Genomic DNA, 72,089 nt, shown 5'->3' with positions numbered 1-72,089 from the left:
CTGTTACACAGTGATCAAACCTGCGCTTATGTCCCATGTCCAATTATGAATAATTGCCTAGCTTGCCATTCACGCTCATGCTTTTTTTTTTTTTTTTTTTTTTTTTTTTTTTTAAAGGGTTTAACTTAGATACTGTAGCCTTCTGTCCATCAACCATTCAGCCATTCATTTTCTGAGCCGCTTCTCCTCACTAGGGTCGCGGGTGTGCTGGAGCCTATCACAGCTATCATCGGACAGGAGGCGGGGTACACCCTGAACTGTTTGCCAGCCAGTCGCAGGGCACATACAAACAAACAACCATTCACACTCACAGTCACACCTACGGTCAATTTAGAGTTGTCAATTAACCTACAGTGCATGTTTTTGGGATGTGGGAGGAAACCGGAGTGCCCGGAGAAAACCCACGCAAGCACGGGGAGAACATGCAAACTCCACAGAGGTGGGGCCAGGGATTGAACCCTGGACCTAAGAACTGTGAGGCAGATGCTCTAACCAGTCATCCACTGTGTTGCCCTTCTGTCCATCATTGTAAACAAAAACAAATTATAGTCCTTGCATGTTGAATGAACGAAATGTCTCAAATGCAGCTATGACGGTATTGCTTTCCTTCACTTTCTGCCAAGTTGCAAACTTTTTCAACTGCACTTTCGGATTTGTGGGTGTTATTCCCCTTGAGAAGTATTCCACACATATGCCCCTTGCTTTTTTCTGTGACAGAATATATAATCAAAGAAATTCCTCTACTCCTTTCTCTCACGTCCCCTCAAGTGCTTCCATTTAAAAAACAATTATTATCTGTTTATTTTAGCTGCAACTTACTAAGCCTGGTAGTACAGCACCTATTTCGTTAAGTATAAATAAATACCCCCTCTACCACATCAACAACTTCAACGAGCAATCAAGTATTTGCATCTGATCACAAGCCGACGCTAATCCAACAAAATTTAACGCAGATCTGCTTAGCTTGTGGTTTTGACATTGTACAGTAGCAGTGGCTTTATTTTTGTCGGTATGGGGTGGTTATGTAAATTAGCCGCTGTTTCGTAACAGTGGGGCTAAAGTGCAGAACGGCTTGGTCATAGACACATTGTCAGAAAATGGGTGATAACGCAACATTAATAATATGATTATTGAATTTCATCCGTGGGCTATTTATAAACAAGCCATTAAAAAGTAAAAATTCCAGTGTCTCCTTTGAGCATTCCAGTGCATCTGGTCCTTGAGGCTTTCTCACACACTTATTTTTTTTTAACTCCCTGTTGCCACAGAATTGCTTAGATTTTTTTTTTCCTCATGAAATAAACTTGATATTGCCATGTTGTTGTTTTTGGAGAAATATAAGCATGTTCACAACTTTGATATATAGTTGGTTTCGTGTTGGCAGGAGGAGTTTTGTTTTTGTAACGAAAGAAGGTACCTTCATATTGCAGCTCCGCCAGCATGTCTGAAACTGCACTTCAGCAGAAAATAAGAGCTTTGCTTTAGCCTTAAAGTATTATAACAGTGCACAAGAGGCCAATGGTTATTCACGTTTCATACTGCATGTGATATATATTCCAGTAAACAATCTCGGTTTCCTCCTCACTCCAAACTGACACTTTCCATTAGATGTGTGTGCTGCGAAATGATGACGATGGGGTGTGGGAGGTGGGGGGGGGGGGGGGGGTGAGTATAAGCTCGGTTTTCATATGTTTTCATACTTGCAACACGTCCTCAAGGTTTTGTGGTAAACGCTGTGTTAAACCATCAAATTACTCACATCATCATCTATGTAGTCGCGTTTAGTTGGAAATGAACAAGAACCGAATTGTTACAGTATATTGTGACTGAACTGAACTAGTTGGAAAAAACAACAGCAGCACCACACAAAAAAAATGTCTAGCACCTTTGCCAGATCTTCCACCCTGGCTTGTGCATGCATGCACGCGTGCTGTTGATTGCAGAAATTGCCAAGCACTATAATTTGTGTTAGGCTTGTTTTTTATTTGACACTTATTGTGTTTTAATGACAAAAATCTGATGTTGCACCAGGAGGTAACATTTTCTTTCTATTGCATTTTCATAATAAAGGCTATTCATTGCTAACTATTGCCTCATTCTTGTCAGAGTTCACCCTGCTGATTGCAGAAGCTGCCACAATGTGGTCTATAGACCAAACAAATACAGAGGTCCACAATTTTCTTTTTTGTCAATAGTTCAAACTTGGTGGAGGTCTGCTTTACATTGGGTGCTACTTTCCTCGAGGGTTTAGTTAAAGTATGATCTTAAGCACAGTCAATAAAATACATTTAACGACAGTGATTGTGTCTTTAGTTTTCTTCACATCTTTACATCTAAGTTTTACTTACAGCATGTCTGAGTCATATTGTGTTTATTGCCCTCCTGTGTCATGTGGTTGATTGTCAGTCTACTTGTGAATGTACATTCAGCCCAAACTGAGCATACTGTAAGAGCAGACATGCACAAGACAGCACAGTAAGTTGGACTCTAACTTACTGCATGTTTGGAAGTCTTCTGGGCCTCGTGCCACAGCAAACAGACCTCCTCCTATTGACTTAACCACAAGTTGTGGATTTGTCTCCCGTGCACAAATACACACATTCTGACAGTGGAGCACATCCAAAGACGTCCCAGGGTGACAGGAAATGAGAACTCACAAACCAAAAAAAACCTATTAACTTGGAACCGTTCAAAGCTAATAAACATCTACTAAAATGCTTGGACAAGTCAAGTCAAAATAAACCGGAGTCGGGGAAGCTCCACTTTGAACACTTAAAAACGCTCCATCCTACACAAGAACAAGCTGCATGATTGGCAGTCTGCTTCTGCATTTGAACACACAGATGACTCCCTTGTCACGACGTCTGTGGGAAATGTTGATTTGTCCTTCCTGCTGGCAAATCTTACGTGACTTGAACATTTTTGAGATTTCTGAACCAGCAGATGTTCTTGTATTCCGATATCAGTGTTGGCTGGCCAAGCGGGATTTTTGGCTCTGTTTGAACGAGACACAGTCAAAGCAGCATCACTGTACTGTATGTGTTTATCACTGGGACCACATCAGTCTCCTTAATTAGCCAAGTATGGACGCACTTTATCTCCACAGAACAGACACATAGCTATAAGGGCTATGTGCAAAAAAAAAAAAAAAAAAAATGGATAGTCACCATTCCGATGCAATACAGCAATACCTCAATCACAATCTGTCCCACGATGTTGGTCGTTTGGACAAACAAACATCCACGGACAATTTTGTGTTCACAGAACTTAACATTTTGGAAATGGGAGAGGCAGCCGGAGTGCCCGAAGAAAACCCACATTGGCACGAGGAGAACATCCACACTCCACACAGGAAGGCCAGACCACAGATTCGAACCCCGTACCTTGGAAGAGTGGTAAAAAAAACCAAAAAAAAAACCTGGTAACCACTAGTCCATCGTCTTAATGTAAACATTAAAACAGAAACATGTATACCACTCACTATCATTTGATAAAAAGTGACAAGCATATGACAGGTAAACATTGCTGCATTCTAGATAGCGCTCGCACAAGAAACTAGAGCAGCAGTATCGATCGTTAGTGCTCGTTCTTGTCAAGCATTAAACAAAAGAGAGAAAAAGATGGACTCAGATGCACAACACGAAGTCACAAAAGATCCAAACAAAAGTTCTCAAAGGCAGGTTTGCGAGTCTTCTCAAGATCAGAAACAACCAAAACGAGAAGTTCAAAAAATTCCCACACACACTCCCAAAAAGCTAATATAGCTACAAATATGTGACTAACGTGAAACTTTCTTTCATTCTTAACTCCCTGTAACTGTAATGGCCAGACGACGTCCTGATACTTTTGTGCACATTCGGCAAGTCATTTCCCATGTCCTGCAGGTTGCAAGACATGAAAGCGACCAGGTAAGCTGCAAGAAAGCAACAAACCTATTAAGATGTAAAACATCAACAGTCTCAGTCTCTGCTCTTCATGCATCTTGTTCAGTTTTGTAAAAAGGAGCTAACCACCGTAAACACTTTGATAAGTGACAAAACATATGCTTACATTGGAGTCTTAATGCATTTGTGAATGAATGTGACTTCCTCTTCTTCAAGAAGTGTTGCAAAGAAAATCACGTTAAAAGCCAAATAAAAAGCAAAACACAAGCAAATGGACCTCCCTGCTGAAATCATACGTGACAGTGGTCCAAGGTTTTGTGTGACTTTTTTGGCAGATCTTCCCCCAAAATATTTTGGGGAAAATCCAAATTGTAGGACCTCAGTGCTTCCACTCCATTACTTACCATGAGGAAGGATGACAAAACAAGATGACTGCTGTATGCCATTGTACACAAGCAATTCTGTAAAGAGAGACACATACACATGTGGACATGATCCCCAAACACACACACACAAACAAACCCAGTGAATTATACATTTATCCAGCTAAAACAAAAGCATTCAAGCTAAAAATAGAACAATGCAATTGAATAAGACAGCTGGAGTGACGCTGGAGGCAAAACATATCTTCTTTCAGGACGCAATATTAGCTGGATTTAACGCCAGCTAGGGGTAGAGGAAGAAGAAAATGGGTGAACGGACCGACGTTAAATGTGGGATTTCCCTGCATGTAATCCCGAGTGGCGACAATATTGCTAATTTCATGTCAAGGACGATATGAAACACAACACATGAAATTCCCCAACCAGTTTGTAAACTCCAAGATATGGTGACATTATGCTAATGATGTGGAAATACATTGCAATGGAGTGAAAATGGCATCTCCATTTATTTGTCAAGAAAAGAAAAATGGCCAGCCTTTAATGCATGGCTGCATCACTGCACTGCAGCATCTTTTCTACGCCTGACACTCTCGCAGCAGTAATGACAAATGAGCCACAATATCACGAATGACTCCTGTTAAAATTCAAGTTTGCTTTGTCTTTTTTTTTTTTTTTTTTTGGCTAGCGTGAGAAGCTAGCATCATGGTCGACATCTTCACTCAGCGCTCCGCTCCTTCTTGCCAAACAGCACAAAAAATGCACAACACCAACATAGAATATCAAAATCTAAGTCCTTTGTTAAAAAAAGAAAAAAATAGCTGCTTCACACCATCTTCATTTCTAAGTATTGTCAAGTCAATGGGAATAGGAAACCTACAAAAGTAAAACCAGTAAGGGCGCTAAGCATCAATTAACAGAACCAAGACCTTTGCTCAGTCATCATCAGGGGTCCCCAACCAATGGGCTGTTATCGGGCCGCAGGGCACACCGCCTGAACAAAAAATATTTTATTGATCATCCAAGTCTGAAAGAAGTTCTATTTGGAAAATCCGCTTGTACCTTTGTCTGATGTCGGTGATGTACAGGAAAAATGCCCAAATGCTAGCAAATATTACTAAAAAAGACAAACGACTTTGGAGCTCTTATTACAAAAATTTAAAAAAGACCAAATAATGCAACAGAAGCAACTTGCACAAAAATGAAAGATGTATTCAAGAGACAATATCAACAGTCCTGTATTTTGGCTATTTAGACATCTATAGAGTAACTCTCTAACATGGACTTAATATAAAAGTGTCAATTTCATTTTAAAAAACTCCTTGGTTTTGTCATACGAGTGTCCAGAAAAGGCCCCTCTGACAGGTACTTGTGTTTGACCCAGTTTTGTATCCGCTTTGTTCATATTTGTCTAAGTTCCACCACCTTTCCTCTGCCTCCATGTAGAAGATCCACTTGTGAGAGCACACGCATTTGTTATGTTGACAGCGCTGGCTCGGGAGCTGAAAGGGAAAGCGGAGATCTTCGCTAGTGACGGAGATAAGCTCAAGAAATTTCAGGCCTCTCGGCAGAAAAACTAGCTCCTGTTGTAAAGAAAAAAAAAGTAGGAGGAATCAATAAGTTAACATTCTCTTGCTGTCTATTATTTTTAAACTATATTTTAGTACTGTGAAATTTGAGGGGTCTCTATTTACTGTATGTCCCTACACGAGGACTCCATTTAAAGGAACTACAATTTGGTTGTAAATCATCTTGAAATTTAAGAAAAACATTATGTGATTCCTCCCAAAATGTACTTCACAAAGATGGCAATTGTGTTAAAATTGCCTTAATTTGCCACTGACACACTATCTGTTTATCATCATTTAAAAATGTTTAGGTTTGGGGATCTGAGTTCATTCATTGCTAATTTTGCATTAACAACAATATACCTGTAAAATCCAAACAGGAGGCGGTGACAATGTGCGTATGACATTGAAATAAAGAGATAAGAAATAATAATAATAATAAAAAAAAAAGATCTGAAAATTCATTCAAAACGTATCCATCCATCTAGTCATTGATTTTCATTTCTACCAGTAGGGTCACAGGTGAGCTGGAGCCTATCGTATCTGAATGGGTGAAGAACATGACAATGAAGTATGTATTAGGGCTACATTGAAAAAATAAGTTGAATGTTACAACACTATTTGTTTTCACACACAAAACAAGGGATGACTATGAATACATCTAACTGCCAAAAAGATTTTGACCTACATTGGATTAGTTTTAGAATAAAAGTTTGGACACCCTTTCACCATTTAGTAGTGAAAGTGCACCAGCCGGTACAGTTTGTTTGCTCAGAACTTTTTGTTTGAATGGCCAGATCAACATTGGCATCAACTCAATAATTTAGTTGCTATGTTGTCAACCAGAGCCAGTTAGGTGAAAATGGCCATCGGAGAAAGAGTGGCAACAGTTGCTACTAACAGGGCAACATTAAAGCAGCTTGGAGTCCAGATTTTGGGGTTATTGGAGCTGAACCTTTCCACTGAATCATCCTTGTTCAGTTCAGTCACAATTTGGATTAGCACTTCTGTTTTGTTGTTTCTCCTGCTTTTTTTTTTTTTTTTTAATTCCAAATGGGACAGCAGAAGGGAAACATACAGTTTGAACAAACCAAAATTTTAAAGTTTCTGGGATTAAAAGAAGAAGCCCTAAGTTTAACAATTTTCATGGCTTTCAGTGCACGTTTTATCTTTTTACTCTTGTGTAGCAGTTAACAATCTTAATATAAACATTGCTTCACAGTAAATAAAGGTTTTATGACGCTGACAATTTTATACTGGAAAAGAGTGCTTTGTCGACTTTAGAGCAAATTTAAGATTTAACACCACGCGGGCCTACTTTTCCATTGCACTGAGGGAAGTGACACCACACAATAGGACAGATTCATGTTCATAAAGATGAACATACGTATGAATATCTGGCTCACATACATTTGCACATTCAGCTTCTTTCCCAGTGAAATGGATATGCTAAAAAAGTGAATTGGAGTGATGAGGCTCTTGTGTCCTTTCCATCTTTGCAAACAGGGAGCCATCAGCAGTAAACCATCAGGTTTTTTTTCTTTTTCTGGCTCATAGGCACTTTATGAATTCAGAGACCTGTGTGGCATTCAGTATGAAAAGTTGACTTTTATGCGCTTCATGGATTTTTAGCAGTCCATCTTGACAACATCACAAGCTGCTGGACTGATCCCTATGTGGATATTGGGATACCACCAGCAGTGCTCTCCCACTGGAAAGAGAGGAAAAACGAACCTGTCAAGATTAGAATACACAGTTGAAGAAAATCCCCCCCGTGAATGTTGGAAGTGCATTTTGGCTGTAGACTTTGCATCTTAAAAATGGCCTGGCTCATCATCTCTTCTAGTTCTAGTTCATCCCAAAGGTATTTGATGGGCTTCGTTCACACCGAAACCCATCCAAGCACGAATTAATTGACCTTGCTTTGTGCCCTAGAATAGATGACAGCCATCGCCAAAGGTGGAAGCATATGATTTTCCAAAATGTCTCTGTGAGCTGCAGAATTAAGATTCAGGGGTGAACTCAGGGGTAAAATCTAACCTAAAGTCCATCTAGCCATCCATTTTCCAGACTGCTTATCCTCACTAGGGTCGCGGGCATGCTGGAGCCTATCCCAGCTGACTTTGGGTGAGAGGCAGAGTACACTCTGAGCTGGTCGCCAGCCAATCACAGGGCAGATATAAACAAACAACCATTCACATGTATGGGCAATTTAGAGTCTACAATTAATCTACTTTTTTGGGGATGTGGGAGGAAACTGGAATACCCAGAGAAAACCCACGCAGGCACGAGGAGAACATGCAAACTCACCAGATTTGAACCCCGGTCCTTAGAATTGTAAGGCAGATGTGCTAACCTGTTGGCCATTATACTGCCACCTAAAGTACAAATAATGTCCAAAAACAAATCTTAAAGGTCCCATATTTTTGCTATTTAGACCTGTGCAGAGTGACTCGGTAACGTGGACACAACATGGCTATAGACGTATACAGTATAAACTAGAGAAATTCAAATGACCTGTTTTCAGGGCTCTCGGTAGAAAAACATCTGGAACTCAGGAATGCGTGGACGATTTTATTATATTCTATTTTATTTATTATATAACATATTTCACATGTTTACTGAGGCACCATAGAGACAAATATTACATCCCCAATACTAGAAAAAGTTGGTTATGCAAAATATGTCCCCTTTAAAGACTCATAAATATTTTTTTCAATGAGTCAAAGGTCCATTTATTGAAAATTTCCTTTTCATTTGAAACAACAAAAATACAAACTAGAGTGAAATATAATTTAAATTTTGGCATAAATTAAAAGAAATAGTTGCATAAAACAAAACATGGTTTATTCAGCTAAGCTACGAGAGGGCTAACGAATCTTTGTCCTGCCAACAGAGGAGTAGGAAACAGCTAAAGTAATCCCCCATAGTATATTTGCAGTTCATATCTCAAGAATACAGAGATTACATTTTTTTTTCTTGTGGAAACTAGCCCCACCTATTTGCTGAAAAAAAGCTATTTGCAGTTTTTGTGCTCTTTCTGAATTGTGCCAAAACCCTCTCTCTTTAATACAAAAGGAGGAGCTAAGTTTAGCATGGGTTTTTAGCGGAAGAATTTAAAAGAGAGTCTTCGCTGCATGCACACTTTGGTTGCATTTTTGGGGAAAATCAAATGTTGTGAGATGAGTTTGAAATGGTAATGGAAGTGTTTTGGAATCATAGTTTGTGGTATACTTAAAATGTAAACTTTTAATATTCAGAACATATTTTTTTGGTGGGGGAGGCTATTCGCCCCCACGAATAGAGGTCCAGCAGGTATGCAGTGAATTCTGGGACTTTACGTGTTATCATTGTGTTATGCAAACCGACAAGGTCAAAGATATCCATTTACCACAATTACCAGTGGTATTTCTAGGGGTGGTTGGGGTTACGAACCCCTGCAAAGAGTCTAAATGTGGCCATGGTTAAGAGGCCATATGGAAGTGTATTTCTATCTATGGCAAAAAGAGCAGAACTGGTGGAGCCGACAGAGAAGGTAAGATGAAGCAGGCCAGCTTCCTGCCTTCAGATGGCACAGCAGATGGCGAAGTCCTGTGGGTCCACATTGCAGCATGCTGTAATACAACCCTCTGTGTATACCGCGTTCTTTTCACATCACTTACTGCAAGCACATACAGTACCAGTGATTGGTACATGCTTCTTTCTCAGTGGTATCATTTGAACAGTCATGAGATGATTCAAAGGAAGGTGCTATCAAGGTTAATTTTACAATGGAAGGATGAGCAGAAAAGTACAGATTAACATCCCAAACCCAAACATGTCTACTGTGCTCTAGTGGATTTCTACAAATAGAAGGAATAAGCGGAGAATGCAATTTGACTTTATCTAATCACAGCATTACTAATATTTAGACTTTAGTGTGTTCAGTATTTGCTTTAAATTGTTTTATTTGGAACGAAATCTAATCCCAGGGTTATTATGGGATCTGTAACTATGTTTTTGTGGATCTTGGCAAATGGTAGAAGGAATTTGAGATCTATACTTGGCTTGTTTTGTTTTTGATTACTGAATTACAACCACCTGTTTAAATCACACAAAATATGTTATGCATAACCACAGCATAGATGTTTAACAGTCATAACATGGATATAAGTAAATCAAAGTACTTATGTAGAAGTGTGTGGTTTATCCCATAATGTTTATTAGCAAATCTGGGCCACCTCTTCCTGAGAAGACAAACAGAGGAAGTAAATATGACTCCTAACATAACATATTATGATTATCATGTTTGATGATAAAAACATAATGACCATTTAATTGATGCTATCGCACCCAGAAGGTGAATTTCAGGGCAAATCTCATACAACTGAACATGGAAAAACAACATCTATTGTTGTAACTGCTTGAAAACACACGCAGATGTTTATTTTAATCATGTCATTCAATTATCCATGAAGAGTCACGTGTATGAACTCTTTTACATTAAAATAGAGCTTGAAAATGGTGTTTGTTTGTTTTTTTTGTAGCTAAGACAGCTTTAAAGCTTTTTGCAGTGTCAGTGACAATAGATGCATTCTCCCATGATAAAAAATGGAACATCCCATCATCTTATATCATCCTTCATGTTGTGATTTGTGTTATTTTGTGTTTTAATGACAAGTTGCCCCACGAGTATCCTTGCATTTTTTTAAATTGTCATTTATGGACCTCTACTGCTTTGTTCATGTCAGAGCGTACGTGAGTCCTCTTATCGTTGTAATGGCAGAAATTTGGATATAACGCTTGTATTTCACATGATTGTTCTGGTGTACTCAGTACTGTGTGCATGCTTGCATGAGAACAATGGAGATCTTTTTCTGTGATGGTTCTCTTATTTTGATCCATCCACCTGTCCCGTGCCAGCTCCTGAGTCTGCCCACCGAGCTACGCAATGTGATCGTAGACCAGATCAGAACCGCTTGGTCTGGCTAACCTTCAATCGGCTATTTTCCAAAGTCAGGGAGCAGCTTATTTTTAGGGCCCACCTGGGTCTTGAACTCAGGAAATTGCACCTTCTCCTGTTCTCCGACTCAAAGCAACATGAGCTCTCACCGCCTACCAAATATCCAATCACCTCACCAGCAGTGATGGAGGCAAAGTAGCATCCAGGAGAAGAGACGTGAGACCCACAGCAGGAGCAGGGACAGCTACGAGCATTAATGTGAGAAAAAAAAGCTGCTTTGCATTTGTAAAGAAGTAGGACAATGAGTTGAACATGGGGGCTGGGTCAGCTGATGGATCCAAGAATGAGACCTGATTACCTCTTGGAAGAAGACAGACATTTGAGGGCAGCAGGAAAGGCTTATTGAAAGAGATCCTGCAGCGATGCGCCACAATCTGCCAAGATTCTCTTCACATTACTGAGCTTCTATGGATCCGCTTCCAGAAGAAATTATTCATTTTCATTGATGAAGTGTTCCAGACACTTGTCAAAACCTGAGCATGTGTCAAACACGAACAATGACCCAAATTTCCAGGTGCAGGCTGCACTGGAATCTGTGGATTGGGAAAGTGGTTTCAAACATGCTAAATTTGAAAGACTCCCGAGATCATCTCTGCTCTGTGTTCATAACTACATGTTCGGAACAATCAGTTCTTCCCATTAGTGTGGGATGTCAACAGATGGTACAGGAATGAAGGAATGAGAGAGACATTTTTGGGACAGTTGTAACAGACACCTGGCAAATAGAGTAATGACAGTTGATCTTTAACAGCAGATGACAGACAAAAGATGCGATGGAAAATAAAGACTGATAGAAAATCAGCCAGCACCTACAATTGACTTTTTAATGGAGAGAGGAAGGTGAAAAGATGGATTGTGGAGTCTGATCTTAAACTAAACTGTGTTGCCAAGAAGGATAACTTGTCAAAGAGCAGCACTAATTGAGTAATGATTCATTACATTAATTTACAATGATAAAAATAATAATAATAATAAAATGCATGTCCGCACAGTGGACGACTGGTTAGCACATCTGCCTCACAGTTCTGAGGACCTGGGTTCAAATCCGGCCTCGCCTGTGTGGAGTTTGCATGTTCTCCCCGTGCCTGCGTGGGTTTTCTCCGGGTACTCCGGTTTCCTCCCACATCCCAAAATCATGCATGGTAGGTTAATTGAAGACTCTAATTTTCCCGTCGGTGTGAATGTGAGTGCAAATGGTTGTTTGTTTATATGTGCCCTGCGATTGGCTGGCGACCAGTACTGGGTGTACCCCGCCTCTCACCCGGAAATAGCTGGGATAGGCTCCAGCACACCCGCAAACCCAGTGAGGATAAGCAGTACTGAAAATGGATGGATGGATGGAACATGCAACTCCATCCGACCATAGAGCTCTATTTGTTGGGATGGTTCACAGCCAAGATGAGAATCAGCAATGGCCTTCCTTTGGTGGGGGGGTTCAATTATTCCAGGGTCTTGTCCATTAGTGAAAGAAGGATTGAGTGTTAGATCGACAGACTGATGTGCACAGCGATTGCACCACTGCCGGACTGTATAAAGGTGAAGCTCTCTGGTTTACCAGTCTATCTACAGTCCTGCGCTCACCAGTTCTGGGTAATAATGAAAATAACGAGCTAGTGAATGCAAGCGGAAGAAATTAGTGCGTCTTCCTTACTAATAGGTCAGATATTTGGAAATCACTCAGAGGAGCCAGTGCATGTGGCTCTGCATCTACTGTATCAGGGAAGTCCCCTTGTTACATTCTTGGGGAGCCATGTCCACCCGGGAGGAGGCCTCAGTGCAGACCAAGGACACTGGAGGGACGAAATGTCACAGTTGACCTGAGAATGCCTTGAGGTCCAGAAGCGATGGCTGGAGACAATGAAACCCGGGCCTCCTTCTATTCTACCTCCCCAAGCAACCCAGATGAGCCAAGGGAAAATGGATGGACGGGCCTTTTAGACTATTTGAATGACGGTGTTGGCCCCTGAACAGAGGGGTTTCAGAGACAGGATGTCAGATAGACGTACAAACCAAATCAGAATGAAAGATAAACTACATCATATGGTGGGCCACTGGCCCTTTGGCCTTTTTGTCGTCACCACTATGATATGTATGATGGAACAAAAATCTCCATTCATCAGGGTCACAGGGAGTCAGAGCCTATCCTTGCTGTCTTTTGTTTAAAGGCAGACAGACTACGGGCTGGACCGGTTGCCAATCAATCACAGGGCAGAAACAGAGACAGTCAACCAATCACCCTCTTTCACACGGTCACTGATTTGGAACTGAACCCAGGCTGCTGAACGGAAGTCATGCGAGTGAACCACTATACTGTCAGTGACATGAATTCTGAAACTTTTGTCTGGAAAATGCCAACAATGCAACCTCCATGTCAAAGCAAATACTTGATGGTTTGTTGAACTAGCAAACCTGGACCACACACAGCACAGCAGAATTTGGATGTTTACATCATCCTTCATTCATCCATCTTCCGTTCTGCTTATCCTCACTAGGGTCATGGGCATGCTGCAGCCTATCCCTGCCATCTTCGGGCGAGAGGTGGAGTAAACCCTGAACTGGTCGCCAGCCAATCGCAGGGCACGTATAAACAAACAACCATTCAAACTCACATTCATACCTACGGGCAATTCAGAGTCCTCAATCAACCTACCACGCATGTTTTCGGGATGTGGGAGGAAACCGGAGTACCCGGAGAAAACCCACGCAGGCACATGCTAACTCCACACAGGCGGGGCCGGGATTTGAACCCAGGTCCTCAGAACTGTGAGGCAGACGTGCCAACCAGTTGTCCACCGTGCCGCTATGTTTACATCATCTTACCATTTAATCTATTTTGCCTGTGTTCCAGGCTATATTTACATCATCTTACCATTTAATCTATTTTTCCTGTGTTCCAGGTGAAATTAAGGAACAACAAACGAAAAGGACCAATGGAAGAAATGAGGCGGAAGAATGGCTTTGGATCTATTATTTGTAGACAGCCTAAGGGACTGCTTAAGGGGTCCGCCATGAAACCTCTGCCAGTTAGGGGAGTGAGTGAAACAGGATGCGTAGACGTCTCATCTGTTGAGGACGGTGACAGGAGGCAGAACAGATGGACAGAACCACGTGGAGGTCAACCATGTAGGTGGGACTGCTCGGGAGGTCTACAGAAAGGCTAGAGAGAGTCATAGAACTGTTTTGGAGGTCCGTCAAGAAGCCAGCCAAGGTGCTACTGTGAGTTAAGAGGCCCATTAGAGTAGCACTTCATGATGATAATGTGTAAATTGTTTGGAGGTAAGGCGAGATCAGAAGATTCAGCCAGGTGCAGTCAGACAAGAACAGTGGAGGGGAGGAATGGATGCATGCATGGCTGAATGGAGTCTTTGATGAGGTTTATTATGCATACTCAACATAAAATACCTTTCCACACCCCTAAACCCAACGAAGGATCATCTGAATAACACAATAACGTTTCAGCTTCTGCTTGTCACACGATTTACACCTGTAAGATTGGTCGGGTTGGTGTGGATTACCCTTAAATAGAGGTCCAGAGCCTGCCAAACACATACCTGGCTAATGACTGTGATATGTGAGTGGGAGCGCATACCCTCGGCACACTGCACCTCATTGATGAAGACTGGGAAGATTTTCCTCTGACAAGGCATGCACCAGCCAGGCGGTCTTGCGCTAGACAGTTTTCATCTGTGTGGCAGACATGGAGAAAGTGAGAAGGACGAGAGAATTATTATGCCTCTCTCATTCCCAAGTTGGGGTTGTCCAATAGTAGCAAAGGTGGTCTGGAACACAGCAATGTCGCCGCCAATGTCAGAGTGCTCCAGTTCTTTTGCCAACATTGTACAGTAGCATGCCTGGCCAGTGGAATGGTCAAAAGCACCATTGTACCCAAGCATTGACTTAGTTTTTACTTACTTTATACAGTGGTTTGTTCAGCAGGCAGAACATTTGCAAGAATCGTTTCAGTCATAACAACATTAAACAGAGGATAACATTTGAACTCTATTTAAAAGGCACTCATTGAAATACATGGAACATCATAAATAATACTGCAGTCAGTTTTGATTCTGACCCAAACATCAAGTGGCGGGAAGGCCCTTAGGAATCATCATGCGTATCATTATTCTTGTGATAAATTAATTTAAATTTTTATTTAAAATACTCGGATAAGCGCTAGAAGATGGATGGATGGATGGATTTAAAATACTGTTCTCGTCAGCCCTCTACCTTGTGTTAACCAATCAGCTCCCTCCACCCACTCGTGTCTTGTCCACGTGTGTCTAATTGTCTTGTCAGTTTGCTTGTATTTAGTTCCCTGGTTCTTTCAGTGTTGGTCAGATCATTGTTGCTTAAGTCACGTTTCTCTCGTCATGTTGTGCCTTGGACTTATATGTCTACATACATCCTAGTCAAAGAGCACCTCAAACAAACTCAATTTGAGTCCTGGAAGCATTCATATTCAAACATATTTTTTCCAACTTCATTTAATTGACATCCTGCACGAGAAGCAACAACCCAAGTGCTGTCATAAGCTCCATGGGCCGTCACGATTTTCATTGTAATGACACCCTGAAATGAGCACATTTTCATGCTGTTTTTTTTTAACTTTACCAAAGCAGTTTAAGGACCACACTGAAAAGTTTGTGCTTTTTAGAGAAAATGAAAAAGTTATGTGAATAAAGTTGTAATTCTAAAAAGTAAATGTAAAAATTCCCACTTAAATATAAACCAGCCCAGCATATACTGTCACAGAAAATATTACCACACAAGCTCGGGTCCACATTTAAAGTTTTCAAACTGATGATGGTGTTGATGTGATAAAAAATGTGATAGTTTGTCCAACTTACAATGAAGTTTAACTTCATTGCCACACAGAGTATTCACGCTTGTTATAGTACCACTTTTTTGTTGCAAAATAACAACCTTTACAATTCTTTACAATGCTTTTCCACAACTTTAACTTTCTAAAATCATGACTTTTTCTCATAATATTACGTTTTTCTTAATATATTGCATCTTTATTACAGTTTGTCATTGTATTATTTTTCTGTTCTTTTCAGTGTGTGTCTTAAATAAACCAGACATCCATATTTTTGCAATGTGGGTGGATGCTGGAGTACCTGGAGAAAATCCACGAAAGCACGGGGATAACATGCAAGATCCACACAGAAAGGCGGGACCCTGGATTTGAACTCGCAACCTCAAAACTGTGAGACAGATGTGATAATCACTTGCCATGATGAAACACTAAAGAGTAGTACATTGTCAATATCATCTGAAGTTTCTTTTTATCAACAGATTACATCTACGTGGATTCCATTATCTCAGTCGGCATGCCTTTTTCCATTGTACTGGCTAAACATGTTTCTCTGTAGGTCCTGCCTTCTTGCTCAGTATCTGAACATCTATAAAGTTATTGGCTTGCACCAGCCTCATTGCTTGTGTGTTCATTGGGTGTCTACATGTCAGTCATTACATGAATTAGCAGTGTTCCATTTTTTTTCTTTTCTTTATTTCCCTCTTGGTCAGGGCCAAACACTGAATAAAAAGTAATAGTATATATATAATATATATATATATATATATATATATATATATATATATATATATATATATATATATTATATATATATATATATATATATAATAATAAGGCATTTCCATTCTTGCAAAGCATGGAGAACTGACTTTTTAATGATTTTTAAATCTGTGGCAATTGCAATAAATAGTTATAGTTCGATTTAGTAACAAAGTAGAGATGATTTCGGCTCTATTGTCTTGTCAAAGACACGATGACGCCATACTCCACACAACTATTTACGTCACATATAATAATATTTTTGATTTCAGCTCACTTTGGAAAAACGACTTTCATAAGGGAGATTGGTCTTATCAAGAGTGCTCACGTGATGTTTTTCCACCCTTTCAAGCATTCTTGTACGATAAAAGGTATTCCGATAATCCGCAAATATATTTTTATGACACACAGCTATGTAGAGTTTGGCTCTAGTGGGTCTAAGAATGAGGGAAGCCTCTTAAACGGTTTGAAATAATGACTTGTGAAGACCTAAATGCCAGGACCTTTTTCTCCCATTAGGCAAAAATGTTATCACACAATCTGTCACAGAGATACGGGAAAAACACTCCTCTATCTCTCTTTTTTTTCCTCAATAGAGGTGACTTAACTGATGACCTTGGTCATTATAGAAATGAGCAGTGAGGGCATAAGGGGACACACACACACACACACACACACATACACACAAATACACATGCACACAGGATAAAGATGAAGAGATAGCGTGAAGAGTCACTGAGGGTTCTCACTCTCCTCATTGACATAAATGGGATGATCCATTGAGAGACGATGAGACGTCTTGCTCAATGCGCTCGTCCGTCACGCAGATAAGTTGACTTAACAATGAAGCGTACAGATCATAAATCACAGAAACATCATCCCACGCAACTCACTAACCCATGACCCACTTGGAAGTTCACTGACAGGAAAACATAGTCAACAGAGAAATGGACTTCAATATCTACTTCTCATTTTGTATTACTTTCCACAGATGTGTCTACTCATTTGCAATTGTAAAAAGTGTTTTAAATTGGAAAGAGAGTTTATGCAAACCCTGTATAGTTACTGTAATTATGCGACAATATCTACAAATACCAAATTTGTGCCTTCAAGTGAACCACTCAAGACACCGCTAGTGTTGTGTGCAAGAGCATTAGTAACGCTGCTGCTGTTGTTAGAAGAGCTTGTAAATGTTAAACCTGTTCAGTATTCAACACAAAATCACAAATCTTCGTGTTTGGAGTTGGGCCAAGCCACAGACTCAGTGATTGTGACTTTAAACGGATCGATAGCCAATTAGGTAGAGACTTAAAGATCACGTTGTTGCCCAGCATAAGTTGAGGAGCAACAGGTTGTCATTCAGCACATTAAAAACGACATGAGAAACATTTATAACCACAATGTAATTAGCAGATTTTAGGTTAATTTAGGTTAACTGAAGACGCTAAATTGTCCTTAGTTGTAAATGGTTGTTTGCATATATGTGCTATATGTATGTGTATGTGAAATGTGAATTGATTGGCTCGGGCTCTCGTGAGGATAAGTGGTATGGGAAATGGATGGAGAGCAATCTTCAAGTAGCAAGTCCTTTCACTTAGAGGGAGGGCAGAGGCTATTAGTGGAGGTGCAACAGCTTGAGAAAAAACACATTTCCAAGAAATATGTGAAATGATCTATCTTCCAGAGAACTTGGAGGAAACACATTTTCCTAAAGTGATAGCCAGGTGGATCTTTTTATTTACACACAAGTACCAACTGTGTGAATTCTAGCACAGTGGTAGCATGTTTTAGCCAAAAACACTGATGACAGCCGTCATCTCTGGCACTGTGACCATAACATTCCGTTGAAGGTGTGTTACTGTAGCTTCTGTTTATCAAGTGTGCGTGCCTGTGCGTGTATGTGTGTGTGTGTCTGTATGGATACATCGTGTTTCAGGAAGTCTCCTATTGCTCCCAAGATTTTACTGGAAACCACACAAACACACACACGTGAAAAACTCCTACTCCCAATTTGCTTTCGCCTTTCTCCTCTCTGTCGCTATGCATTAGCTTCCATGACGGTGATACCTTCAAAGAGCCTTTAGAAAGGCCGAGCTGAAGCCATTTGGAAGGCTTGTTGTGATGTGAGCTGTGTGTGTGTGTGTGGCGATGGAGAACAACTATAAACAGCGCGTTGGAATTGTAAATGAGTGTGACCCCTGATGTATGCAAGAGAAAAAGGGCCAAAAGGGTGACAAATCCGCACCGGGTGAAAGCAAACAGTTGTCAGCACATCTCCTCACCGCGCCGCGCTGTGGCACGCATCAATGGCCTCAGCGCTTTCTAACTGTGTGGTGTTAAAGTCCTCCGACATCATTTCAGCGCATTTCAACAAGCACGCGCGTGTGACATTCGTGAAACAAGCCAAGAGTCAAGTCGGATAGTTCCTACTACATGTGGATCTGATTCTGTTTGTGTGTGTGAACAGTGTGAGCAGGATTTAGGATCTCACTGCGGTCATGTGGTGTGAATGAGGGTTTGTTTGTAAACAATGCTGAATGCTAAGCCAATTAGAAAAAACTGCAATAAAAAAGTATGTTGTGCCTATAAAATTCTCAAGTGGAGAATCTTTAAATTGTTCAGGTTGATCTGAAACATATTCTCATTGAAGCGTAGAGGCAGAAAAAGACCGCACATGTTAGCAATTCTGAGAACTGACAACGCAGGGAGAAATTCTACAAAAATATCAATCATTCAGATTTTTTCCCCCCCATCTGAAATAATGCAAAATTATTTAATGTGTTCCTGAGTCAAACTATCACCACTGTAAAACCTTTTTTTTGAAATTATACCAGCATTTATCTGTTATCATTTTAGCTTATATATAACTCTAAAAATAAGTAAACCGTTGTTAGTTGTAAAAACTGCAAGAGGATTTTCCTATTTCTTTCATGATGATGTTGACGATGATTGATGCTGCTGCTGCTACTACTAACTTAGATTTACATACTGAAGCACCTTTCACGGGACCCAAGGTCATTTAATGATGTTAGCCAAAGAACCAGAAATGAAACTTACAGTGACATAGTGTCTGGATGTTCAGTACAGTGTGATCGATACATCCATCCATCCATTTTCTGAGCCGCTTCTCCTCACTAGGGTCGCGGGCGTGCTGGAGCCTATCCCAGCTATCATCGGGCAGGAGGCGGGGTACACCCTGAACTGGTTGCCAGCCAATCGCAGGGCACATACAAACAGACAACCATTCGAACTCAAATGCACACCTACGGGCAATTTAGAGTCTCCAATTTATGCATGTTTTTGGGATGTGGGAGGAAACCGGAGTGCCCGGAGAAAACCCACGCAGGCACGGGGAGAACATGCAAACTCCACACAGTCGGGGCCGGGATTTAAACCCGGGTCCTCAGAACTGTGAGGCTGACGCTCTCACCAGTCGGCCACCCTGCCGCCTGATCGATACAATTAATTGAATATCCATTGCATACACAAAGTAATTTTAGCAATTAGAGGATAACACTAAAAGCATGTAGCTAAAAGCATAAGGGCTAACGAGAAGCATGTAAAGACCAGGGAAACAGATAAATGTCACCAAAGCGACCTCAAAAGGTGAGTAGTTTTACTTCATTTTTGAAATTGTGCTTTATTATACAGTCATAAACTTCACTTCATACTTGTATGACCATTAAAATGTTACCTAAAAACTTGCCTGTGCAGTTAACAAAACATTTTCAGACATGTAAACCAACGGAAAGCTAATCACTAGAAACTAAAGGTGGTTAAAAAAAAAACAAAAAAAAAACTTTTAAATAAAAAGGCATTAATTCCTCCATCTACTTGTGTGGTTCACAGTCATTCTTTGGGAGGGCATAACTGAATGAGACAACACACACACACACAAACAATTGCAGAATCCCTCTTTTGAAAGCATGCGAAACCTTTAGGCTCAACAATGCAGACTGGACCTTATCTTAAAGCCTTCATCCAATCAGAGGGCAGCCAAATAAAGAGTGGAATTGATTGGCCAAGACAGCAATTGTTGATTGATTACCATGAAAGACACTTTTTTTTAGTGCTACACTGTGGCTGTATGAAGAGGAAACCGCTTGAGCAGTCTTAATATAGGTCACCACCCACATCAAAAAAAAAAAAAAAAAAAAAAAAAAAAAAAAAACTTGACTGAGATAGAGAGTCGTGTGACGAGACAATCACACCTCCTCACAGGAGACTAAGGTTCACAGATTATTAGCCGTGAGTAGTATTGATTAGTTGTGGTTCAAAGGTTAACAGAGCAGTCTGAAAACCAACTTGCGGGAACATGAAGATGGAGGCAAAAGGGTGGGTCGGATGGTGCGGGGCTTCATGTGTAATTAGGCTTAACTTATCTAAAGCAAAGAGTGATGCTTTCATTAAGAGTGACAACACGCTCAAGGGTGACTTCACCATATTGTCTTTCCATGACGCATCTCATGAGAAACGGTGTGAGCGAGAGGTCTGATTCCCAACAAGTGGGAAAAATGTGAGCAATAAATCAAGGAAAAAGATCTGACATGGCCAGAATGAGCATGTACAACTCTGCTCTCAAGAAGTAAAATCCTTACATGTTCACTTTGGGAATACTTGTAGTTCTGCAAATAGAGGAGTGGGGTTTGCATACTAAACTGCAGACAGGGAAGGCCTTTACATAACACATGCTCGGAATAATATTAAACAGTGATAACGGTGTATTTCAATTCATGCCAAGTGAAACTGGAGTTTAAAACAAAATAAAAAGAACTGGCAAAATGAGGGAAAATGGATGGAACTTAAACATGGACGCACACAACATAGCACAAGGAGATCTTTAATACTGAGCAAGGACTTGTTTACAATATGTGGTAAGACTCCACATATTAATACATCTGAAATGTGCTTCAGTGGTTTGGTCAACAAAAAGTATTCAAATGTGTTCAGCAGTTAACTCTTTAATGTCCATGTATGAGCAATATCGTCTAGAAACTGTTCTAGTTACAGTGGAACCTCGGGTTACCAACTCAAGTCGTTCTGTGACCCAGTTTGTAACCCGAAACGTTCATAAGCCGAGGTAATGTTTCCCACTGAAATGAATGGAAATGCCATTAATCCGTTGAAGCCTCAAATCTAAGTTATACTTACCTTTTTATGTGGTTAAAAATAAATATGTGCAATATAGAAATAAGTGAAAACACACCATTATAAAGAAAGAAAACACTAAATAAACATGTGAAATGCTTATTGCTCATTAACTTGAAGTAAGTAAGGGGAAAAGGGGAGGAGGCCTACAACTCCTCCATTGAAGAAGAATCTTCTTCCATAACAACACGGGGAAGTTCTGATTTAAGTGATTTTTTTTTCTTTTGTCTGTTTCTATTCTAATTAATTGGTTGATTTTGGCAGAACAAACCGATCCAGGGAAAATTGTCTTTTTCAACTCACCAAAAAAACCCATCAGAAAGTGGATAGTCACATTGTCATTTAAAGGATTAATTGCTCTGCTGGGCAACTTGGACCACATTTGTTTTAATCATTTGGATCATTTTTTGATTGCCTCGCTTACACAATTTTCCTTCTCATAAAGATCATAACAACAACAAAGGTACAGAAGCCTACCTTACTTGCATTGCGTGACACACAGAGTCAATGAAGGTTACACAACAAGAAGAAACACAGCACAGATCTTTCCACTCATCTATGACAAGTGCTTCCTAAAACACTATGTTTAGCAGTTTCTCTTTTCCTAAGAGCGATTCTGACAGTTTAGTCCTTTGTTTATTGTACTTGTTTAGCAAAGGTTCAGTGGGCCGACATCGCACCTACTTCCTTGTTCATAAACAACATGGCTGCAGGTTGTATCTGCGATTGGATGAATGACAACATGCTTGGACAAATATTTTGAGATGATTGCGCCTACATTGGGCAGGACAGTGGTCGACTGGTTAGCACATCTGCCTCACAGTTCTGAGAACCGGGGTTGACTTTTCTCCGGGCACTCCAGTTTCCTCCCACATCCCAAAAACATGCGTGGTAGGTTGATTGAAGAATCTAAATTGCCGTAAGTGCGAATGTGAGTGCAAATGGTTGTTTGTTTGTATGTGCCCTGCGATTGGCTGGCAACCAGTTCAGGGTTTACCCCGCCTCTCGCCCGAAGATAGCTGCAATAGGCTCTAGCCCGCCCACGACCCTTGTGAGGATAAGCGGTACAGAAAATGGATGGATGTGCCTAAATTGACCATTTGTTGTTTTAAGTATAGAGATGTTACAATCCAATAAATAACATACACTGTAGATAGTATTTTTGACAAAAATAACATTATTTTCGGACTTCTTTTACCACGGCAATCAAAAACGGGGCCGCTATTATAGTTGTGATTGGATGATCGAGGATGCAGAGGCAGAATTTCTGCCTGACATGCGCAACAGTTTTCTGCCTTCCTTGGCAGAGCTGACATTTATGGTAGTTTTCAGCTAACAGCAATACATTATGCATGGAGCCAGCAATGGTTATGTAGTGCAAGAAGCAGCAATCTTTCTGTTTGTCGATACTAACTCGTAATTAGTACGTAAGTAGAGGTAATTTTTCTTTAAAGATTTGGGGCGTAACCTGAATTGTTCATAAAACAACTGTAGTATGCAGTTTTTTTTTCTTTTTTTTCTGATGGGAACATAAGGGATGGATAAATGATATAATGACTGAAATGAAGGACTCATATTTTGATGTATTACGTTGTAGTTTACTGAATTAAACTCTACGGACTGCCTGTTTGCCTTTGGAGTCATTTTATCTCCTACATGACAGGCAAAGATCAACATGAACACCCGATCATGTGCTCGCATCAGTTCATCTCATCTAAACTCTGACTGTTAGTGCACACATCCTCCCCTTGGTCTTTTTGTTGATCCTGCCATGTTACACCAGAATCCATCCATCTATCCATCCATTTTCTAAGCCGCTTCTCCTCACTAGGGTCGCGGGCGTGCTGGAGCCTATCCCAGCTATCATCAGGCAGGAGGCGGGGTACACCCTGAACTGGTTGCCAGCCAATCGCAGGGAACATACAAACAAACAACCATTCACACTCAAATTCAGACCTACAGGCAATTTAGAGTTGTCGGTTCACCTACCATGCATGTTTTTGGGATGTGGGAGGAAACTGGAGTGCCTGGAGAAAACCCATGCAGGCACGGGGAGAACATGCAAACTCCACACAGGTGGGGCCGGGGATTGAAACCCGGTCCTCAGAACTGTGAGGCAGACGCAATCCAGAATCATTTAATTGTATTTCGACCAGCAGTATGACCCAGATTGTGAATTCACACCGTTCTTTCTTGGGGAAACAGTTTGGTCATTTACATCATGAAGATGTATTTGCGAGATATTGAAGCTTGCAATTAGAGTGACCATTTCCTTTTATTTGACGGCCGAGTGAACGCCTTTGCTGTCATGAGTGTTGATAACAGAAAGAAGAGCAAGAGAGTGAGAGAGAGGTGGTGGGCCTCTATCTGGTCCATAAACTATCTAATGGTGCAGGTCACCACAAGCACCTGTAGCCACACTCTTAACAAACCCACTCTGAGGCTCCACATGCATTTCCCCTCAGTATTAGTATTTTTCCACACCGATTCTGTCAATGTGAAAAGTATGCACGTGTTGTCAAATGCAAACCCAAGCAACAGGTGGCAATAGAAAAAAATGGAAATATCCAGTCAGACTGCAGAAGAAAGTATATTCCAGACATGACACAATGCCAACGGCACTAATTTATATCCTGTAGAATACTGGTGAAGTAGCAATATTATAAAAAACTAATTTCAAAATAAAAGATACACTTTTTGAGGAAGCTAATGGAACATACAGTGGCATCATACAAAGAAGACAAGCCTAAAACAAATGGCGATTACATTCTGGTAATGCCACTTCAGTCAATCAGAAGCCAGAAGAAAGTCATTTCCTGGAAAAGGCACAAATGACAAGAATATTGTATAATTTAGGAGAAAGGGAATTATACATCTGGACTGATAGTGAAATATTGCTCCTCCTCAATGAATAATAATAATAATTCATTTTATTTATAGGGTCCTTGAGGACACCCAAGGTCACCGTACAAACATAGTTATAAGAGATGAAGCAGAATAATAAAGATAACAGACCATAAAACATCACTTAAAATGGCAAATGATATGGGAAACGTTAAAGTGAATAGGCAGTCGGGAATAGGTGTGTCTTGAGTTTGGATTTGAAGAGGGTTAATGAGTCTGTGTTTCGGAGGTCAGGTGGTAGTTAGCTCCAAAGACGATCGGCAGAGTGGCTGAAGGCTCTGTTGGACAGACAGGCAGACGGGAAAGTGAGGTGGAGGGAGGACGAAGACCTGATAGAGCGAGAGGGTATGGCATTGTGAAGGATGTCCGAAAGATATGAAGGGGTGAGGTTATTGAGGGCCTTGAAGGTGCAGATCAGTATTTTATATTGGATGCAGTATTAGACAGGGAGGCAATGTAATTGTTGTAGGGCTGGATGTGGTGAGTGAATGGGGTCCTTGGGATAATACGGGTGGCAGAGTTCTGGACAAACTTTAGATTTTGCAGTGACTTGTGGTAGCGACCATATAGAAGGTAGGAGCAATAATCTAGGCGGGAGTGACGAGGCTATTAACAAGGACAGGAGCAATGCGGGGGGTGAGGGATGGACAGAGACGATTGATGTTTCATAAGTGAAAGTATGCTGACCGGGTAATGATGTTTATGTGTGCTTGTAAGGAAGGTGTGCTGTTGAGGATGACACCCAGACTCTTAACCTGAGGGGAAGGGGGAAACAAAGGAATTATCAAGTATAATGGAAAACTGTCTATTTTGGCTAGTGTGGATTTGGTACCTATGAGTTGGATTTCAGTTTTGTCCCTGTTGAGTTGTAGAAAGTTGGATGAGAGCTACTGTTTGAGTTTAGAGAAGTCAGTAAGGGAGGAAGGAGGAAGAGTGGCAGTGTGTTTGGTGGAGACGTAAAGCTGGGTGTCATCCGTGTGAAAGTGTAGGTTGAATCTACAGAAAGTATTGCCAAGAGGTAGGATGTATGTGATAAAGATGAGGGGGGCCAAGACTGAGCCCTGGGGCACACCAGAGGAAATGGGGGATTGATGGGATTTGAGTTATTTCATTTGAACAAAGGGAGGGGTGTGTGTGTGTGTAATGCCATTGTGGTCTGGTCTGCTCAGAAGTATGGTGTGGGAAATGGTATCAAAAGTTGCAGTCAGATCAAGGAGAATGAGAATGGTGAGTTGGACAGAGTCAGCTACCAGGAGGAGGTCGTTGTTGCTCTTGATGAGTGCTGTTTCAGTGCTATGGAGGAGGTGCAAACTGGAATCGTTCATAGATAATATTGGAGGTGAGATGGAAGTAGAGCTGGGAAGCGACGGTCTTTTCCATGATTTTTGAAAGGAATGGGAATTTGGAGATGGGACGAAGGTTACTAAAATTATTTTGGTCTGAACTGGCATTTTTCAGTATCGGGCATCATGGCTGCAGTTTTGAATAAATGAAAGCCTGAATCAAACTAAAATTTAAAAATATTACTTAGAAAAGCAAAATTTAAAAAAGGGGGCTGAAGATGGAACACATTGTTACTTTACAGAAAGGAGACAAGCGGAAAACACAAATGCTGATAAGTTCGATCTTATAATGACACTTTAGGCAATCATAAACCTGTTGAAAAACAACAGATGAATTGAGGATAATAATACACAATGAAGTGGAATTCCTCCTGAATGAATAAATAAATGAATACATACATACATCTTCCATTCCACTTATCCTCACTAGGGTCGCGGGCGTGCTGGAGCCTATCCCAGCTATTTTCGGGCGAGAGGTGGGGTACACCCTGAACTGGTCGCCAGCCAATCGCAAGGCACATGTAAACAAACAACCATCCGCACTCCCATTCACACCTACGGGCAATTTAGAGTCTTCAACTAACCTAACCCGCATGTTTTTAGGATGTGGCAGGAAACCGTAGTAACCAGAGAAAACCCACGCAGGCACAAGGAGAACAAGCAAACTCCACACAGGCGGGCCCGGGATTTGAACCCCGGTCCTCAGAACTGTGAGGTGGATGTGCTAAGCCATTAGTCCACCGTGCCACCAATGAATAAATAAAATAAAATAAAACTAAATGACAGAGAAATGAATACAGTGGGAAATTATGCAAAGGTGACAAGCTTTCAACTGAGTTATGGAAAGTCTCGCACTTGACAAAAAAGTTCTGTTTTCATGAACATACAATGCATTTTACTTGTACTGTAAAAGAAATGGCAATATATACTTGCTCGAGCATTCAGCATTTTTTTCATGTGTGTGCATGTGAGAGGCCTTTGTTGTCAGACTCTTTGCACTAATGAAGTGAGCAGATTTGTAATGTGTGCAGCAATGTGTTACATTGCGCAAGCATCTGACAAAGACGTAATAAGTATGACAGCAGGAACAGTGCATATATATGACAGGCCTACTCTGACAAAGAGGGTGAAAGTGTAGTGCCCTTATTGTAGGAATGTGTTTAAAAAAAATTCAACTGGGGCATCTTGTGAAGTGTTTGTTCTCACTCTTGTTACAGAGGAGGGGTTTGCTGGTGGATCAGGGTCAGGAGGGCCGTTCTGAATGCCAGTGGGAACCTCCTCCTGTGCTACGATTGGTTGGGGTAGGTGTGAGTGAGTCCTGGGGAGGCCAGTGAGAAGGTAAGTGGACTGCAAGGCTGTTTGGGGTGGGGGGCAGGCCGCCTGAGGACTTTAAAGCCTTTGGAATCTTCATTAGAGCCACAGAGTGATACAGAGAGAGCAGAGAGCAGGGGAACTTTTCAAGTAAGCAGTGTGTGTTCACCCTTGCTTGTTACCTGAGGCCCTGCATACACATGCACACAAACTCACAGAGAGGTGCATTTGCGTGCTTGTAAGGCTGACTCTCCAGCAGCTGAGAAGGAATTAAAACTTTTTGGATTACAGCGAGTGCTCTTGATTTACTTTTTGGACACCTTGGATCCAATCTTCCTGAGTTGTTGGTCCGAGCTCAGAAAGAAAGGCATGGCACAAGGACAAAAGAGCCCCAGGTGGGCATTAACCCAGCGCCCCTTCCACATGGCAATGTGCCTGTGGCTCCTCTCCCTTCTCCACCTCCTCCTTAGCGTGTCGGCCGCAGACGAGTACGACTACTACAGCTGGCAGTCGGACAACTTCCACAATGGCCGCTTCTACACCAAGCAGCCCCAGTGCGTGGACATACCGGCCGACCTGCGACTGTGCCACAACGTGGGCTACAAGAAGATGAGGCTGCCCAACCTGCTGGATCACGAGACCATGCCCGAGGTGAAGCAGCAGGCCGGGAGCTGGGTGCCTCTCTTGGCCAAGCGGTGCCACGCAGACACCCAGGTCTTCCTGTGCTCGCTGTTCGCTCCCGTGTGCCTGGACCGACCCATCTACCCATGCCGATCGCTGTGCGAGGCCGTGAGGGACAGCTGCGCTCCTGTGATGGAGACCTATGGCTTCCCCTGGCCGGAGATGCTGACGTGCGATAAGTTCCCCATTGACAACGACCTCTGCATCCCCATGCAGTTCACCGGCAACCACGCCACCCAGCCGCCAGGTACGCAAACCTCCGAAGTCCAAACTGATGCTTTTGCTCACAACACAAGCTGAACTTTCTGCACAAATGTGTATCAATTTTCCAATAAAAGTCTGTCTAAAACCTAGAAAACATTATTCTTGTTAAGTCTATAATAGAAACATAAAAATACTATTCAAAATGGGTGGAACAGTGGCCAGTTCTGAGGACCGGGGTTCGAATCCGGCCTCGCCTGTGTGGAGTTTGCATGTTCTCCCCGTGCCTGCATGGGACTTCTCCGGGTACTCCGGTTTCCTCCCACAACCCAAAAACATGCATGGTAGGTTAACTGAAGACTGTTTGTTTACATGTGCCTTCCGATTGGCTGGGGACCGGTTCTGGGTGTACCCCCCCTCTCGCCCGAAAATAGCTGGGATAGGCTCCACCACTAGTGAGGATAAGCAGTACGGAAGATTAATGAATGACTATTCAAAATGCGGACACAGCAAACTGTGAAAATTTCAGTTACTGTCACACCTTCACTTCACTTAATGGTCAATGTGTGACCTGTAAAGAGTTAAGTAAGGTATGTTCCTCCTTTATTACCTTTGCTTAGCAAATGTGGATTGTTCACACAAAAAAAAAATTTTTTTCCCTCAACATTTTCCTTAATCTTTTTTTGATGAATGCATGTATCTTAATGGCAAAATTCATCCACAAATGTACTTTAGTAAATGTTGAATTTCTGCCCTGTAAAGGCTATGTTATGTTCCTTTATTACCTCTGCCAAAGAGACAAAACCACTCAACTGCTTCCCACAAAACTTTGTGGAGGGATGGTACATGGGCTATGGAAGAAAATGTTAGGTTTTGTTGACGATATGGATTATAATTCATAATATAAAACATCAGTCATACAAATGGATGACTGTTATATCATCCTCTTGTTGCTCTCTTTTTAGTCTAGAAGCAAATCAGCCTGCAGTTTCGAAAGCAGAACGTCTGGAAATGCATTGCTTTGAATTCCTGCTCTATGTTGATGACAGATGAAATTTTAAGTGAGAGTCAATCCAGAGGAGGTCAGTGAGGAAGACGGGAGCAGGGAGAGGTTACAAGGACAGCGTTCTTATTTAAAAGTGTTAAATACGGGCACCCCGCCATCGCTACATGCCTCAGGCCAGGACTGACTGAGACGTGGGGCCGGAGACTGTGAGACTCCGGCTGCCAGATTGTTCAGTGAGTTAAGACGAATGGACTGTTGTGTTCAACAGCTTCACTGAAAAGGTGACACAGCTTTATCAGTAGCTGTCCATCAAGAGACAATCCATCAAGCCAACAGGTGAAGGGATGGAGGGAATGTCACATCACTCACAGGATCCCCTGATGTGTCAATCCATAGTAAAAGACACTAAGGATCTCTTCACTCTTGTAATTTGCATTTTCTGGTCTGAATATGTTGAACTTATGAACTAGTGATGAATTTGATTTGGTTTGGTTCTTTTTTTAACACTATAAATTAGAGGACGTTTGTTTAAGGCTTGCTTGAGGTATGTTCACGTACTTTAATACGGTACCGCTCGCAAGCAGGCAACAAAACGTTATGTCGCCTAACAAGCGAGTGCTAGGACTAACGGTAATAAGCGAACATGCCGTCTTTCTGTTGAACCATGCTCTAAGGTTTTGGTGTGTGTGAAGTAATTTAATTAAAAAAGTAATTTAATTACAAAGAAGTAATTCAATTACAGTAAGTTAGCACCCATTATTTCTGTCATGTTCTAATGTTGGTTTGACCTGACTGATTAGAAGACATGATCTGAGTAGAGAAGTGATTTCCAATCTTTATGGAGCCAAGACACATAATTTACATTAGAAAATCTCACGGCACACCCACAAACAAAAATGTCACAAAAAGTGGATACATTAATTACTGTATGTACTTCCTGCCATCTAATAGAAGACCATTCATTTGTTCTGTCTGTCACTATGCCTCACTGGCATTAATAGATGAACAATTATTACAATTATTTCTTGTAAATATATTTTTTTGAGCAATTAAGTACACAAGTACATACAGTAAATGAACAAGTCATTTAAATAGACACATTGCTCCATCTTGTGATCGGATGAGTAATCGGTTATCGATTTTTTAAAACTCACTGATCGGTTATCGGTCCCAAAAAATCCTGATCGAAAGCCTACTATAAATTAACATTTGCCGGTTCAATCTGATCAAAGTTGGATTGCTTTCTTGAGGGAAGGATGTGGGCACATTCCTGTTATTACCAGACCATCCTATTTGTACATTTTTATCATTTCTGGCTGGCTTGTATTCTCAAATGTTACAAGGACAAGTGATGAGCGACCAGCAGCAGATCACTTCACCCATTTGGTATCGTGTCCCTCAGAACCCTGTTGTACCAGCATTTGCCAAAGAAATAGCAATAGCTTTAGTCACGCGGAGGGACTTTCATGAGATTAAATCCTAAATTCAAAGTCATACTTTCAGCTAACTTTTTCTAAGCCACATCCTGGAAACACCCCTCCTTGAGTTGTCACCTTATCGTGGTGGAGGGCTTTGTGTATCCCAATGATCCTAGGAGTTAAGTTATCTGGGGCTTTATGCCCCTTGCAGGGTCACCCATGACAAACAGGTCCTTGGTGAGGGACCAGACAAAGCACGGCTCAAAGACCCCTTATGATGACGACAAAAAATGGACTCAGGTTTCCCTTGCCCGGATGCGGGTCACCAGGCCCCCCCTCTGGAGCCAGGCCTGGAGGTGGGGCTCGAAGGCGAGCGCCTGGTGGCCGGGCCTGCTCTCATGGGGACATCGAGTCCGAGTGGACCATGTTTGGCGCCTCCATTGCTCAGGCGGCCGACCGGAGCTGTGGCCGTAAGGTGGTCGGTGCCTGTCGTGGCGGCAATCCCCGAACCCGTTGGTGGACACCAAGGGTGAGGGATGCCGTGAAGCTGAAGAAGGAGTCCTATCGGGCCTTTTTGGCCTGTGGGACTCCTGAGGCAACTGATGGGTACCGGCTGGCCAAGCGGAATGCAGCTTTAGTGGTCGCTGTAGCAAAAACTCGGCCAAGGGAGGAGTTCAGTGACTTCCGGACGGCTTCGAGGAAATTCTGGTCCACTATCCGGCGTCTCAGGAGGGGGAAGCAGTCCACCATCAACACTGTGTATAGTGGGGATGGGGCGCTGCTGACCTCGATTCGGGACATTGTGAGCCGGTGGGGAGAATACTTCGAAGACCTCCTTATTTCCACCGACACGCCTTCCCAAGAGGGAGCAGAGCCTGGGTTCTCTGAGGCGGGCTCTCCTATCTCTGGGGTTGAGGTCACCGAGGTTGTTAAAAAGCTCCTCTGTGGCAAGGCCCCGGGGGTGAATGAGGCTCTGGATGTTGTAGGGCTGTCCTGGTTAACACGCCTCTGCAACATCGCGTGGACATCGGGGACAGAGCCTCTGGATTGGCAGACTGGGGTGGTGGTCCCCCTTTTTAAGAAGGGGGACTGGAGGGTGTATTCCAACTACAGGGGGATCAAACTCCTCAGCCTTCCTGTTAAGGTCTATTCAGGGGTGCTGGAGAGGAGGATCCGTCGGGAAGTTGAATCTCAGATTCAGGAAGAGCAGTGTGGTTTTTGTCCTGGTCGTGAAACAGTGGACCAGCTCTACACCCTTGGCAGGGTCCTCGAGGGCGCATGGGAGTTTGCCCAACCAGTCTACATGTGTTTTGTGGACTTGGAGAAGCCGTTCGACTGTGTCTCTCGGGGGGTCCCGTGGGGGGTGCTTTGGGAGTATGGGGTACCAAATGCCCTGATATGGGCTGTTCGGTCCCTGTTCGACCGGAGTCAGAGTTTGGTTCGCATATCCGGCAGTAAGTCGGACTCGTTTCCGGTGAGGGTTGGACTCCGCCAAGGCTGCCCTTTGTCACCAATTCTGTTCATAACTTTTATGGACAGAATTTCTAGGCGCAGCTGAGGCGTGGAGGGGGTCCGGTTTGGTGGCCTCAGTATTGCTTTTTGCAGATTATTTGGTTCTGTTGGCTTCATCAAGCCGTGACCTCCAACTCTCACTGGAGCAGTTCGCAGTTGAGTATAAAGCGGTTGGGATGAGAATTAGCACCTCCAAATCTGAGACCATGGTCCTCAGTCGGAAAAGGGTGGCGTGCCCTCTCCAGTTCGGGGATGAGATCCTGCCCCAAGTGGAGGAGTTCAAGTATCTTGGGGTCTTGTTCACGAGTGAGGGAAGAATGAAACAGGAGATCGACAGGCGGATCGGTGCAGCGTCTGCAGTGATGCGGCTTTGTATCGATCCGTTGTGGTAAAGATGGAGCTAAGCCGAAAGGTGAAGCTCTCGATTTACCGGTCGATCTACGTTCCTACCCTCACCTATGGTCACGAGCTGTGGGTCGTGACCGAAAGAACAAGATCCCGGATACAAGCGGCCGAAATTAGTTTCCTCCGCAGGGTGTCCGGGCTCTCCCTTAGAGATAGGGTGAGAAGCTCAGTCATCCGGGAGGATCTCAGAGTAGAGCTGCTGCTCCTCTACATCGAGAGGAGAAAGATGAGGTGGCTGGGGCATCTGATTCGGATTCCTCCCGGACGCTTCCCTGGTGAGGTGTTCCGGGCACATCCCACCGGGAGGAGACCCCGGGGATAACCCAGGACATGCTGGAGAGACTACATCCTTCGGCTGGCCTGGGAACGCCTCGGGATCCCCCCGGAAGAGCTGGATGAAGTGGATGGGGAGAGGGAAGTCTGGGCGTCCCTGCTAAAGCTCCTGCCCCCGCGACCCGACCTCGGATAAGTGGTAGAAAATGGATGGATGGATGGATCCTGGAAACAAGGACAGGGCAATCACACTGCAGCACAGTACAGAGGTTCTGACACTTACTTGACTTCAATAATATATGATATGATTGTAACCTTTTGGATATATTTTTACCCTATTAAATGGTAATTATGGTTAAACATGGTGAGGTTGAAGGGTTCCAAATGTCTCAACCAAACTAGATAAGTACAAGGTCTAGAATATGCAGTCATTCGCATTGTCATTATAATTTTTCAAAAATCAATGGACACAGTACATGTAATTATCCATCTGAATCTACTGTATATGACATCTACCTGAATCTAACTATATATGTAAAATAATTGTATAATGAATAATAATGATTGTACAATCAATTTGACATAACTCTTAAAGACGCATCAATCAGTTATTACAGTATGCTGATCATTCGTCAAAAATTCCTATTTTTGAGTTTTTGATTACTGCACGTCTAAACGCGCCACATAGTTTCATTGAAAATTGGTGGAGGATGTTATTTTTGTGTGTGGAAACCTGCAATACAGACTATTTGAAAGAGGTAATAAATCTAAGAAGAGAAAAACTTAGAGAGGAAACTAAACATACAATGGCATGTGTGTACCGGGCTACTGGGGCAGCCTCTTGACAATAGTGATGAGTGCTGGGAGGGGGAGTGAAGGAGCTAATGGGAGTCTGTCGACAGTGGAAGGGTTGGTGGGGGTCTTGTGGGGACAAGACCCTCCTCTTTGTTTCAGTCTGCTGTGCCTTTGTTGGCCCTGGCAGCCAGCAGGCCAATTAGCAAGGGGGGCCAATTACTGTGCTCCCAGTAATTAGTCGACAAGACGAGACAAGGGAAGCCAGCACAAAATGGGAATGCGTGCGACGGTCCCATTGAAGAGACTGAGAGTGAAAGGGAGGTGGAGGAGGAAGCGGAAGAGGAGGAACAAGTGTTTTAACTAAGGACTCACTCATGGGAAATTGTTCATTGTTGTCATCTCGTGAATGACTGCAAGTGCCTATTATTATCTCTTATCTGCTTTATGCTAAATTAGTGCGCCTCCGTTATGTTTATTCTATTTAAATGAACAAAAGGGTTATTTTTAAAGTACAAGAGATTTTAACAAAGCTGTAAAATTACCTTTTACCCCACGCTCAGGGAGCCAGGAATACCAAAACATAATTTTTAGTCCTGTCAATCAAGTGTGTGTGACTTATCTTGGCTTTTAATCAAAAGTGTTCACAGCCAAGTGACAGCAATCCCAGATAATAACAGTGGGAAAAGATTCTGCGGTGAATTTATGCAGAGCTGACTTATTCCATTAGGGGAAAATGGCTGCGCTGTTTTTATAGGATGAGGATCAACTATGTGACATTACGCCTTTGCAGTTCTTGTAAGCCATTCTTATAACACAGAGGAACTTTCTTCTGCCACCTTCCCAGAAAACAAAACAAGCGAGGAAGGTGCATGCAGGGCTCCATTACTGGGAGGAGGCAGTCCAAATATGTGCAAGGACCATAGCAACCTAAAAATTAAACTACTGTATTACATACTGGATACTAGCAATGTAACTATTAAATGTATGTGTGTGTGTGCATGTGCGTGTGTGTGTGTGTGTGTGTGTGTGTGTGTGTGTGTTTGAAACAGAGTGAACCCATATCATTTTCTGCCCGAAGGCTCAAGGGTTGACATTTTGAAAAGAAACACAAATTATTAGATGAGCATGTGAGACCATCCCGAGGACACACACACACACACACACACACACACACACGCGCGCGCACACACACACACACACACACACACACACACATTCTAATAGAGTAAAAGGAGCTCATCCAAGAATTTTTCCCACCAAATTGTCCACTGCAAGAAAAATAAAGTGGGATGTCGAGGGCGGTGACGCACTAACATTGTTGGACAAAGGCGCGTGCACACACACACACACACGCACACACAGACACACACACACACACACACACACTACCCTGGCTCCATCCTCATGTTGAACCATAGTCTCATCAAACACCTCATTAGATACAGTTCCAAAATCTAATGGGCTCCAACACAAGGATTGCATCAAACATTCTATCTTTATAAGATAATAATGCTCACTTCTGACCGACACTAAAGAAGTTAACTAAATGATGATACTTTGTTTCGGTTTATCCCTTTACTTTATGCTCAAGCAGTACAAAACAACAATCTAGAGTAAATCCTTATAACCACTTCCTGGAATTATTCTTCTCCCTTCCTAAATAAGTGACTTTATCGTTCAAACAGTGTTACTGCCCTAGTATGACAGAACATCAAGTCAAATTCAGCAGTAATATATCATGTATATACTAAACTAAGATAAAGCAGATGCTGTCTGAGAGGTATTCATTTACCGATGTGTTTATGTATTATTTTGGTTGTAAATGGTTACTGTATTAAATCATACTGATCTAACGCTTCTTTATTCCGCCGAGGCAATTTTAAGACCTGTGAACGGTGGGTTAAAAAAACAATTTTGAATGCTTATCAAGGCCTTTGGAAATTAACAGCAGTAGGACTTTTTATGGATTTATGGACACCCTTAATACAGTAGACCCATCCATCAATTATCAATAGCGCTTGTCTTCATTAGTGTCACAGGTGAGCTGGCGCCTATCCCAGCATCCCTCACCATTTATCCTATGGACTATTCAGAGTCTTAAATGAATCTAACATGTACATTTTTAGATTGTGGGAGGAAGCCGGCGGACCCAGGGAAAACCCATACGGTCACAGGGAGAACATGCAAACTCCACACAGGAAGGCCGGAGATGTAGATTGTGAAAGTGTACCTAATAAAGTGTCAATTGAAAGTATTCATGATGTGGTTCAACATTAGCTATTCAACAGGTACAAGTTTTGGTTGTTTAACGTCTGAAGTCGACCTATCGCTAATCAACCGTCGTGGGCATTTCGTCTTTCAATCGGCCATGAGAACTTTCGTCTCGCCCGTTTACTGCCGTCGCCGGATTGTAACACTTTGTGGAGCAGCGAAATGTCCAGCCAACAAGGGGTGACACAGAGTACAAAAATAAGATGGTGGTAGAAGAGCATAGTGGTTCCAAACGGCGTTATAGTCTTAAAAGATTCATACGGCGCTACCTGAGGACTGGGAGCGAGGAACCAGGGCAGGGGCATGAATTGAAACTCCATCTTCGTCGCCCAAAGGTACCCACATTATACTCGACAACAGAAAATCTTTAGTCATTCAACCCGTAGTGTGAGGTTGGCTGTTGCAGTGTAATGACAGTGCACACATTGTACGGTCGAAGCTGCGAGGTGTCAAAGATATTGTCTGTCCTGCTAGTGATGTGGCGACTGGCGAGTGTAAATTACAACCATGCTCGAGTAAGACTGTCAGCTCCCTGGCAGCACAATGGACGCTACTCATGTGGCCCCGGACGCTGCACTTTGAAAGGGAAAATGTGATCCAACGCGCTGTCCGTGGAACACCACCGCAGACTTCTGAAAATCTATTTTCTCTCTGTGTATAGAATTCCTTCAGATGCAAGAAGCGTGCTGTGATTTAGGAGCCTCCCAGGGGGCCGCCTGAAGGCCTATGTTGGAGCCCCCCCCCCCCCCCCCCCCCACACACTCTCTGTCTGTTTGCATGCTACATTTAAACAGATGTTAGGCCTTCCAACTTGAATCACGCTGCGTTACATCTCCGGCACAGCTCCGTTTGTTTGTCATAAGCAATGCTGCCCATACCTTGAAAAATCCCAATGCGGTAGCGAGCCACACATATTTTCAATGGAACAGAAAAGATCATGTGAGGTTCAGGCTCCTAGGGTATGAGGTAAAAGACATGTCACGGGATCCTATGACAACATTGTGAGATCTGCTCATCTATTGTGTGAGGAAGGTCAGTGGAATTGCGCATTAAATACTATTTCTGTTATGTTTTTATAAAAAAAAAAAAAAAAAAAAAAAAAAAATTAAAAGTTGTTTGGATGAAGCATTAGAAGATGTGACATATTTACTATGAAGTTTTAAAAATCCTCATTAAAGTACATAGTAGTTCTCTTGGCCAACAGCATAGTGGCCTTGAGCCCTTTTGAGCACTGTCTACCAAAACATTTGTAAAATGATTGTGCATTGTGGTATATATTCTACCCATGTACAGTTGTAGTCTAGGATAATCAAAATGCTTTCTTTTTTTCTAACATTAATTGCTAGCATTGCTGGTTTTTACTGTGTAATTTGAAGAAAATGGAATTGTTTTTTTTCTTGGTTACATCAATATTTGCTGAGAAAATGAACATCTTAAATGTCACAGACACCTGAAATATGTCCTCAGAGGTCTACCAATCAATATGCACAATAGACCTGATAACTGTTGAGCTATTCTTGATTTGTTTTGGATATTATTATTATGATTTTTTTTTATTGAGGATACAAAATTAAGTGATCAATAGCATATAATTTTTGATGCCCTACTATACGGTTTGGAAGTTTGGACTTAGACAGTTATTGCACTAAACCCTTAGTGACAGACATTCGGGGGTTCAGTAACATTTTTATTCAATCCCCTGCAAAATTACAAAAATTGAGTTAGCCCAGTTTAGTTTCAGAAGCTCAATTTATGTCTAGTAAAACTGGAGTTTGAGAAAAAATGAAATTACTATTACGCAGCAAAGTAACAAGTCACACACAAGATTGTGGACAGACCACATTTCAGGGTCATTAAACATTCTGTCGCCAGGTAACGCACTGCGCAGGGAAGTCATTTACAACATGTGGTATGACTCCACTCTTGAGAGAAAACTGTTTGTGCCCCAATAAGTGTTGCTGTTTTGGTTAGCAACAAGTTCAAATGGGTTCAACTGTTAACCCTTTAATGTTCACGTTTGAACGATGTCTATTAACAGGTAATATAGTTAATACAGTTAATACTCGCTTTGTTTTTTTCCTTTGGGCAAAAAAACTAACCAAAAAAAAACGTGTCTTTTTGAGTGAGGTGTTTTTTTTGTCTTAAGTGACTGGTGCACTGGACAACTAGTAATTGTGATACGCCGTCTATTAGAGGGCCAGCTGCTATTTGGTGATGATAAGTATCTAACCATGTCTGTCCTTAGATTCCAAGCATACAACAAAAATAAACACTATCCATTGCTATGGATGGGAATAGTGATGCATATGACAAGTCAAGGTTGTCCAAAACTGATGACAAACTGCATTGAACGGAGTAAATGGGCACGCAAATCCCTGGCACGCACATTAATGCACAGCCCAACTGACATAATTCGTCAGACAGACGCCACATTGCAGGCATCCAAACGTTGCTTTTCTATCCAAACTCTCATACTGACACACACGGGACTCCTGCCAGCACACTAACCTCAAGGGAACACAGAGGAATTACTGCAGAGCCAGAATAAGATGTAACTGCTCCATTCCAAACAGACACATCAATACTTCCTTGATTTGTGTGCGTCTGTGTGTGTATTTGTGTATCTGTGTGTGTCTGTATCTAGGTGTGTGTGTGTACTGCATCACCATCAGTACTGACTCTGGATTTGTCTTTCTTTTCAAGATGTATTTTAGATTTAATACAACTTACTGCCTCACATTTGTGAGGTTGAGGGTTTGAATCTCGACTCAGGCCTTCCTGTGTGCACTTCGTACATTCTCCTCATGCTTGTGTGGGTTTTCTCCCACTTTTAATCCCGAAAAACATTTATACTAGGTTCAGTGAAGATTCAAAATTGTTTTTAGGTGTGAATGTGAGTGTGAATGTTTGCCGATATAAACCCTACGATTGACTAGTAAATGTAACTGATATTGAATAAATTGTATTGCTCATGTTGGACTGAGTTGTGAGACCTTGCTTTTCCTGTCTATGGGGGGTTCAACTTTGGAAGTTGCAGTGTTTTGATAACTAAGTGGTTTGCACCCCTTCAATTATTTTCTAGTGCAGACAATTAGAGGCCTGCCTCCATATGCCCCTATAAGGCCTAGTGGATCTTCTCTCACGGGGGGGAGAAAGTGGCAGTTAGTCGACTCAAAACTCCCTCCAATGTAATGTTTAGGGGGTTCACCTCGCCTCGACCCGAGCAGCGAGGCATGCTGCACTTTGACCTTTCTCATTATCTGGCTAGACGCTGAGGTTTGGGCTGGGGTGATAACCTTTGAACTGTGACTTTTAACCCCGCTGCGCTAACTTGGGGTGTGTTTACGTCTGTCTGTAAACGTGTGACAGGAAAACTTTGACGTGGAGAAAGGGGAAATTTGTGGGATATCACGGTGAGGCAATAACCTAAAAAAAAAAAAAAAATCTCACAAGCATGAACTCAGACAATTTCTCTTTTGTTGCTCTGACTCTTCGTGTACAATGGCTATGGTACGGCCCGCAGCCCTTTTCATTACATTCTCCTGCCATGGTCTCTCAATTAGCCAGTGTTTTTGTGTGTGTGTATGGGGGGGGGGGCTGTGAGAGGACTACAATAAATATGTTCACTCCACTCTCTAGGACTACATGGAGTTAACCATATACTCTAGTTGCTATAATAAAATCTTATATTGAAGTGCCTTTTGTGAAAATGTATGCTAGTCTGTGCAAGTCTTGAAAAAAATGTCCTTAAGGCGCATCAATTAATGGAATTACAAGAGTAACATATTATATATGTATACATTATGTATTATAATCATTTACTGTAATATATATATATATATATATATATATATATATATATATATATATATATATACATATATAATATTTAAAATATTTATTATTTTATATTATTTTAATCTTTGGGACCTATCTTCTCTTATGTGAGTACAGTGTTTGATATTTACAGTCAACCTTTAAGTTTCAAATAAACCTGTAAGACAAAATGTAAAACTGTTTGCGACCTCGGAAAAGGGGTAGAAAATGGATGGATGGGTGGATGATTATATGTAACAGTAGGTAACATACTTTGTTATTTTTAGGCCACTTTTTCAACAATATGCATGTTCAGCTTATTTTTGTAGAAATGTTTACCTTCAAGACCACACCTTTCCAGCAAAATCTGCCCAGACCCAAATTATACCCTTTTTCTGCAGCGTCATTTCAGAGCAAACAGCCTTCAGTCTGCTGGAGTGTGTATGGTTTGCACAGAAAATCGCTTCTGACAGGGAGAGAGGGGGCGTTGCTCCAAAAGGTCTCAGGCCTTAATGATTTTTTACAGATCCAGCCTTTAGATTCAGAGCGCCTAATGAACTGCGTAATTGTGCTTTCTGGAGTCCTTGTTAACACGTCGCTTTTCATTCTTTTCCCTCAGTGTCAAAAGTGTGTCCCCCGTGTGACAACGAGCTGAAAGCAGACAACATCATGGAGCACTACTGTGCCAGCGACTTTGGTAAGTATAGCAGCAGACCTCAGCCATGTTGGCACTGTTAACAAAAGTGGAAGAAAAATGCATATTTTTGCCTTTTTTGTTCATATATCAGCGGTGTAGTTTGTGGTCGGATGGGACTCTACCATTTGCATTTTTAAAATGTGTGTGTGTGTGTTTGTGTTGTCTTTCATCTTCCATGCCAGAGCTGCTGTGCCATAAATACTACAGGTACATTATATTTTAGTCGAATGATGTCAAGGTTTTATTTGATCTGACATACTAGGCACAGTTCATAAAAGACATTTCACCCCCCAAGTAATTTCCCAAAAATTATACATTATAATTGTACATTTTTGTGACAGTGGCTTCTTAGAAAAGTAATATCTCCCTTCTGTATGTTCCGCACATATTGAGGACTGACAATAAATGCTATCATACCATACCATTTTCAAGAAAAGGTGGTGAATAATGGTTATCGAGGGACTGATGAGAGCTACATTAAAAACCAAACTTTAAGAGGAGATTTGTATTGTTGTAAAATATTTTGCCACTTTTATTCCATTATTTTCTCATCCAACTATATTTAAACACATATTTAAGGAATTCAAAAAAATCCCCTGTTATCAATGAAGGTGTTTTAAAATGGTGGTTGGCTTAAACATAGATACTCAAAACTTACTACTATTAAAAGAACTATTAACAGGTTAACATACCAGAAGTTGAAGTTCATACTTTTATTTGGACCAGCTCTGCTTCTACTAACTTGCTTATAAACTCAATGAAAGAGTCCTCAATGCCCACACAGCACCTTTTTCCAAACTTTTATCACCGCAGTTACATATTCACCACTGTATTGACCTACACATGAAGCCAAAGAATAATAAATCCATTATTACGCCTCACTGAGAGTTATAATTGATGATACACAACAGCAGATTTGACACTTGATCTGTGTTTTCGCATCCATTAATCCAAGAGTATTTGCACTAAACTTAAAATGGAGGCTCATTAATGATCAAACTTTTTGCACGCCACTCTGTAATTAAAATGTGACTGGATCAGCACTGAAAACCATATTCCTTGTGTGGTTTTTGGACATACTTGGCAAATAAAGATGATTCTGATTCTGATTTTTTCAAGGCTCTTGCGTTAATAAGAGCTATCACACTGTAAATCATATTTGTACACATCTAAACAAGCCCCACAAAGAACGCCTTTGTCAGGAGTCTATCCACTCTAATAAAAATGGTTTGGCTGATTGATAGCAGTATTACAAATCTCTGTCCAACACTGAGGCTCAGGAAGCATCACAGGGATTCTTCTTGGGCATTAAAATGAAACATGAGCGAGACATTCCTCTGGCTCTTCATGTATGCCTCTGGGTGACAAATGAGGCGGGAATTCCATGCGTATGGATAGCGAAATGAAGGCAAGGATGACTGTGATGCTATTGTAATGGCTGATTGTGGTTTGATCTCACACATTATCAATATTGTCTTGTTTGCCTTGAAGTCATTTCAACTGTTTCATGTTACCATTTTCTCAGCTGATATCTTTCCCCGCATCCTTTCCTGGAACAGTCAAAATAATAAATTGGCACAAAGAGAGTTTTTCCACATCTTTTTGAACCACTGTATTTTGTAGTTACTGCTTCATGAATCGAGTAGTGGGAATCAAACACTAACACGTGATACCATATGATAGCAATGATAGAGTGATTATGCGATAATTGACATGAAGAAAAAAACATCTACGATACATTACCATACTCATGGAACCGAACAAAGCAGCAATAAAAACAGATTCACTGCTAAGTATTATATAAAAAACAGCAGTTATTATATTACAACCCCAAATCAAAACATCAATAAAAACAGAATACAATGATTTGCAAATCATGTTCAACCTATATTTAATTCAATACACTACAAAGACAAGATATTTAATGTTCAAACTGACAACTTTATTGTTTTTAGCAAATAATAATTAACTTAGAATTTTATGGCTGCAACATGTTCCAAAAAAGCTGGGACAGGTGGCAAAAAAGACTGTGTTTGGAACATCCCACAGATGAACAGACTAATTGGGAACAAGTGGGTGCCATGATTGGGTATAAAAGGAGCTTCCCTGAATTGCTCAGTCATTCACAAGCAAAAATGTCACAACCACATGGGACAATACCCGTAACAGAAGTATTTCGCCGTAAAGTTCGACTTTAACGGTGAAATCCGGCTTACGCAGAAATGCGTGTTATGTCGCCAGCGTAGGAACAGAACTCGTTCGTAAATCGAGGACTTCCTGTATACATCATGGTAAAACTACACGTTTTCACAGTGCACGGTTTTAATAGTTGTGTATCTGATTTCTGGCAATTGGTTTGTTGGCAAGTATTCACCATATATCACAATATAGATATTTTATCCCTTACATAGACTAAAAACGATGCACGGCTGTCCACAAGCATGCTGTCCAGGTGGCCCACGGAGTTCCATTGGATTTCATTATGACATGAAGCAACCATATTGAGCTCTCATATACACCTGAATGCATTCATTCATATACCCGAGACACTCAGCCTGGTGCTGCGCATGTGAGGCCGACAAGCACACACATTCCACATCGTAACATGCTATCTCCTCACATGCAGTGCGCACATATCAGGAGATGTTTCTGGAACAGTCGACAGGTAGACGAGACGTGAAATGGCCGTCTTCCAAGCAGTCCGTGGCGATGCCTCTCAACGACCCCTGTGCCTCTGCCTACCCCGTGATTAATTTCAGCTGTCAGACTGTTCGCCCAGAGGATTCCTGTCTCAAGTGGCTGGCAGCTTCATTTTGGTCTCTCATAGGTAGAGCTATGCACTTCTAAACATGAGGCTCGATGTGTGGTACGAGCCAGTACTTCATTAGCTCGATAGAGCCAAGTCTTCTCGGACCGACCTCTGCATTCTTAGCGCAAGCAATGCTGTATTTCTTCTGTCAAAAGGCATGAGTGTAAGTATAAAAAGATAAACCTACAATAAATCTAAATGGGATTTGGAAAGATTAGGCCCTAAAGGGGAATTGTACTCAGAAAAAGTATGTAATGAGACCATATTACACCAGTGTTGTGTCACCTTCAACTGGCTTCCAGTCAAATACAAATACATCTCCTGCAAGGGCCATTTCAGTTGTGATGGAACACTCCCAAAACAAAACTGCCACTACTCTCCTTTCCTCGACAAAGGCTCTCAAAATCTCCCTTCCGACTGGGTTCCTCCAGTTCATAGCCCATTTACCTGGTCCCATTGAAGTGTTTTATCCTCTAATGCAGGGGTATCAAACTAGTTTTCATTGCGGCCAACGCAGAGTTACGGTGGCCCTCTTTATAGTTATGTTTTGTTTAATGATAATCCTTTTTCTGAAATGCTTGACCGTTTAATTTGAATATCATTAAAATAAAATTTTACGTTTTTCGCCTGGTCCTTAATGTTTTCTTTTCTAAATAATTGTACCCATCTTACAAATTATGCCTGGGTAATTAAACATATGAGCACAAGTGTGTGTTTTCTAATTCACTAAATAAAACTAGGGCTGTGAATTTCAAAATAAGAGCAAATAAATTAAAAAATGGATTACGTTTTCAAATAAAGTCTTAACTTCAGAATAATTATTTGAAAAAAACTAACCAAATACAGATAATACTTCATGTTTTGATCATATGGGTAGAAGCAAAATCATGCATTGTAAAAATGCATTATACATAGGTAGAAGGGTTTTCCAGAATTTTGAGGTCAACCTTGGGGGTGCGTGTTATACATGGGTGCGCATTACACACGAGAAATTGCGGTCGTTTTTGACCACATTCACAACTTCTGAAAAACTAATTTAATTTGGCATGTACTTGACATTAGGTTGTATTATTTGAACACATAGCATTCCACACTTCTCCATGAATTGTTCTTTGAAGTCTGTAAATTTACAGGTAGCATACATACAAATGCAGAAGAAAACATAACCCAAATGTGTCATGCTTTCTCCTTCAACATCAAAATATACAGTAGATACATGGTTGGGCGCTGATAGACACAAGCGTAGCATGGGAGGATCATCGGGGTGGTAGCCCTTGGTGTAAATGTTGGGACAGTAGAATATGTAGTTTCATAAAAGAAAACATGCATTTAATAGGTACAATGGATTCCCCCCTTACTCGAGCCTTACTCCCATTGCTTCACACCCATCAGTCAGTTGCAGCTTAGAAAAAAAATAACCTGAAAATCAGAATGACATTTACATTATGTGTGTGTGTGAGTGCCTGTGTGTATGTGTGTTAATACAGTAGATTAAGAGATTTGCAAAACCAAACAGGCCATGGCTGATTAATTACATCGACACTCAGATTTGTTTGGCTACCTTCCGCATTGCCGAATACAAGGGAACATACGGTGTCTCCCAAAGGACAAAAGACATTCGCAAAACTGTAATTAGTGAGTTGTCATGAATAAATGAGTTTTAGGTATCATGTTATCATAGTAAGATTAGGGGTGAGTAACAATATGTAACATTGACTAAGCTAAAATGCATAGGTCAATGAAAGTACAAGCTTTGTGATGATTTTTTGTTTTATTTTGGTTATGTAATTATCAGTAGTGATGAAAGAAAACATATTTTAACATACAATTAGTCGTTCGATGGTTCCAATGTAGTCATTGGGCTAAATATAGCCTAAATACATAAATAGAATGTGCTGAAATGTTACAATATTGACTAGACAGCAGGTGCAGGCACAGGTATTGGTAATTAGCAAGGTAACACTGGTCTTAGATAAGCCAAGGAATGAGTTTGACATCTTCCAACCTAGAACTGTTAGATTGTGTGAAACTCATCCAACTGCAACCACCAAACTGTTATCTCCATGTTTTTCTTTCCAGTCCTTAAGATGAAATTCAAGGAGGTGAAGAAGGAGAAAGGCGACAAGAAGCTGATTGCAGCTCAGAAGAAGAAGAAAGTGCTTAAGCAGGGTGTGCTGCGGAAAAAGGACCTGAAAAAGCTGGTCTTGTACATCAAGAACGGTGCCAACTGCCCGTGCTCGCAGCTCGACAGCCTGGGCTCCAACTTCCTCATCATGGGCCGCAAAGTAGATCAGCAACTGCTGCTTATGTCCATCCACAAATGGGACAAGAAGAGCAAGGAGCTCAAGTTTGCCATAAAGTACATGAAGTCCCATCAGTGTCCAACCTACCACACCGTGTTCCAGTGACACAGCTCGCCGTCCCGCCCGCAGAATCCATCATTAACTCCATATGCTCATGATTTACTTTTGCGTAATCCACCCTTGATTCCAAAATCCTGGAAAACACAGTCCAAAAACTGTTTTTAGTGGGGTAAAGCTTTTATTTCCTTGGCTTTAACATAACATGGGGTTACGTTGTAGTTATTTTTGAATTTTTTTTTTTTTTTAGGTAATAGAGGAGCCTGTTCTCATGGCAGTTTAGTAGGATTTTACACAAAAAGTAATGCACTGTAATTAGTGGAGGACTGATGTATCTCTGTGTTGTCTGAAAAGCTTTATTTTTCTATTCATGTTTTTTATATGAAGAGGCCAGCACGCGAAACCCCCAAAACAATACTCATGTTTTAACATAGTTCACACACCTAATGCTAGCTCTAGTCCTAACCCTAGCCTCTTTATACAAACCCTAACCCTCCTCTAACCGTTAACGCTCGCCCTAACCTGAACCCAAAACCTAACCAAACTCTAACCCCCGAAACCTCACCCTACCCTACCCAAAACCCCTAACGCAAGCATAGCCCCATACCATAATTCCCTAACCCTCACCCAAACCCAAACCCTACCTTTAAACCATTGAGGCACTGGACATCGTTAGTCCAGCGTTGTACAGGGTGAAATTCAATTGGCACCTCCTGAACGGTTGTATGCGTATTTCTGACTTGTTCAGGTCACTACACATGCAGGTACACAACTGTAATCATGTTAAGAAGGGTGTTGCTGTTTGTTTCATTGTGGTTGTGTTGCTTTCTTTGTGATTTTTTTTTAATTTTATTGGGTGTAGATCAAGGCACACACTATTAACAGGATCCACCTTGTTGTTCGTGAAGCTTTTAGCATGAGCATTCAGCATTCACAACATCTGAAATGTTGTCAACTACTTATTGTGGTCGGGAACACTTTGGCTTGCGCGCTATTGACAAAAAAATATTAAGTGGAACAGCAACAACCCGAACACAGTGTGAACACTTAACAAAAAAATTATCGTTGACCTCACATCTCAGACAATTAACTTGTTGTACAGTGTATGCCAACTTAAAAGTATCTGTCATTGTGATAAACATTCTTGGCAGAGCATTGTTGAGGAACGGTTTTGTACCAGAACTCCACATTTTGGAGAGGTGCGTTGCTGTGGGGTTTTCCATTGATTAAAGTGCTTTTTTTGTGCTCCTTCCCACTAAATCATCATGAGAACACGCCGAGTTGAGTCAATCACTTGTATAATATCTGACAGCAGTTTATGCAATTAGACAATAGAAATAGGAGCCCGGATATTCTGAATTCCAAGAGAAATCATGTTTGGTTATGTAATGCCTTTTGAGAGAAGGACTGAGTTTTGTGTAATTGCAGAGGAGTGATTTGCTAAATTTGTGCAGCACAAGGCTGGCAGAAAGACGAAATATAGACAGTCCACATAGTTGATTTGAAATATGCATGACTTAGGTAATTCCCATGCATAGATGATTAGGAAACCATTTCTCCCGATTGAGGAGGAAGATGAGGGAAGGAGTAAGATGAAGCGCCGAGCGACACATTGACTGGAGGATGCTGCCATGGACAATGAGGCCTGAAAGGTGGAAACTTCCATCTTTTTTAAATGGAAGAAAGAAAAGAATGTTCCTTAGAAGAAGCCAAGTAAAGAGACTCTAGACAGAGCCAACTATGTTACCAGTACTCATTGTTCATTTTTTTGCATTTTTTTGTATGCATTTTTTTCCCTAAATGTTTAAATCTTTTGTACTTCAGTGTTTCAATTTTCTGTGGTATGATAGCAAAACTCACATTTATACACAAAATACAAACAAACATAGTGCCTAAATTCACCGTTCTTGTCACAATAAAAGATGAACTTTAACCATGACAATATATATTTTTTTAATCAGTTAACCTGCAAGTAGTTATGTTACTGAAATACACCTGTTTTGCAAAATGTAAATGAATAAAGTATATTTGAAATTTTTTAAAGAACATGTTTTGTCAATGTGTTTTTTCTTTTTAGTATTTTACCGAGTGTTCTGGTTTAGTGCTTCCAGCCCGTTGGCAGACATCTGATAGTTGACCAATCAGAGAGCTTTTAGAAATTGCTTTTAATTAAGTGGGGCACTGTAAATTAATACAAAAAGGAAATACACTGTAATCAGCACATTTGAACGGCTCTTAATTTGTACAATTCAGAATTTGACCAAAATTGTATGCCTCAAAATATAATAGGCCATGTAATACACAAATAAGGCATGCATGATATCAAGAGAACTTTTTAGATGTCAGTTCACGGGATTAAATCAGTATTTCCTTTTTCTTTGGCTTTTCTGTGTTGAGTGGCTGATGATTTTACCATCCATTTTCGCATATCCTCACTAGGGTCGCAGGCGTGCTGGAACTTTTCCCAGCTATCTTCGGGCGAGAGGCGGGGTACACCGTGAACTGGTCGCCAGCCAATTGCAGGGCACATATAAACAAACAACTATTTGCACTCGCATTCACACCTACGGGAAATTGAGAGTCTTCAATTAACCTACGGTGCAAGATTTTGGGATGTGGGAGGAATTCGGAGTACCTGGAGAAAACCCACGCAGGCGAGGCCGGATTTGAATCCCGGTCCTCAGAACCATGAGGCAGATGTCCTAACCAGTCATCCAAATTGCCACCGATTTTACCATAGAACAGGAATTTATGGCAACATAGCTGAAGCACAAAAAAATAAATAAATAAGCACCACTTGCCACTCTATCCTGGCTGCTCAGTACAATATGACAACAGCAGTTAACCTCTTTTTGTACTTGTAAAGTGTGTTAAAATGTGCCAACCATGAAGTCAAGTTAAACCCATATTTTTACTCTTGTATGACAGTCAAAGACTCTGTAAAGTGAATTCAGAGATTTGTTTGTAAATACATTATACGCTTGAAGATAATTGCTGAAAACTTGCAAAGACAGAACTACTCAGTCGTGAATTGTTGAGATATGGCGTAAAACTGTTTATTTTTTTATACCATTTTTGTGTTCCTGTTTATTTGGGTGTGGCTAAACCGGCACCCAGTGACGCACTTCGACATTGGGAACGAGGCGCCTTCCCCCACGATATAAGAACTTGATCACCTTTGTTCGCACGAGTGGCGCAACTGCAAGTTACTTAGTTATTATGACTCGGTATATTTCTACCATTACAGCTTGCAGTTAGCTTGCTAACTATGCGTACACCTCGACAATGCATCTTTCCTGGATGCCATAATTTACAGAACCGCTCGGTATCATTATTTCAAAGTCCTAAGCGAGGAGGTCACGCCGTGGACGAGCATATCGCTGCCCATTTTCCTGCCGAGAGGAGCCCTGGAAGCCTGTTAGCTCATGAGCTAGCTGATGGCTAGCACCTCTTGTCACGGCATGGAAAGCCCTGCGATGACCCGGAGGCTTTAAGCGTATATGTTTTCGCGACTCAAACATATAAGGATGTGTAGACATAAGAAAGTTGCTAGATGAAGTAGCATCCATGTTTTAGCGGGCATGGTTTCATGCATTCAGCGCACATGCGCACAGCATTTAAAAGTCGAGAGAACGGCTTGAATTTTCATGATTTTGAGGCCTCATTTTAGACTTCATCATTAAAATGTGGCAGTGTTGTTAACATCACTCTTCTCCGAGGTGTTTTAAATATACAAGACTTATTTGTTTTAAGTTTGCAGGGACTATAAGAACTATAAGAGTTGCCTTTCCATTTACCAAGGGCTCTATGCTGGCAGATACTGTCTACCTTAGTGTTAAATCCTAAAGACATGTGTAGACTTACTTCTCCATTCGTATTCTTTGTTTATTATTTCGATTCTCAGTTTAACTCTTTACTACATGATTTGCTTACCGCTTTTTTACTTGGGAATTTATTTCATGTCATTTATCAACCTAATGAGAACTAACACTTGTTCATTCCTATCAGACTGCCTTCACTGGAGTTTTCATAGCCTACAAAATTGCTTGTGACAACAGCACGAGTGATCAATGATAAGCAAGGAGTTGAAATAATTAAAATGACTTTGTATAAATGTGATCTCTATAGGTGAAACAGCTGCTGCACAGAAAGTGAAGATGCCATGGAGCTCAGGTGGTAGAAAAATGGTGAGAGAAATAAGGGGGCAAGAAAGTTGGCCGAGTCACACACCTCCACACACACACACACACACACACACACACGTGCGTGTGCACACACAAATGCACCCACACATCAGTGCACGCACACACATCAGCATCTCTTAAAAGCGCACTTGGTGTGGTTAATAACGGGCTGATGAGGGAGCAGAACACCCACATCCACGCACACACACACACAAAGGCACTCATGATGAGAAAAATGCACACATCTCCCTCCCTCCTGTGAGACTTTAACTCAAACAGATGTTAATTTAATCAAATAAACAAAGTGTAATGTTAGAAAAATACTGTAGAAAAGCAACCATACACACACACACGCATAGAGACACACACAGTTGGCCTTTTCCTATGTAACCCAACTCTCCTGACGCCACTTTGTGCTCCGTGAATCTACTTCTGAGTGACATCTACACACACATACTTACTGTAATGCATACTTTATGCGCTCACACACCTATATATACTGTATTGTATATATGAACACATGTTGCACATGCAGAACAAAGAGGACATTGTCTGTTTTTATTGCAGCGTGCAGATAAATACAGTCGAATAAAGGTCTTCTGTCTGGCTGTCATCTGTGCAAACTGGCACACATTAATCTCAACTCCCACACATACAGTAATGTATATTAAAGTCATAGTACATTACACTCTTCTATACACCCCTGTGCTGATTACTCATTGTTGTAAATCTGCCTTTGGAGTGGGGGGCAAGATTCATGTGAGGGAGCCATTCCGAAGACTAAAGAATGACTATTATACTCAGTGTTTCTCAAACTTAGCAGAGACCTAATAAAACTGATTTAGATCGTATGCTGATATCGTTTAGGTCCACTGGACCACCTTGTTTGCAGGAAGAGAGGTCTGTGTAGAATAGGAAGGCATAGGCACAGGGCCTTGCATGGACAAAATACTGTATGTCACACATTGTTGTGTCTGTACATTAGGTAAAGTAAGTGCCAATATTCATGACTAGTCTAGAAATCATTCTCAAATGTTGAAGTCAACACAACTTTCCACATGTGGTATGCACACAGTAAAGCAGCTTTAGTGAAGAATTGTAATGTTTGGAAGGCACATTTTTCCAGCTTTAAATTGGTTTCAGCAAATATTTCATACCAGTCAACAGTATGAAAACACGGCACATCATAACTAACAATTTTGCAGAGAAACCTTAGGTTTTGCCAACTGTGTCCTTTCAAATAAAGTGGCTGTCTGATGATTTTAAATTTTAACATGATATTTTTCTTCTGCATGTTCTATTGAAAGTGTGTAGCTATAAAAATCATTGGATTGAAAACATGCTTTATAACACCATATTTGAAAGATGAGGGTTAGATAACAATGCGAACCAATTGCTCTTTGTCTGTTTTAATGGCCAACTTTGGATAAGGAACATAATGTCTTGGGCAGATGAGTGACAATAATGTTTAATTTCTTTGAATTTAGTCTGACTAAAGCATGTACCCCATCATTGGGTGGCTAAATTCCCCAATAAATTATGATATTGTGCTGATTTCAGTGTAAAAATTAAATGCAATGCTTCCATGGTGTAATACTTTCAGGAATAGATTTTGAACCTTGATACATGATTGTTACGAAGCTCAGAAGAACATGAAAATGAGATATGCGGCTCATAAATATACTTTCCTCATTACATTTTTTACTCTATACATTTTGGTGCACGTGCCAATGAGTGACTGAACATGCAGTGGACGTTTTCGACTCTGTATTATTTTGAGTCGCATTCATTATTATTAAGCAAGGCACCAGCACTGTTCTAACAGGGTAGGGTGAGTACACCCTGTGTTAAGACCTCACCAATCAGATATTTGAGCTCATGATAGTTTAACCCATAGTTTATACAATTTTTTTTCCAGCTCCTGAATCCCGTCATACATATCAGTGACATCAATATTGGTATAAATATGTACCATATCTATGTGAAGCAATTTATGTTGATAATGATGAAAAGTGATGCACAATTAGAGAGTTATCCATTTAACAATATGTTTATTACTATTGCATTTTGCATAGAACGTTTTAGCCAAAATATTAGAAACACCTCACTCACACTGGAAACAAGTATACTATTGTATTAAGTATACACTGTCTCTAGCAGTAGCCGTACAAACTGTGCATAGTTGCACTACTTGATTTCTGGAATAATGCTTGTATTTATTCCACATTTTGATCTGTCTACCAAAACATGAGAGGTAGTCGGAGGTCATTAGTCAACTTGTTGCACAAAGATGATGAGGTTTGCCGCACAGAAGCATGCACATATACCCAATCCATCCATAGAAGAAGAGAGAGACTGAAATGTGGCAACGAAAAGCAAGAAAACACCTAAGCTGCCCTCCTGGGACGAAAAGTTTCGGAAACAATCACACTGGCCTCTGTGTGTCTGCAGTGGAAAATGAATAAATTAATAGGTGGTGTAGGGGGAGTCCCATGGGAACAATCCTGCAACCATCTGTGAAGGCCATTAGTGTCTCCCAAACCTGCTGTTTCCCCACTGAACCAACATGTCAGTATGGAGATTTACAGCTGCACGGAAAACACACTGACACTGCTGCACACCATCATCAAATTAATCATCACAACACATTCATACACATGCCAGGATGTACTGACAATTAGTGAGAGGCTAACAGGAGGAAAGACGTGTTTCATGGTTGTGACAGATGTGCACTATGTAGAGTGAATTGACTGGCAAGATGTATAGCCCTTTGGACTAACAAGCATTAATCAATGAATAAATCCGTTTCCTTGTCACACATACACCATTGCAAAAGTTAAGGCCATGCAGACAACTAGGCTGATAAAACTTTGCTCATTTATGAAACTATGGCCTAAGTTTTTCTTTCATTCTTGACGAAATTGACTAATAATGCTAGTTTTGTAAAGGGTTCGTTTTCTCTGCTTGTTCATGTTTAGGTTTGTCAATTATGATCTGCTGTTGTCAGGGTAACCAGAAGTATTATTTGCTCGAAAACCTTCACTTCTCGAGACCTAAAAATGTAATTCATCCATGATTTGAAAATCATCTAGGATTTCATGATCTGCTTATTTTCATTCATGCAATCTCACCTAAAGAAGTATGTATTGGGTATATGTTTTTCCTGCTACCTATTTAAGTGCAGCCATCTTTTGTGGTGTGCTTTACCCTGATTGGTCACCATTTCACAGACTGTCAGTCAGACGAGAAAAAAATACAACCATTCTGTAGTTTATTTCTATCCATTTTCAATACCTTGTATCCTTACTGGGGTCGAGGTGAGCTGGAGCCTGTCACAGGGAGAAATGGGGTACATCCTCGACTGGTCAACAGCTTTACACAGGACACATATCAACAAACAACCATTCGCAGTCAAATTCAGACTTATGGACAATTTAACAGTCTTCACTAATCCTAACACGCAAAGAAAACCCAACATTCAAACCCAAAACCTCAGAAATGAGAAGCAGACGTGCTAACCACTAGCTCACCGTGCTGCCCCTGTCGATTCAACAAATATTTAGCTCCTCAGCAAAATATTAATCAGAAAAAATGAAGTTTTCTTGAATCTGATGGACTTTTCTTATGTTCTTAATGACTGACTTGCACATTCTTATGTATATGTATATACAGTATGTACTAGTACCCAACAGTTTGTCACAAACGCTGTCAAATGCAGATGTAAGGGAAAAAACATAAAAGAAAGAAAAACTGAGAATGTACTCGAAATGTTATGGTGAACGCCATTTTTATTTTGCAAACTGCACAAGACCATGAATGCATAACCATGTGTTAAAAGTCTAATGTTGGATTTATCAGATGCTTTTCGGATGGATTGACATTCAAAATATCTAACATTCCTGAAAGATTATTGAACATGTTTACACAAGCAGTGCACTACTTGTTGTAGCACTGTGCAAGCAGCAATGAGTCACACCATTAATTCCATTGTAATCATCTTTACGGGTCATTATTTAACAAGTTGCCTCCTTAAGCCTGTGTAATCCCCTGTGACTCTTGGGCAACACATTGCTAAATCTTCATCTTTTTCTGCACTCTTGATTTAAAGCTGCAATGCATGATTTATTTTCTTACCCTTTATTTGACAATAAAATATAGTTTTATCATTACTAACCCCTCTTTTGCATGACACTCAAATATCTGCCAAGCTTTGCACTTGCAAACTCCCTTGACATTCACTGCACAAGCCACTGAAATAACGCAACACGTCTCTTTTACAACTGCGGTCTCAAATGACTCCTTCTAGGTGCCTGCAGCTACAATAGAACTGATTAGAGTTTAGTTATTTGGCCAGACAATATGATTTATGTGAAAGTGATGCGTGAAATTTGATGAGATTGGAGAGAAAGCAACACCTTAGGCAATAAATTCACACACATTTGCATCACTGCCCTTACAGCTCCCTGGTGACTTTGTACTTGATGCCAATAATGGACAGCAAAACCTCAAGCCTATTAATCATCCTATCACTCACCAACCAAAAAAAGAGTCTGTACTCTCTCCCACTGCCCGAAACAATAACCCCATACCATAAGAGCGTCCAAGCAGCCATCTTTTGGATCGCTTTACAACGCTTGGACTGTTTATGGTCATAAATGATCCAAAATTTGAAAAGAGCAGCATATGTTTGGCATCGCTGCAATCTTGGCCAAGTCAGTTTCACTGGAGGTCGTTTTCATCATAAAATTTGTGTTGCTCTGCAACATGGGAAGTTAGTACTGTGTGGTCTGGGCCAGGTTGAGCCACCCCTGGGATGTCGAAATTGAAATCAAAATACTGACCACAAAGACAGAGAGCAACAAAAAGATGTTTAAGTAGAATAAAAGCATATTGGAAGATGAAATATATACATTCTGACTTCTTCTAGTGGAACACTAAAACAACAACAAAAAACGAGCATTTCCGCTGGCAGAAAACAAATCTGCAACATGTATCACAGCTTGTGCCAAACAGTTGTCGATCCAATTTTTGTTTTTTCCATTTTTTTCATGTTGGAGGGATGCTTTTACTTTATATCACAGCTGGGTGAAGAAATGTCCAGATTTGCCGGGGCACGTCAACTTTTTGAGGCCTAAAATTAGCGATTGGCCGGGATTTGAGAACCATTTAGGAGTTCATGATTTCAAGCTGCATATTCTTATAAATGGCATGTCAGTGAAAACACAATGGGAATCTATAGGCACATGTGTGATGTGATCAGATAAAAATGCCTGGTGAAGCAGCGTGTGGTTAATTGCACAGGGTTATATTTGAACATGTCAATCCAAGTAATTGTAAGCAATTGTAATCACGAGGTGGCTTACATTTAGTCCATTTGTGAGCACAGCTGCTGTGGTAGAAGACCACGTCTACATCTTCATCCACATTCCTGTTCTTTGTGCACTTCTACTTCTACCATGACAATTGCACCATGTTTTTTGTGGTTCAATAAAACATATTACAGTACAGTATATTGTATATGCAGCCTGAAACTTGATACTGGGTTGACAATGTGAGGTACTTCATCACTTCGTGTGTGGCGAAAAGTTGCCGACTTTCTTTGCGATGGTCCAGTTCATTCGCTTTCAACTGCGTCGCTCAGTGTCTGACTGGTCTAAATAACGTGTTGGTTTAACACTGATGATACAAAGACACAAGTTTTTCTATAGTAGGGGAGAGGCAACTAATTCCGGAGCCGGAATGCATCACTAGGCACCATTCTTCATCCCAAAAATATCGAGAAAAATGAAATGATGAAACACAGAAAAACAGCTCCACAATTTAGTCGTACACAGTTCTCAGTCTTTGTCAATATTTTTCAGCAATTATCTTCAAACATGTATAATGTACTGACAAGCAAATATCTGAATTCACTTTACAGGGTCTTTAAGTGCTATATTTATGCAAGGTGTTTCCCATGATTGGCAAACATTTCAGACACTGCTCAAGCAATCATTGGACGGTCTGACATGTCAGTCATTACAGCAGCATAACTTCATATTCAACCTTGCAAAATGGAGCCAGGTGTATAACGTGCTCTTTTTTTTAACCTTTTCAACTCTAATCTTGCATGATTTTGGAAACGTTTTGATCCTTGTGATCATTCTGGATGGAAGGAATAGATTTAGTGTTTCTTCCATCTGAGTTTCTGGCCAAAACAAGCACAAGTCATTCAGGTCAGATCCGTTTTCTATCCACATACGCGCATCCCTTTCTTTGCTCTTTATTTATTCTTTTCTTGATCGCTGCTGTCATTTGTTTATCTGTGCATGACTGCATTGGTGTCTCTTTTTGGAGGGATCAGAGATTAAGCAATGATGGACAGAAGCCAGAACTTCCTGGAAGATGTCATCATGCTTCATTGGATCCATGTGAGAGCTTGCATTTTAAACAAACAGAATATCAATAACAGCACCCAAAGTTCAGTATTAATTGGGGAACTACCTTAATTTAACTAATTGAACCCATAATTTCTATGACATAACAGACAGTATTTATGACATGACAGTATTTACTGTCTGACGTGGTACAGAAAATTACACTAATAAACTAGGTGCAAGTGCATCTGAAAACATTTAAATCAATCACATACTGAAGTCATTGCGCTTTGAATTGACTTAATTCATTTGGAGTTCCAGTCAGGCTGAAGAAAAGATCGTGTAGATAATGTGACAAACGTGCATCACTTCAGGAAAACAAAGAGAAAAGGTTTCTTGACTTGACCAAAAGGATCATATGATTAGGCTGTGATATTAAAGTAAAAAGTAAAAATAAAATAAAAAGTATAAGGCTGCACAGGAAAGTCTATTGAGGTGCTAGATGCTTGATTTACAAGCAGGTGCACCCATATGAGTGGTGTTAAAGTTTATCTGGCAAGCTAATCCGTGACTTGCAAAACATATTATATAGTCCTTCAGCTAAAGCTCTTTCTAAATCTAGCTCAGAGGCACTCTCGAGAAGAGAAGCAGTCATCACCTTGTCGTGAATGTGAGAGACTATTGATGAAATGTGCAGTGATACTGACCTTCAGTGTCTGAAAGAGCTGGTTTCTCACCAGTCTCCAGGTTTGGCCTGTCAACGCCATCTTATAATAAAGAAGCCATCATTTGGTGCCTTTTGCTGGGCATACACTGTACAATTTGGGCAGTCTCAGACAATATCTGTGCAATCATGAGAAAAACTGAGATTTTACAGCTCACAGTGAAACCGGATGAAAGATGTGATCCTGCAGCCAAAGACGGGCTGCAGCAGACAATGTTAGAAGATTTGAAGAAAATCTCGCCTTAACAACAACCTGAAACCAATGCAGATGTCAACAGTTCGGAAACGATAACATTTAACAATCAACTATTTAAAAATGTAAAGCTGGTGGCCTGACATAAACGGAATTCAGAAATGCAGCAACCTCCAGACTGTCTGTGGCGCACATCACAGAAGCAATACGCAACAGCCAGAGGTGGGCGCAGTTCCTCCACCTAGCACTTGTTGCTAGCACAATGATGAGTGATGCAAAAGACAAACCAGATAAACTAGAAAATATTACATTTATCTTAACTTTGTCTGTCTGTGGCTCTTATTACAGTGACCAAATCACATATATCACCAAGTGAGCATCATAGCTTACTGCCCGATCCCTTTGATTTTGATGGGAGTGATGGGTGAAATGGGTGTGGTATTGTATATATTTTAGACATTATGTGTGATAAAACTATAATAGAGCCTAATTCAAATATTTATAACACTTACAATAATGATTGCTTTTGTCATTGCTTTTGCCACTAATTTGAATACACACATCTTTAAAAGTTACACAACAAAGTTTATATGTGAACTATTGTATAAACTGCATTTCTGGGTTATTATTCAAGATATTGTCATTTATTAAAATCAGCTTTGCATGGAATTCGGTGTGAAGACAGTGCACTAGTTATTATTTTTATTATAAAAGATCAGTTTTTTTGTTAGCAATAAGGTTATCATTCAACATATCTACTGTAATGTTTCTGTAAATCTAGATTGCAAAATTACGGAATCCAGGTCAGCCAAATTTCATTTACTTCTTATGGACTTGGACTTACTCGTATGGAGTGGCATATACTGTATGCGTCCTCCCTCTGTGTTCTTGAATGCAATAAGTTTCCCAAAGTTTGCAAATAATCATGAAATACACATTAATTGCAGTTTGATGAAGAAGAGGCAATATTTTTGTGAGAGATCAGGCAAAAAAAAAAAAAAGTTTCAATGGTGTGTAAACTGGACTATTTTCCAAGCTCTGTCCATGTGCAGGGAATAAGTGCTAAAATGTGGCATTTCCTGCCACAATACACAACACAAACCTTCAATATTTAATTAATCTAACATTGTGTCTTGTTTTTCTCTTTATCAATTTTCAGTATTGCTTTTTGCAAGAAATCCTACGCCAACACTATGTAGTACACAAAGTTTTGACAAAAAAAATGATTGTCCAATGAATGTAAATTGCAAGTGAAAGGGGATTGAGCTCTCTTGTTGGAGCAGAATCTACACGGCCACCCAGCTGCAGTATTCGTTCTTACTCTGTATTGTTCATTAGTCCTTCTTCCTGGAAGTTGACACAATCAACTGCCTTACTGTCATCCCTCTCAAGCCTGGCCACTGACCAGCAAATCTCTGTAAATGTCGATAGACAAAAGCCTCACATGAGCTGTCCTTCCTGCATGTGTCATTGGCACTACCCAGGGGACCAAGGCTGGAAGAAATACTCTCAGACTCAGCACTCACCAGCTAAACATCTTGACTCTGGTCGGTTTGCTCATGGCTACCACCGAAGACTCCTTTGAGTGTCATTTCGTCGACATACCGTAATTTACCTTGGGAATATACTATGCATTTAGTTATTGATTTACAAAGAACTATCCGAGAAGAACTGCTCAAGGATTTCTTAATGATCACCACTCCACAGACAAATATGCAGTCCAATGACAGAAACAATACTCACATGCCTTACATCAACCTTAATTTAGCTGTAGGGCTGTCAAAGTTAAAGCTTTAACTCATGATTAATCACCCCAAAAAAAAAAAAATTTTTTTTATTTTGACCACCTACGTTCCTTCACCTTAACCGTGGATGGATATCTGAAATGCGGTGCAGGTTGCTATAAGGTCAGTGATCAGGTTAATGCTTAAGCCAGTGCAAAGAGAAATGAAGGTGTACTCGGCGGCAAATTTTGCTTCAAAAGTCACCCCGATGGGACTTTCGACAAAAAAAAAAGGTAATTTGCATATAGTGCTGCGCTGAACTGTCTTTTACTGAAAGCACAAATTTAAAAAAAACAAAAACAACTCAAACAAAATTGTGGTACTATGTGTGGTATATTTGGCACCTGTGATTAATTGCAATTAAAACTCAAAAGTGTGATTAATATGATTAAAAAATTAATCGATTGACACCCCTTTTTGGCTGTCAAGTCATGAATACATCAGCATATGGGAGGCAAACTAAGAAAGTTGTAACTTGCTGGCAGACGTGAAGCACATTTTCATTAACATACTTTCAGGTATATCCCCCGGCTATAACTTCCACCAAGGGCAAAAGCTGTTATTTTGAACACCGGTCAGTTTGTTAGTTAACAGGTTTATGTAAAAACTACAAAACCGATTCCTATGAAATTTAGGGCCTGATTTACTGAAGGTTTTGTGCGGGAAAATAGGTGCAATATTGATTGCTCATGCAAACAGATGGGGAAACTCATCTAGTAACCAGGCGCACCCTAGATTGCATCTGCCAAACTGGTAATATTTCCGTGCTGTTCATTTATTGTGCGTTCTCGGAGTAGAATATGAATTTTGCATGCGAAAAGTGATACATCAAATCTGATTTTGCTTGAGGTTTTCTCCATGGAAAACCATCAGAATCCTCTTTTTCCAAATACGGCAGTCTCCACCTCTTTTACACCTGTTGCTAACAGCGTGCGTAATCTGTTAAAATGAATAAATGTGAAATTTATTGCCAGCTATTTGAAATCTTTGTAAAAGATAGCAATCTTGATAGATCACACACAGCATGCACACCAACAGTGAGCACAATCTGTTAAGAGTTAAAATGCAATTTAGTGCCAACTATTTAGGATATTAGTACTGTTAAGTCAGGCCTTCAAAGGAGATGAGGAATCGATTATGCGGATACGTGCTCCTTCGCAGTCTCAAAGAAACCATTGCCTTGTCCCTGAAGCAGAAAATAGCTTGCTAGGTAACAAAAATGACGATGCTATGTGCTTTCTTTTCCACTTGTTTGCAGATTTTAAGTCATTATAGAACTGTTCCCACTCCGCCAGGATCAAAAGTGGTAGGGACCAGTCATTTTACATTATCTTCTAATTTTCTGCATTTTCTTCTCTTATAATCTCCAGTCCAGTTGGTGGTAATTTGAGTTGGTTTGTGAACCATGAACAAGGAAAGAAGAAATTTTCTAGTAATATATATATATATATATATATATATATATATATATATATATATATATTAGGACAAACAAACTTCATGATTTTCTTTCACTTTGTCAACAGTTCAACCTTGGTGGAGATCTTAAGGAGTCACATTCTTGTTTATATCTTGATAAGCATGTTTGTAGGATTTACTGTGTCTACCAACAGAATGTTTGTCCACCTAATAAGTTCCAGATTTCACATGGAATGTAAACTTGGCTGAATTGAATCACTTTTTTAGCATGGACATCCATTCAGGGCAGTCCTGCCTGGACATTCCTCACCTTCCTTCCCTCCTCTCTATCCACCCGTTGACCTGCCGCTCGCACGTCTGTGGATGTTGAGGGACAAGTCAACAAATTAACAGCTTCCGACAGCAAACGTGTCACACAACGCTCAACCTGTGCTGCATTGACTCATTTAAAGACTGACAGATAAGCTCTGGGGTCAGCACACATGTACATGTACACAGCGCATATAAGCACCCGTACACGCCTGTAATTAACCTCTGGGCTCCACTCGATACAAGTTCATCACTGATGTGTGGATGTGTGTTTACCAAGCGCTAACACCACATCACAAAGTTGGTTAGTTCAGAGGAAGCCGCTTGATTTCATTGAAGGCTCAGAATATACTTTTACAGGTTTCTCCCAAGGCAAACAGCAATACATTTACACAACAACAACAGAGAATGTGAGAGTCTTCCACATCACCCTAACATCAACTATCTGACTGAGTTAATGCATGCAGGTCTATTGTGGGGGTGGTTCAGTTTAGTATTTTGTTTAAAATAGTATGTTCAGAAATTGCAAAAACCATGCAGCATTTCACACATCAGGGGTAACGAGACAATCTAAAACAACAACGGACGAAGAGAAACAGGGTCTCATTAATTTGTCGGCATTTGGCGTCAAATATAATTCAAGAGGAGACTGAGGGGTACTGCAGCAAAGCGAAGACTGTGAAGTATAAGTATAATTACAATCCAGAGTTAAGTTACAGAAACAGGGTAAGATAAGGTTAGAATGTGTCGCCTTATAAATGGTACAATGACGACCAATCTTTTAGAGTAGACTAAGTGATCAGCAGTGATTTACACTCAGCCAATACCAGTTTTTCCCCGTTCCACTCCTCTGGGGACACATAAACTGCCCCTCTTCTACTCTCTCACTTTCTCTTACACACAAAGACCTCTGCCAGATTTACTGTCAATGCCACACATTAAAATAATAGTGACAAAAAATTACTCCCTCAGAACCAAGACCACAGACCAGTCATTTTCAACAATGAACACTGTGTGCACTGTCACACAAACAAACTCTTGGTTCAATGTTCAGTTCATGTCTACAAACAAAAATATAATCTACAATAGCATCATTTCTCTCACCATGCATGTTGTTAGTGGGACTTCTGCCATCCCTTGCCCTCAACAATTCTTTTAAAATATAGTTGGTAGTCAGTTGTTGCCACTCGAAGCAGTTTCTTCACGTGTGTCTATTCCAATTGAGAATATACATGTGCACATTGGCGTAGATGTCACATTATTTATTAAGCTAGAGGCCTGTCGTGTAATTTGCACAGTAGTTGGAACTGTGTTTACACTTTCATCAAAACACCCGCTTGATTAAAAACAAGTTACAAGTACCGTAATTTATTGTGTATAATGGGCATTTCCTCCTACCAAAAATTGTCAAAAGTCAATAGTGCACATTATACATGGGTATAGGGGAAAATGAAAAAAACTTTTACATTTTATAAATGTATGCCGCCATCTAGAGGTTAAGAAAAAGCTGTACACTTTCATTCCAATATGCCACTGCCACCTAGAGGTTATGAAAAAGGTGTACACTTTCATTCTAGTCACCGCCACCTAGAGGTTTTAAAAGAAGTGTGCCTATACTTTCATTTCAATATGACCGGGGTACATATGAATTCATATATGTACAGTTGTGCTCATAAGTTTACATACTCAGGCAGAATTTGTGAAATATTGTTTATTTTTGTTTTTGTTTTTGTTTTTTAATATGACTTATGACTGAACAAGAACCATCATTAATTTCTTTATGGTTATGTTTTGTTTGATGATAATGCTTTTCCGAAATGCTTGACAGTTTAATTTGAATCCAATTAAAATAAAATTAAATCTGTTTCACCTGGTCCTTGATTTTTTCTTTAAAGAATTGTACCCATCTTACAAATTCTGCCTGGGTAATCAAACAAATGAGCACAACTGTGTGTTTTCTCATTACGAAATAAAAGTAGGGCTGTGAATTTCAAAATAAGAGCAAGTAAATAAAAAGACAGCATTACGTGCTTAAATAAAGTGCTTAACTTCAGAATAAGTTTTTAAAAAAACAAACAAAATACAGATAATACTTCATGTTTTGATCATCTGGGTAGATCCGAAATTGTGTAGTCCGTTCCGAGTATTTTCGGGTTGCCTGGCAAAAGGCATTATTGTGCGGCATGAACGTAAGAGCCGCAAGAAACTGGTCAAAGACCACCCCGTGCAGCTCCCGAGCCACAGGTTGGCCAGCCCTAATGTATACTGTAGGCCTATGTACCATTTCTTTTTTGAGAATCAAACCTTCTGCTTTGGAATGGTGTCCATTGGAAAGCATATACCTCAAAATTATGTGTTTATTTATTGATGTATCTATAATGCAAATAAACTCAATTCGGAGATTCATGCAATTCATTTGACGTCGATGATAGGCTTCTTTGAAAGGTTCAACTTCAAAGCAACCACCATCATAAAGGTGTGTTGAAAACCTCAACATTAAAAAAACTACAAAAAAACGGGTCAGGTCACTGTCAAAGTCAAACCAATGAACAGATGAATGTGTGTGTTCAGTGTGATGGAGACACAATTCTAGCAATAAGTCATGCGGTCGCGCCATAAGGTGATGGCTTTATTGGCTTCCAGTCAACTAGCAAATGCCTTTTGAGAAGATACCATATCAGACAGGCACATTTATGTATCCATCTAATGGTCAGTCATGGTCAATGACAAATAGCAGTCAATTAGGGTGTGTGCTTTAGGTTTCGGGGCAAAGGTTCGCTCCCTCTGCAATGCAAACACAAAATTGTGACCAGTAATTGCAATATATCTGATCAGATTATGAAAGGAACTTTGTGGGCAGTTTTAAACATTAAGGCCTAACCCTGAAGAAGAACCTACAGTATGTGCATGTTTGAGTAAGAGCAGGTGCCTATCAGCAGCAAATTAATGACAGCCGATGATAGGTTGAGAGGAACAACTCAGTGGCTGATGACAGATGGTTCGACACTGTGGCAGATTGTGGCGAAAGAGAGATAACGCTAATGATGCAATCACTTTATCACTTGCTTGCCCAAAACATCAGTCAAACTTGATTAGATGTAAACATTTACATTTTCCTATTGGGCTACACAAGTACTCACCTGTTTCAATGGTAACAAATACATGTTGTTTCAGTCACTATGCAACAAGTATTGAACAAGCCTTTTTACACCCAAGATATAGTGGGATGATGAATGGAAGGTGAAGCCTTTTTTGTTTGTTTTTTTAAATAAAAGGCATTTCAGTAGGTCTACCCCAGAGCAAAAAATAAACTTACAATAAGTGTTGGTTGTATTAATATTTCAGACCAACTAAGCAGCTTGATTTCCTTTTACTGGTTATTTGGTTTTCTTTTTAAATCAATTGTTGAATATTATAGTACACAGAAAACTAGGTGAGGCTTCTACTGGTTGCAGCCAAGCAATGCCTCAACTCTTTCAAAATGACGCGATAATTCAACAGTTCCACACAATCAACCGAGTTCTTGTAATCAATAAATCAAATATTATGCTCATCCGTGCTGCAGACAGTTTTTGTGTGCGGACGTGGCCTAAAACAAAGCAGAAAGTACACTAATGCTTAAGCACAACAAAGGAAACAGGTCTCTCATATAACCTCAAGCAGACTGCTCACCAGTGTGGAGACAGCTGAGGTGATGTTATCCTTTCTGAAGATAGCATCATACTGCACACAAAAACTGGAAACGGAACTGCTGCAATCAGACGAGAAAACATCCCTATGGAATATATAAATACACGTTGTTTTCGGTATCAAAAAACTGTGCTAGAATGTCATCGTGAGAGTATTTATATTTATTCTTTTTTTGATGATGTTAGTCCTGGCCATGACTCAATAAAAAAATGGTGTGTTAGCTGGAAAACGTTTTTTTTTTTTTTTTTTTTCTGGTGTTAGCGCTTAGTCTGGACCATTCCAAAGTTTGCATTTGATGTTATTCCAGGTTCACAGGTAGAGTAGTCGTAGTAGTACACGGCTTAATTGCGGGCAGCCAGAGTGGGATTAAATACTGCTCTGTGACTGTAGGTGCGAAAATGAATGTTGTCTCCATTTACCCCAAAATCTTGATTTTGTGAGGCTGACGATCCGAACTGGCACATTTTTAAGCAAGTATGGCCAGGCCACGAGTGCAGTTCACTTACAGTAAGTGTTTCTAACCTCACTCGAAAATAGTAGCAATTTTCGTCTTAAGCAAAGTGTCGTGTTTAGTCATATTTGACAGTTGTGAAACCAGGGACCGCCTAGGACTTTTTTCTTTTTTTTTTTTTGACCCAGACCACAACCAGACTATGATTTACTGACTATTCTCCCAAAAAAGGACACGGACTCAAGAGTCGGACAGTGCCCAAGTACTTTTGTCCTGTGTTAAGCAATTATTTCAGTGTCATGTGAGATCAAGATGATCGCCAAAACAATCAAAGGATGACTGAGCAGCAGCTGTTACCATATTTAGCACACTTGCTGGTTTTATTTGGGTAACTTTAATTTCTGTTTTTGTTCCGTTGTTCCAGACTTGATTGAGAACATTTTTGTGGATGAATGACTTTAATTTTCATATTTCAAGACTGATTCACTCATCATTAATTTTTAGTTTGATTTTAATAGTAAAGAAGTAATTGTAGTTTTTCTAACAGCAGTTAGAAAACTACAATTACTGTTGGTGAATAACACACATACTTAAAGACTGGACTCAGCTCCACATTGGGGGGAGCTCTTTGCAGTCATACCATTACTGAAAATCCAACAGCGCTGACATTCTCCGCTCAACAAAAACGGGGCTGTTGCAATCATGCTGCCTGTGAAGGTGCTGATGCTCTCCTCTAATGAATGCCATGGCCAAAAAACGTTGAAAACAGTCCAGAATGGGTCCACATGACGTACAATGAATATTAAACAACAACAAAATGGGAAAAGTACAAATTCAATAGAAATATGAGCAGAGCTCATGTAACAGGCTGCTAACTCAATGGTGCCCTCTTTGATCCAGTAGCACGGTATTCATAAAACTCTAAAAATAATTTTAAAACTACCACCAAATTCATTATGTCACATGGTGAGGTTTTTTTTTTTGATAACTCAGATAAATACATGATCACTCTTTGTGAAATAAAGTCGTCCTATTTCAGTCCTTTATACAGTAGGGTACAACAAACATATCTTGGGTAATACACAAACACATCCTGTATGTGTTAGGGAGGACCTGGCACCAGGGAACTTGCTACACACACACACACACACACACACTAACACGGTTCTCAGTCAGCATGGTCAAAGCCAAAGAAGCTTCCATGCTCAAATGCTATAATTGCAGTTTAAGTGTCCCACACAAACACAATTTGACCATTTCCTGCACAGATCCAAACAAACAAAGGAAGGGAAAAGAGGGCTGAAAAGGACATTAGTCAACCAACTCGTGTGGCATTTGGAAACTGCAGCTTGTACTACGGGTGGGGGGAGACTTGATTGCAGATTTGCAATGAGAAAAAGGGACAAGACCGGAGAGAAGAGAAGCAGAAAGTGCAAACCGGGAGCAACGGGTGGGAGAAGGGCAACATCTGAGTGTTGCAGACCCAGGAATGTTAATCCTCTTTGTAAGTCTCTAGCAAATTTTCTAATATCGAGCATGACGAGAAACGAAAGGGTCGGAAATGTGGGAAAAGGAATACGTGCACAACACACTACTGCAACCTACACATTAGTTCAGCTTTTATTCACTACAGTACATATACGCATCAGTGCATATGTGTACCCAAAATGCTGAACTTCTGTAATCCTAGTTAACTAGTCGCCATGAAAATAAAAATAATTTCGACCTACGACGTGACAAACGAAATGCATCAGGTCTGCTGCTACTGTGTAATATGGCCCGAGAAACAGGAGTGGGGGAGTCACAGAGAACCACTTAGCGGCTACGCTACACTAATCAGGGGTGAGAGGTCGGCGCCCAAACGGTGTGTTCTTAACCCCTGCACTTCCTGCGCTATACGCTCCTCTCCGGAGGAGAATGAAGGGGACGAAGCACATTTTCCAGAGGCCGGGACTCCCAGAGGCGCTGGACGTTTCCCTGTCTCTTCGTGTTCTTCCTCCCGGCTCGCAGCACTTTCATTGAGCTACATCATTAACACACATTCGACACAGGGAAAGTGTGTGTGTGTGTTAAAGGCTGGTGTCAACAGGGACAGATTGGAGAAGTATTTCCTTGCCTGTCAGAGGTAAGGTGCTCTCACAGGAGGGCTCAGATGTCATAAATCCTGTTTCTTTCCACCTCTCACTCTTTTTCTACATTTTCTCTCTCTCTCTGCCCATACCATTACCACAGTACTGAAAACTATCCCTTTCATAATTCCTCTTCTAAGTGGCCCTGAGAAAGAAAACCACACACGCACAGCTCAGGAGGTCTTACCTTTACACAGTCGCCACAATTGTACACCAATGCCACACTGATGTTTTATATTAAGCCTGCAAAATGGATCCTTTTATTCCCTATGATAATACTAGAGGGGAACCTCTTATGTTGAAAAAAGAAAAGAAAAAAAGAAAAATTGACAGTGGTCATCAATCTTTCCCATAGGAAATAATAACAAATTAATTCAGCTCCTCCTTTCATGATTATGCAAACTTTAAACAAGTTAAATAGTAAGCTGTAAAAACAATAAACTGCACTTAACTTTAACGGTGGCCGACTGGTAAGAGCGTCAGCCTCACAGTTCTGAGGACTCAGGTTCAATCCCCGGCCCCGCCTGTGTGGAGTTTGCATGTTCTCCCCGTGTCTGCGTGGGTTTCTCCGGGCACTCCGGTTTCCTCCCACATCCCCAAAACATGCATAAATTGGAGACTCTAAATTGCCCGTAGGCATGACTGTGAGTGCGAATGGTTGTTTGTTTCTATGTACCCTGCGATTGGCTGGCAACCAGTTCAGGGTGTACCCCGCCTCCTTCCCGATGACAGCTGGGATAGGCTCCAGCACGCCCGCGACCCTGGTGAGGATAAGCGGCTCGGAAAATGGATGGATGGACAAGAGACAGACTGAGAATCAGTGGGATTTGTCCTTTTGACTGGGAAGTGAGTCTCTTCCCAATTTCCAGTACATTCACTTAATCCTATTTTACTGTATTACTGACACTTTGTACTGAGCCTCCAGGGCAGAGACGTGTGGACTGATTTCTTATGTTGCAGTAAATTCATCTTCCAGTTCTGTGGTTGTCATCGTTCTGTGGCGGTGCCACAAAAAAAGCCAAATGAAGGCATAACACTTTTGTGGGATTCATCTTTTATGAACTTCATGAGTTACGTATGTGGTAATCGCACGTCATTGCTTAACTGCCGACTAATGTGGGATACGCCCCCCCCCCCCCCAAAAAAAATATGTTAATAGCCAAATTCGCGATAGCTGAACCGCTAATACGCCAGGTTTCACTGTATTTAAATAACATCAATAACTGACCGGCACCAAATACATTTTTGGCATCCCCTTACATATGGATGGGTACCAATCACAGTGGTAGGGGACCTAAAGGGTGGAGACAAACTGCAGTCTGTCAATTATTTGGCAAAGAAATGCCGGATGCCCTCCATTATTGTCTGTTGTTTACTGTGTCTGGTTATTCACTTTTGTTTAATCAATTGGCATCATTGGCATAATGTCACACCACATTTACATGGCTGACATAGCTTAGCTATCACCACTCAAGTCAAACTATGCCCCCGTACTGTTTTGTTTGAAGGTGACTGTGGACACCCATCGGAGCTTTTTCACACGCTCTCGTGTGGCTTTTTTCTCCCGATATATACATTCATATATAATCCTCCTCCCAGCCCTGATCATTAACATTCTCACACTGAAGTCCAGTTTTATCACGTCAGCCAGCCTTTTGAAGCTGATCCATGCCAGCTCTGTTTGCGTGCTCACCGCACAGCTATCTGAAAGATTTTAACGGCCGCTAATCTGATAAGAAATGCGAGGTAGTCTGACATCCATCAGCGCAGCACCTCAGCGGGATCGACTCAGCAAACGATGAGCTAAAGCATCTGGACGGCGCTCTTTGAGCTCATGAGAGTCCCGATGTGTTGAGTAAGTGGCTGATTAAGTCCCGAGGTGTTACCTCTGGACTGGTTTAGTCTTTAGCCCATGCGCATTCCACACATTCTTCGATGGGTAAGGGATTACCCACTGCATATACTACTGTAAATATGCACATCAAACTAATATTGACCTATGACCAGGATAATTAAGTCAAGGCCTTCCTATGGAACATATTATATTACACATGACTGCCCTCTTCTGGTATGAGTTTATTTTAAAGCCCTATTGTGTATGTTTTATCATATAGCCTACTGTACAGTTTTAAGACAAACTATATGAATTTGGATTTCTGCATAAATTGGTCATTAAATGTGATATGATCTTCACCTGTACTGATGGAAACATAGTTTTTGTGTTGTATTACTTTAGGAAAACAGTGTTTGTCTGTTGTCTTGACTTAGATGAAGATCAGATCACATTTGATGACTGTGACCAATTTTAATAAATTCATTTTAATCTCAAGTGTTGGATGTCGCTTTGGTGGGAAGCAGCTACAGCATCGCCATCCAAAAGGTAAGAGTCATGGTGTATGTATGATTCATCTAACCTGTGGAATATTGACCTCATCAACCAGTCACTCTTAAAAGAGCTACGTCAACAAGCTTTCTTCCCCAATTGAAAACATTCTAACCTTTAATTTCACCTTCAGCCCAACCAGCCCCTACTCCTTTCACTCCCTCAAGTGCCAGTGGAAGAAATGAGGGTCACTTGAATCGGCTAATGTGTCCCTTGACACACTTTTTTTCTCCATTTCATTCCCTGGACAAACAATCTCCAAAACACCAGAGGTTGCCAGGACAGCACTGCTGAGTAAAGAAGAGGTGGAGAATAATGTCATTGGTTGAAAATAGGGGTCAAGTCTGTGTGCGTGCGTGTGCGTGTGTGTGTGCGTCATTTTGCCACATTATGTATTGGACCCATGGGGGCCTGGCTTCGCAGACCATCATGGACAGTGCAAACACACACTGACATCTTTATTTCAGTTACCTGACTCGCCACACACTAACATACACAATTCAGTGAAATTTCGAGGATGTAAATTTTGAAAACAAATTGTGGCAATGAACAGGAATACATGGGAATTGATGGGAATAAACTTGGAATTGCAGATTTGTCAGATTAATATGTGGGGGGAAAATACAATAGAGTGAGAGCTGTTTCTAATATTTTGTTCACCAATTCAGTAAAAACTGAAGACACTGTTATATCGTGGTGTGTCATTTTCTGTGGGTTTTACAGTATACAGGCAAGTCCGAATTTAGGGTTGTGTGACCTCGGTGTACTACGACATTATGCCGCAGCTTTCCAGGCATCACTGAGGTCTACAGGAAGCGATACAGCGTAATTAACAGCAAGGAGAGGAGGCAGAGATGCTCCCCAACTAATCTTCAGTAATAGTCATCGTTCAGTCACAGCAGAGAAAATATATGCCTGTTGGTATTGTTGTACGCTGTGTTTGTATCTGTTGCTCTTTTGTGCGTGATAAAGTTGTTGGAAGGTTTATAATTACCATAACATATATGCTCATTTCCATTAGCCCATCCATGGTGTTTCACATAATAACCTAGTGGGTTTTCCTTTGACAAAATGATGTGTTTTTTGTTGAACATTAAATATACAAAACACTATTTTATGTCTCAGTTTTACAGTAGACGTCTACTTGGAGTAATAAATAAACAGCTACAAACAGCAGTAGGGTGCCTCTTATTTGGAAAATAATATATTTTGGGGAAAAAAAGTGTGTTCTAATAAGTTCAAGAATATTTTAATACATTTTACTGTGTTCAAAGCGTGTGAACAAGACAGAACTGTAGAAAAAAATATAATTATATGGTCTTTTTATATCGCAAATATTCACCTGTGAAAGTTGGACCTAGATTGGAACGTACCCTTGAGATAAACAGGGTATCTCTGTAAATATATACTTTTCGATAGCGCTCTCATTAAAGTGTGTCCATGTGTGCTGAATAACTTAATCATCAAACACAAAAACCTCACAGTTAACATTTTTGAAACTTCAATAATGTCACCATGTAACTAACCTGTTGAAGCAAAACTCAATAGGTCTACTCATTCAAATATTTCACGCACTTTCAAGGTCAGCAAATTCCAAAATCAGCAAATTCCAAAATCCAAGATGTGACAGGGAACTATGCATACACTCTGAGTCTTTCCATTGGTTGGGTCATGGAGAACATAACCTGCAGAGCTCCGAAGTGCCTGGCTTCATATCACACAGTCTAACTGTAAATCTCATCTTTTTTGATGTATTTCTGTTATAGTTGGCATCACTGCGCGCGCGTGACTGTGAATACCTGTGTGTGTTTGTGTAACATGGAACAATGTGTTTTTGTCTTGTGCAAATTGTGAGCCCACTGTGTGCACTGTGTTGTTTAAATTTAAGTTAAACTTTTTTCATTTTTTTTTAATTTTTAAATAAAGCATGACTGAGAAGTAGGTTTATATTCTGATGCAAGTCACTGACGAAATTTTGTGATTATACAGTGTAGTATATAATTGCCAAATACAAAGCTATTGCAATTTTAAGAAAGAAAAAAAAAAGATTGCTTTTCCCTTTCACTTCCCCACCTGTATTCTACATCTATCTCTCATCATTTTGCAATTTTCCAACAGTTTTTGTGCCTGCCATGCAAGTGAACTGATCCAAAGGCATTTTTAGCCATGATTTGTGTGTTAAGTGCAATAACAAGCGTTTTATGGATTGTTTCTAAGCTACATTGTCTCTTTTGCAGAGACATAAATAGTAAGCCCGAAACGACTCACATGCTTGTCAAGTTCAGTTTTTTTTTTAGTAGTTCATCTTCTAGTGAGAAATGACGCACAAAAAAATGTCTGAAGACCTTTAAGAAGTTGAGCATGGCATATTCTTGTATTGAGAAAGGTTTATGAATAAAAAAGGGATCTAGTGTCATAATGTACAATAACATCTGTTAACACACCATGTAACAAGAGTGACATTTTATTGTGTAATTCCGAGCAGAACATTTGAAAATAAAAGACAAGATTTGGCTAGTTTATGCTTAATTGAGGTCTTTACTGTTTCTGTAAAGAAACACTTTGCAGCTAAGGAACAATCCATAAAGAACGCTGCAGTGTACTTTCCACATAATCATGGCTAAATACACCATTGGATCAGTTCAGTTGCATGGCAGAATAGCACTGCATCATAATCCATGAAAATGCAGTAACACCCTGATCTATTGAACGCATAGAATTTTTTATGAAGCATGCCCCGCCCCGCCCGTGCATTAGGTTCTCCTGGGCGGGGTCCAGTTGGCCCTCCATCATGTACTTAATCATCCGGGCCCCAATGAGCACATCTGGAACTCTAACAAAGATCTCCAGGCCTGAGGCGAGTCAGAGTGCGGCCCGCCGTGGTCAACACGTGCTCCGGCACCTGGACTCTGGAAGACGAGCCAAAGGGCTGCAAGCGAATAAACGAGCACACTGCGATGTTAGTGATGCTACTTTGGCAAGCACTCAACCACGCATCTGTAACTTAGAAATAAAGGTCACTTTCTTTATGAGTATGTGACAACATCTGTATGTGTGTGTGTGTGTGTGTGTGTGCGCGTTTGTCTATATGTATTGATAGATGGATGG

General features: G+C 40.7%; 1 protein-coding gene across 1 annotated transcript; it reads left to right on the top strand.

The window, feature by feature from the left end:
• The first annotated feature begins 27,215 nt into the window (after nucleotides 1-27,215).
• Nucleotides 27,216-47,351, top strand: sfrp5 (secreted frizzled-related protein 5). Its single transcript, XM_061690096.1, has 3 exons — nucleotides 27,216-28,043; nucleotides 40,113-40,190; nucleotides 45,079-47,351. Exons 1-3 carry the CDS (start codon nucleotides 27,485-27,487, stop codon nucleotides 45,405-45,407), a joined length of 966 nt encoding a protein of 321 aa, XP_061546080.1. The 5' UTR covers nucleotides 27,216-27,484; the 3' UTR covers nucleotides 45,408-47,351.
• The last annotated feature ends 24,738 nt before the right edge of the window (nucleotides 47,352-72,089 follow it).

Source organism: Phycodurus eques, chromosome 11 (genome assembly GCF_024500275.1).
Source record: "Phycodurus eques isolate BA_2022a chromosome 11, UOR_Pequ_1.1, whole genome shotgun sequence".
Lineage (NCBI taxonomy): Eukaryota > Metazoa > Chordata > Actinopteri > Syngnathiformes > Syngnathidae > Phycodurus > Phycodurus eques.
Note: the sequence above shows the minus strand (reverse complement) of the source record. Positions and strands in the feature narration are given on the sequence as shown.

What these genes read in the sequence shown, in the direction of transcription:
- sfrp5 (XM_061690096.1), top strand. Translation starts at nt 27,485, where the DNA reads ATGGCACAAGGACAAAAGAGCCCCAGGTGGGCATTAACCCAGCGCCCC. An exon ending in CCACGCCACCCAGCCGCCAG is followed by an intron (nt 28,044 to 40,112) that starts GTACGCAAACCT and finishes CTTTTCCCTCAG; the next exon opens with TGTCAAAAGTGTGTCCCCCG. An exon ending in CTACTGTGCCAGCGACTTTG is followed by an intron (nt 40,191 to 45,078) that starts GTAAGTATAGCA and finishes TTTTCTTTCCAG; the next exon opens with TCCTTAAGATGAAATTCAAG.